Source organism: Chlamydotis macqueenii, chromosome 1 (genome assembly GCF_036417535.1).
Source record: "Chlamydotis macqueenii isolate bChlMac1 chromosome 1, bChlMac1.mat, whole genome shotgun sequence".
NCBI classification, from domain to species: domain Eukaryota; kingdom Metazoa; phylum Chordata; class Aves; order Otidiformes; family Otididae; genus Chlamydotis; species Chlamydotis macqueenii.
In genome coordinates this window covers 122,179,028-122,250,057 of record NC_141556.1, presented here as the reverse complement: position 1 = coordinate 122,250,057, position 71,030 = coordinate 122,179,028, and the positions used below count along the sequence as shown (strand labels likewise).

At 44.0% G+C, this 71,030-nt stretch overlaps 2 protein-coding genes across 18 annotated transcripts in view; one reads left to right on the top strand and one right to left on the bottom strand.

Moving 5' to 3' along the window:
• Positions 1 to 11,395, top strand: part of KDM6A (lysine demethylase 6A) — a 161,907-nt gene extending 150,512 nt beyond the window's left edge. For 7 of the 16 annotated variants that reach the window (XM_086766217.1, XM_086766183.1, XM_086766275.1 and 4 more), the window contains 5 exons: positions 230 to 371; positions 5,693 to 5,819; positions 6,767 to 6,937; positions 7,200 to 7,278; positions 9,155 to 11,395. In XM_086766217.1, the coding sequence (XP_086622343.1) occupies positions 230 to 371; positions 5,693 to 5,819; positions 6,767 to 6,937; positions 7,200 to 7,256 (497 nt within the window). In that variant the 3' untranslated portion in view covers positions 7,257 to 7,278; positions 9,155 to 11,395. The other 9 variants (XM_086766279.1, XM_086766253.1, XM_086766200.1 and 6 more) reach the window with 3 other exon arrangements.
• Positions 11,396 to 27,938: 16,543 nt separating this feature from the next.
• On the bottom strand, positions 27,939 to 43,781 carry DIPK2B (divergent protein kinase domain 2B). Of its 2 annotated transcripts, XM_086766155.1 has the most exons (6): positions 43,429 to 43,557; positions 39,955 to 40,134; positions 38,418 to 38,682; positions 32,004 to 32,177; positions 29,983 to 30,271; positions 27,939 to 28,824 (listed from the first exon to the last, which is right to left on the bottom strand). In XM_086766155.1, exons 2-6 carry the CDS (start codon positions 39,981 to 39,983, stop codon positions 28,484 to 28,486), a joined length of 1,098 nt encoding a protein of 365 aa, XP_086622281.1. In that variant the 5' UTR covers positions 39,984 to 40,134; positions 43,429 to 43,557; the 3' UTR covers positions 27,939 to 28,483. The 2 variants fall into 2 exon arrangements, with proteins under 2 accessions (XP_086622281.1, XP_010124384.2); XM_010126082.2 differs by lacking the exon at positions 39,955 to 40,134 and having other exon boundaries at positions 43,429 to 43,781.
• Positions 43,782 to 71,030: the final 27,249 nt, after the last annotated feature.

The following is a 71,030-nucleotide window of genomic DNA, read 5'->3' as shown; positions in this document are numbered from 1 at the left end:
CATGTATCAGTAACTTATTTTCACAGATAGTTGTTGCTAGTGTGGTATTGTGTGTTCTTTTAACATCATAAAAACACTTATTAAAAGAAATTTTATAGAAATCAAGTGTAGTTGGAATGAATGGGTCATTGTGAATGAAGTTTAGCCCTAAAACGTATACATGTTGATTATAATAAAATTATTGTGACTCCAGTTGATTCTTAACTTCTGTAATTTTGTTTTTGTATAGCCTGTCAATATAAATTGGCAGTGGAACGGTACGAGTGGAATAAACTGCAGAGCGTAAAGTCCATAGTACCCATGGTTCATCTTTCATGGAATATGGCTCGAAATATCAAGGTCTCAGATCCAAAGCTTTTTGAAATGATAAAGTAAGTTTTACTTACTTGAATGTTTACTGTACCCATTTCCTCTTCAAGCATAAAACAGTAGTTGATTTGTAAGTAGTCCTTTGTGAGACTTCTCCATTCCTGAGTATCAAGCCAAAATTATTTTATATTCTGGGGTTGTTGTTTTTTTTTTTTTTCCAAATAAACCTTTTATAGATATCATTAATTTTATTATGTTGCATTTGATGTTATTGTGGCATCTAATTTAACTTTTTTGTTAAATATGCCATACACTTAATACAGTAGTTTACAGGAGCAGGTTACTTAGGTGACAGAAGCTGTTCAGAGTACATACCATAAGAAATAACAAAATTAGATCATCAACCCAAATTTTGGAATAAGACTGTTTAGTCACTTCTACCACAAAGTTAATTTTACATGTCTAGAACCTCTAGTTAGTGCTCACATGGCTGGCATTTGAAGATCCAGTATAAAAGTTTTAAATAAAGGCAAGTAGGAATTTGAAACCCTCGTTCCCTTTGCTCTTTCTTCTGAACAGTGAATTAATTGATGTGTAAAATGATAACCGAGTTTAGTGACATTTCTCATACGCATATTCCAAAATGCAGGAATATTCCAGGCTCGAAGCATCTTTAGTAATTTTCTTTAAAGAGTGCGTCGTCGAGCAAATGTGAATCATATTGCAGCACTATTGGAGGAATGGATATTTCAGCAAATGTTATAGGTTTGTCCTAAAGAAAGTGGAAGAATGAATTCCAGAGCAAATGACTCATCATGAGAATACTTTGATAGTAGCACTCTGTTTTCCTGAAGCCTACCATAGGAGCTTTTAGCTTGAGCACTTCTTAGTCTTGTCAACATACTGGATCCACAAGCATGGAATCCTTTTATAATTTGCCTTGAAATGGACCTGGAAAAAATGGGTGTGTTAACTTGCCAAAAAAAAAAAAAAAAGAAAAGGCAAAGAAAAATAATTTCCTTCCCCCCAGTAGGATTTATTGATGACGTCAATAAATGACATGAATGACACACCTATTTACAGTAGGAATTTAATTTAGACTTGAACATCTGTTGCAGAATGGTAGAATTGGTGAAATGGTAACTTTTTAAGAACCAAGAATGTTGGAAGTTGAAACAGGGAGGTTTGTAGTCACTTCAAAGATAGATTTTGGAATAGCATTTATGTGTGAATACTTTCTTAAAATCTAGTAACTAATATTTAGGGTAAAGACAGTCTTTGCTGAAGGCTTGACAGTCCTGCCACTTCAATTAAGCTATTAGTGCTCATAGTAGGGATACCAGCTGTCATAAAAGGGAGAGGAGAAACTGAATATTTAGAAATTAGAAATACAGACGAGAAGCAGAATGTGGGACAGAGGAAGCCAAAAAGTCCATTTAAAAAAAAAAAAAAAAAAAAAACAAAAAAAAAACCCCAACCAAACAGAAACCACGAACTTACTTTGCAATTATCTATATATCTTCCCAAGCCCAGCAGGCATCTATTGTAAAGCTCAAAACAGTTCTGGAATGTTTTTGGCAAAATACAATTTTGATATTTTGGCACCTCTGTTTTGCTTTTGCACAAGTTTGGGGGTTTTTGGCATGATTTGAGCTTGAAAGGAGAAAAACATGACTGAACATAGCATCCTTCTCCAAGAGAATCTCTTAAAATGTGAAGAAACACAGAGGACAAAATGATTATTTCCTGTTGCCTTGCTGGCTGATGGCAACTGAGCTTTTTCTAGTGAGAAACCTAAATTTTAGGTGTACATTTCAAATAAACCAAGATGCTGAGGAGCAGATACAAACTTTGGTCTTGCATGCATTTGATTTTTCCAGTCTACTGAAACCATTTCCACGTTGCTTGGATTAAGCCCCTCCGTCCAAGTTAGTTGTCAGCCAAATCCCAAGTTCCATGCTCTGTGTGCCGAGGGGAAGAAGATCCAATGATGAGCTCTGGTTTATAACATCCAGTAGCAGTAACCTGAGATAGCTCTTCATTGTGATCACTTCTGTGGTTAAGGTATAGCTGTTACTAGAAATGAATGTTACCAGAATAAACAATCCGTGGCTTTGTCAGCATACAGGAAATGCAGAAACCTTCATCAATGTCCTTAAGATAGAAAAGCAATTGCATAATTTTCCTGTGGGCTGCTTGTCTGCAGGTAAATATCACCAGTTAGCAAGCAGCTATTGTCCACTACTCCTGGATTTTATTACATACAAAATGGAGACACGTTTGTGTGTTTATATTATGCATGTGTATGCATGTGTATAAAAACACTTGAGAAATAGTGATTTCGGATTCGGCTGGTTGAATTTGATCTTGAATAGCTGATTTTTCATTCATCATCAGCGGGAAAAAAAAGTATCGGTGCCATAGCTGTCATCTTGCCAAAACGCAGGTCTGTATCTAAAATTCCATGTCAAAGGTATCTGAACTGTTTAGGTAGTTTGACTTCTGTCTCGGGGGCTCGTTAGATACCAGAATAGTACAAAAGAATAGCTCTTGCAAAACTATAAAAAGTAGTTCGTAATTTGAAAGATAAATACAAATATGTTTCACTGGGTTGTGTGAGAGTGACCACTACAGAGGCAATAAACTAAAGTTTAAGCATACATATAAATATTTGGAGCTAGATTAATGGTTAAAAGAAACAGAATAGCTGTAGGGAAAAAAATAATAGAAGGAAACTTTGCTTTTGGAAGAAATATGAAGCCTCCTTTTATTGTTAGTTAATGTGCAACTCGGTGCGGTCTTGCTAGATGAGACAAAGAGCAAAAACTAAAACTTCCTCATGAGGTGTTTTTTAAAGATTAGTTATTAACAGTAAAATCATGAACAATAACACAAAATTATTGAAAACTTGACTGAGGGAGCGCAACCCTCAAGAAAAGGAAAATTAACCACAGACCTCCTAGATGGAAGCCATGACTTTTACAAATGCATTTGAGGAAGAGAAGAGTTTTAGAGGTACTGGGAACATAGTCATAAAGGCTTAAAAATTAATTCCAAAGTAACTGAAATACTAAGTTCTTTTACAAAAATAGTTTTAGAAACGTAAAAGAACATGACATGGGAGAAATGATTTTGCACAAATTTATGAAGCTAGATAAAATATATTTCAGTATCAGTAGGGAAGATATATTACTGAAAGGCAGAAAGAGGTCAGTTTTGCATTACCATTGGGTTGGTCTCCACAGTTCAAAAAGTTTTACAGGATATCTAAATATTTAAACAGGTTTCTCAGTGCCCTTCTAGAATAAATCAGGATGATGTCCATTTTAAAATCTTCTTTTAAATATTTGAATTTGACTGGACATGATTTACTCATACTCTTTATGCCATACCTGTAAAGAATTTGAGAGAGCGATATGGGCCAGAGCTCTTTTAACTGAATTCTTACTGTACAAGAATAAAAGCAGACCTGTGATGCTAAAAGCTGACACTAACTTATACATTGTGACTCTGCTAGACATCTTTTTGGCTTTCTTTGGGCTTCCCGTACTTTAGGAAATTGTGCATTGTTGAAGTGATAGTTCATACGCTTTCTCCCATTCTTTGACAGCATGAAATAGTCAACGTTTGTGTTTTCAAGTGCTATTACTAGGATCTGAATTTTATGCAAAGAGGGGGAACTCGCCTTCTAGCTATTGCTCTCGACTTTGGCTGCAAATTTGCCAGACATTACAGTGGTGGGTTATTAATAGGTGGGTTACATTTTGGGCAATTATTTCTTCACAACTATAACACTAGCAAACTCTTGGAAGATAACACTTTGAAAACTCTTTGGAAGTCAGGAGTGGAGAACAATGGTGGCACGTGTGCAGGGGTGCTTACAGTTGTTCTTTGGCATACCCCAAGACTCTTCCAGATAACAGCAGAATAGAAGAACGGTAGCTTTTAAAATTTATTTGAAATCAGGCTATACTGTAGAAAAGAGTGCTATACCAAAGTTACTGAACTTGTCAGAAGCATGCTAGCCTGTCACTCGAGTGAATTATTACATGATCTGTCACGTATAGTTGACCTTAGCATTGTAAGTGCCATTAACATCAAACTTTGAAAGTGTTAAATGAGTTACAGCTAAATGAGCTGTTTAATTTTCTTGAAATTCAGTATATGAATATATATTTAACACAGGAACGCACTGTCAGTTTTGCATTATTCTTACAGTGAGAGCATTAATGAAGGCAGACTTGTGTTTAGTGAAAATGAACAGTCTGAGTGTAAAACATCAAGAAGAGAGTATCTCAAAATAAGCCTAAGATTCTATTAACTACTTGGAAACACATGAAGGAATTTTTTTTTTTAATACAGAATGTATATATTACATGTTTAAGGCTTTAAAATGGGGGAAGGATCAAGTTGAAAACATTTTGATAGAACTCTTGAGCACTTTGTTTTCTGTCCAATGTTTATTCTTTGCCTTACATTTTTTCAATCTTCCTTCTCCATCTAATGCACATGTAATGTAACCACCCTGTCAAGGAGAAAATTAAAGGCTGCAGCTCAAATAAATAGGATAGCTGAGAGCTAAAAATTATATCATTGTAATTAAGAAATCTGGCCACCAATTTTGCCAGCTTTTTTTTTTAGAGAACATATGTAGATCATGCAATGCTGGAAAACAAGTTAGATTTTCTAGTACAGAAGAGAACTGTATAAAATTGTGAAGATAAAACTATTTTTCTTTTCTCTTTTACAGAAGTATGACAGGGAATTGTTGGTTTTAATTTGTCATTTCACTAATTCTTTTCTTCATTCATAAATAAATTTAACTTTTTTAAGCTTTTTTTTTTTTTTTCCAATGTGAATTTTTTTTTTTCCTGTAGAAGAACTTACTTTTCTAATACCAACCTGTCTCTTCTTTTTCCTTTTACATGGAGGAAGATACTTGTAACAGGATTTTTAGGAGAAAACAGTTCTTTGGACAGTCATTTACACAAAATTTAAACAGTTATTTTGAACTTGTCAGTTCAAACTAATTTTTTTTGCTGATAAATTCATAGTTCAAATAAAAGACATGAATTGCTTTTGAAAGTGCATTGCTTTATTGTGCTTAAAAGAGCATTGGTGCATTCCAGTCAGAAATGAATGAAAGCGCCTGTTTGCAGGGTAACGGGCAGTATTGAAATGGAGCAAACATACACAAAGGTCCATAAGTGTGTGGTCTGACTTCTACTTCATGGGTCTAGTGGTTCTTACTAGCCACTGTTTCTGAAATCCTGGAGGAAGAAGAAACTCCAGGTTACGGGGTCTTGGAAGAAATTTAAGCCTACTTGAGTCTTTGTGATAAAGTTGAATATTGAACTGAATATACCATTGATTTTGGTTGCAGGTACTGCCTGTTAAGAACTCTCAAACAGTGTCAGACACTGAGGGAAGCTCTAATTGCTGCAGGAAAAGAGATTGTCTGGCATGGGCGAGCAAAGGACGAGCCAGCTCATTACTGTAGCATTTGTGAGGTCAGTAAAAATATGTGTTGGGCTTGTGTAGTACTGCAGTATTTATTTAAATTTTATCCTGTCTTTTGTTGTTGCTGTTTTAATTTTGCTTTTAAGTTGCAGCATCTACTAGATGCCTCAAGTACATACATGTGATTCAGTACTGTTTTCAGAGAGCTTATGAAGATGTTTTTCTAGACACAAGCTGTATTTTGCTGCAATCTCTTCCACAGTACTTCACAGCATTGTTATTCACTAGGTCAATTTTCAATTCTCAGTTATTATAAAAAGTTGTTATCCCTTCCTGCATATAATTTGATCTGCTGAGCTTTATTTTAAAGGTGTATCTGTCTTCATTTCAGAAGTTAACAACAGCCCCAAAAGAGAGAGAATTTAAGTACATTTTCTTGACAGGACATACCTTTTTGCTGAAGTTTTTGATTCTACATTCTGTTAATAGTTTCTTTATAGTATTGGATAATAGTTTTCAAGAAGTTTAAAAGACAATAAAATTTTCCTACACCCTGATAATCAGTTTCTAGTTATCCTCTGACTGAGCGTCTTGGGCAGGATGAGCATGTGACTGAGTAGTAAAATAAATAAATCTCAAACTTGTCTCGCAGACAAATTTTAAAAAGGAAAATTAGATATAACTGTTACAATTTTATCCCCACCTTACTGAGTAACCCCTATTCAGAGTATGAATCCTGCTTTGTCAATATTGATTAGAAGCTTTCCCATAGCGCTGTTCATGCAGACATTCTAAGTGCATCCTAAGACATCCTATTTAGTGGTTTTACAATATTTCACTTTTCTGCCTAAGTCTTAGGAGGGTAGATTTTCCCTGAACAAATTTAATTTTTCTCTTTGCATGCACAGGATAAGGTTGTAAATCTTAAAGAAAATAAAGTTTTCATGGTTTAACTTTAAAAAATGAAATTGTAACACTTGACTCTGTTTCCTAATAGGTGGAAGTCTTTGATCTGCTTTTTGTCACTAGTGAGAGCAATTCTCGAAAGACTTACGTTGTACATTGCCAAGACTGTGCACGAAAGATAAGCACGAACCTGGAAAATTTTGTGGTGCTAGAACAGTACAAAATGGAGGACTTGATGCAAGTCTATGATCAATTTACATTAGTAAGTCAAATTAATAAGTGGGTGCATAAATACATTATTTGTAAAGCAGTTGTAGACTGTCTTGGTACTCCATTGTATGAGTACCATGGACTTTCTGATTCAAATGGAGGTATGGGTTGTGTGTGATATTTACAGAACAAAATGATGAAGAGTCAGAATTTTGTGAAATAGTACAGTTATTTACTGCAGAACATAACCGATGAGTTTTCAGGAAAAGTATGATGTTACAATTCATAAAGTTGTGGCTTTAAAAATCCAATAGAGATCACCTGAAGACCATAACTGGATCAGATGGAGATGGGAAGAATCAGGACAGTGAAGCTTGGAGAAACTAGCACCAGGTTCAAGAGCATCTCTAATACATTGGTTGTGGTATGAAGTCAGTATAGCAGCAGAGCATCCTATGCACTCAGATCCCTTCCTTCCCCTTCCCCACCCATCCCCTCCCAAATCAGCACTGTCCTTCTGCTTAGCAAGTGGATGCTCTCAAAGAGTTCTGTCTTTTGGCTTGGGGCCTCCTTTGCATTTCAATTTAAAGCAAAAAGCCTCTTTGCCATTATAGCTTTGTGCTATACATGGCAGCCTCCTGCTTTGAACTGTGTCAGCACAACTGTCCTAACATTTCACCCAGGTTTCACTGTTTCAGGCAAAGATGGCTTGTTTGTTAATCACAATGAAAGCGATGCTGGATTTATTTGTAAGCCTTGTGTTTCTGTCAAAGGAGACAAAGATTGGACTAAGCGTTATGGGAATTCCATGTTGGATTAAATACAACAGCCCAGAAATGGCTGTGTCTTTTGATTCATTTCCAGGTGTTGCAGAAAATGTATGTTTAGACAATTATTTCATGTGATGCTAGCATGAGTTTTAAACTTTTGAACTAAGGCCTCAAGGTTCAGCAGTAGAGGCTGGCGAAAGTGTAGGACCATGTCCTCTGAATTTAATTCTCTTCATTGGTCCTCCAGAGCCTGAGGTGGTTGAACTTCAATTCATACTTCTAGGAGCCCATTGTCATTATAGTTTGTGAAATATTGCAATTTCAAAGTGATGATCTGCTTAGAAAAGCATACAAATAAACACCTGTTCTCAGATACATCATCCAGTTGAGTGGAAATGGGCAAAAGCGTTTCTGTATGGAAGAGCGGGGAGGGAGGGGTATCTTGTTGTCTGTGTTCATAACGTTGTATAGGTAACAGTGATGAGACTGTCCCTAGAACAAGGGTTCTCAACCTGTGAGCATCTTGCTCCCCCACCAAAGCCTGTACCTGCAGCCCTAAAGGGCATTAATAATTGTTCTTGTGGAAAATTGGTGTGCACATCATTATCTCAGATGGCAAAGGTGCAGTAGGCCTAACAGAGACGCTCTGTGTTTGGGGTAACATATTGGGAGCAAACATGGAGATCAGCTAGTGTTACTGTTTCATAGATGAGTACTACGGTATGATGTAAAGTGTCTTTAAAGACTGTGAGCAGCTTCTTGAAGGGATTCTACATCATGACAAGACTGATGGGCAGGAAAAGAGGAGAAGGAAATGCCATCAAATATTCAGTAGTTTGATGTTAATGCCACAAAGTGCAATATTGGGAAATGGATATCTTCTAGAGCTTGTCTCCTGAAAGCAGGCAGGAACAAGACACCTAGCTTACTTCACTCTTGAGCCACTCTGGTGGTGTCTTCCAGGATTAAAAAACAAAACAAAACAACTTTATTCCCGTGCCAGAGAATCTGAGACCCTTTCCATAGATAGCCTAACTTCAGGGTTATATGTTACTGTTTAGATAGTGGGGGAAAAGTGAAGCCCACAAGGCATTTGGAGAGCCACAAACGGACAGTGTGTGTGTCCCATTGGTAACCAGGTTGAGAATCCCTGTTTTAGAGTTTGTAAAGATCTGTCTATACTGAGCCCACGTGGAGCTCTTTGCTGCCACAATGGTACTTGTTTTGGCAGGTGGCACTGTGTTAACACAGACATCCCCACAGTATACTTCAGTCTGCAGTGTAGGCAAAATCCTGATGCAGAGTAGTCAAAAAATACACCTTGTAATTGAGTAAGCTGGAAAAAAATATCAGTATCCACTTGAAAAAGTGATACTGAAGTGTAAAAACAGTAGTGCGTTTGACTTTAAAGATTCATGGTTGCCATTTGTGCAGGACTTGGTTAAACAACTGAGCTTTACACCCTTGTAGAAAAGGTAATTTAATGTTTTCTTTTTCAGGCTCCTCCATTGCCATCCTCCTCATCTTGACATTTTTTCATGGACATTAAATGAAAACTTTTCTGATATTCAGGAAGTGACCCAGTTCTGCACCACTGATTTTTGTAGCTATCCCGTAAGGCTGCTGGCTGAAAGCTGTGTCTATGCAACCTTCCAAGTGCGGAGTGTCAACCAACTGGACAGGAGAGAGCACTGCCTCCTACTCCAGAACTCAAAACAAATAAAGCTCATCCAGCTGTACTTCAAAAAAAATAATTCCATGTTTTGTATATATCTGACAAAACTGGCAACATTATACAGACTACTGACTTGAAGACCACCTCTTTTGTATTTCTCTGTTTCTGGGCTGATGAGTTGGTTTCATCCATTCTTCCCCTTCAGAATTTCCCTTGGAAAAAGTACTAGCTTAGCTGGTCATTTCTTTGTAAGGTAGTTAGAAATTTTAAGTCTTTCTTTGGGCAACTTTTTTTTTTTTTTTTTTTTTAATGTGAAGAGTTAGGTGATATAAATTTTTTACTGCTTTTATGTTTTTCTGTCTTGTTTTGAAACCATGACGGTTACACTTTTGGTTCCTAAATAAAATTTAAAACAATTAACAGCCAAGTCACAAAGATAAATGGGTTGCACATAGACTAAGGAATAAACTTCAGATTTGTGATTTTTGTTTCTAATCTTGATGTAAATTTACACTATTTATAAATACATATTTATTGCTTGAAAATATTTGTGAATGGAATGCTGTTATTTTTTCCAGATTACCTGCCATTGAAATTTTAAGGAGTTCTGTAATTTCAAACACTACTCCTATTACATTTTCTATATGTAAATAAAACTGCTTAGCATTGTACAGAAACTTTTATTAAAATTGTTTAATGTTTAAAGTTTTTCTATTGTTTGAGTTTTAAAAAGATTTTATGTACAGTGCCCAGTTTTTGTTCTTTTTTTTGAATCTGGTTATATATATTTTATATATACTCTTGTGCTTGTGTATATATATAATATATATAGAAACTCGAATATAAATATGTGTATAAAGATTTAGAGACTAAATTTTTCTCGTTTTAAGTTTTACATCTATGGTAGATTTGAGGTGTCTACTGTAAAGTATTGCTTACAAAAGTATGATTATTTTTAAAGAAATATATGGTATGTATCCTCAAGACATAAAATGACCTTCAGACTGGTTTATTGTTAAATTGCACTTTTTGCAATAACAGACCAATAAATAGTTGCTGCCAAAACATAGTAGTAGAAAATAAGTAATGGCTAAACTTTAAAGCTCTTCAAGAAAATACGGGCTTTGACAGGAAGTTTGGCACTAGTTTTAGAGGAGGAGTGAAAAAAGTGAATTTGAGTTTGGATGGGGATGTTCTCGAGAATTCAACCAAATTGCAACTTATATATTACAGTATGTTTTATTAACAGTTTAAAAAGTTAAGACTGAATCATCTTGGCGTCATTGTTGACCCCAAAAAAGGATGTTGTTTTGTGGTATTCTATTGTATTTTCACATATTTTGTAATACGAATTCACTGGTAAATTTTTGAAGCACTAGGTTTATTTAGGACAAGTTTATAATATATCATTGTAACAGTTTGCAGTTTTAATGATGGTATTTATTTTAAGTTGCTCCTTTCTCGTTAGCTTCTTGAAAATGCATTAAATCTAAATTTCAAAATTGATAGCTTTCTTATCGATCAGAGTTGACTGATGCAGAAGGTTTTGCATCAAACAATTTCTCTTAATTTCTCATTAGTGGGGTATGTTAGTGATTGCATTGTTAAACTTTTTGTAATGAATGTGAAATGTTAAAGGCAGAGAGCATGCTAATAGTTTCTTTTGAACAAAAAGAATTGCCTCTTACATTTGTAGCTTCAAACAAAGGACGTTTTAATGAAGAATCGGTACAGCTTGTCTGATGCTGTTACAACAGTTTAGTTACAAATGACTTTCTTGCTAGTTCTTACAACAGTCGGACAGAAGGGTATCGAAATTAAAGGAAAGTATAACAACTGCTCTTGCCAGCAAAATTATCAGCTAGCAGTTAGGAAGCCAGTATTTGCAGTTCTGTAAAGATATAAGTCTCAGCTCTTAATAACAAACTCTACAGATCATAATTTTTTTTACTTATGTATTTTATGCAGTCATAAATGTTGTAACCTTGACAAACCATGCTGCAATTGAAAAGCTACTCCTTTACAGTAGTCTTAAACCCAAATAAAAGCAAGATAACTTACCTCATCTAATGGTAAACAAAAAGTCCTCGTTTCTCAGTGCTGTAAAAGAATATTGCTAACTAGGGAAAGAGCTACTGTGCGCTAATCAAAAGGGCTTTGTACTTTTCCTCCCCTTTGCAAAAAAGGGTATGCCATTACCAAGGAAGAAAATGAGTATTTCCCCAGTGAAATAGGTGAAAGTAGGCCACATCAGTAGAGCATCAGGTGGTATCGCTCACTCTGCTTTAAGGTTTTGTCGTGGATTTGGATTGCTGCAGGGCTTTAATATTTGGCAGTTTTCATACTTCTTAATTACACTGTGCTCCTAACCGATGGACAGTTTTGATCTATAGGCTGCTATGATTTAGAATGCTTTTGTTTCATTTTATTAAAAAAGCCAAGTTAATATTTTATCAGTTGTAGTTATTACGAAGCACTTGTGCTTCTTAAACTACGAAGCGCATGATGCAAGTGAAACATTTGTAATCTCTGGGTATTTCCAAGTGTTAGCAATTGGGCAGGGCGAGGCACGAGTCCTTGGCTGAAGGGTGGGGACTAACTCGCTTTCCAAGGAACCTCAGTCCTGGAGCCGCTGAGCTCCACTGCTGAACCGTGCTGCAAGTGATGCTGATTTGCTTGTGGCTGCAAATCATTGTAGCAGGCAAATGGAAGATCGACATGTTGATGAAAATGGCCAAAGGTGTGGCATTTATAGCAAGAATTTTTGAAAGGTACAGACTACTAGAAAAAAAGGCACTATTAGAGAATGGGTAAAACCAGAGATACAAATGGGTGTTTAAAGAAATAGTAAAAAGTTGAATTCAAGATAAGAGGGAATTAGAAGTAAATAGCAACATTTCGTACTGAGCTGTGGATCTGAGAACTGTCCTGGAGGAGCTTGACAACAAAGGGATCTCGTAAATGGGGAGAAGGAATAGTCACATGTTTCCGAGCTTAATTTAAGTTCTTCTGTGATTATAATATATTCAATAGAGCATTTGATATTTAAACTTTCCTTCAGGTATAAAACTTGGAAGCAATATCTCTGCTTTTTTTGGAGAAGTGGTTACACTTTAAATGTAATCTACATCACCTACCAGTGATTACATTTTAGATGGTGGTAGCTGTGTAAGTAAGAAGTGTTTAGAGAAAGGTTACTAGAAAGTGAGAAGTATCTAGTGACAGAAAATTCACAAAATTTCTGAATTTTTATGGCAGATGACTTGTTGATCCTAAAGACAAAACATCCTGAATCTGCGCCTTTCTAGTTGAAAGGACTTCAAAGTAATATTAAATTGATGTTGCTTCGCTTAAATGAGTATAGCTTGGCTCAGTTCAGCATAGCGTAGCAGGTTCTTGGCACAAAGGTGGGCAGAGGATTGGGGCCTCCACAGTTGGTGATATCCTGGTCACAAATACATTTATTGATTCGGAGATGGAAGATGCAAGGATTCAACTGAGGTGATAGGAAAGAGGGGTGCTTATCCTTAGTTGCTGCCCTGATTCTGTGAAGGGGCTCAAGCAAAAATTTTGTTTGGCATGGAGGGTGAGGAAGAGGGCCTTTAAACCTGAATTTCGCTAGGTTTGGTCTGGATCCGTAGCAGAGAGTTGTGGCCCAATGATTCAGTGGCTGACATGGAGCCAACAGATAAGGGTGGTAGGGAAGCTTCATCTTCCATGGCAGCTTCGGCCACTGTGGGAACCAGAGAGAGGAAGTGGGAGATTAGCAAGCGCTGCAGCATGGGGAAAAGGCTTGATGAGGGCGATGATTTACCCCTGGGGCAGGTCAAAGCCAACCAGTGTTGACTGCTTCTGTTATGTTGATGCTGACAGCAGCGAGAGGAGGGATTCAGGTTTGAGCTGAAGCTCATGTTCAAGCAAGCTGAGTGCAGGGCTGTGACCTGCAGCGGCCCGTGGAGGGAGGCACAGGATGCCAGGGAGGAGGCTGCTAGCAAGGCAGCAGTGCAGATGTGGGGCCCAGCAGGCCCCACAGCAGCCTCATTCCAGAAAAATAACACCATTCCTCCAAAAAGAGCAGAGAGCAGGACACAGTGGGTAAATGGGGAAAAAGTTTGGGGGTGAGGGGGGAAGAGGGGAGGACAGGTTTCCGTATTAGTACCAGGAGCTACAAGGAAAGCTAAAGAAAATGGCAGGTGGAGAGGGACAGCAGCCTCCACACCACACCTGGGTCAGATCCTGTGCTGTGGGAGGTTTCGTGGGGTGGGGTGCAGCGTAGCCCTGTGCCTAGGAAAGCGAGGATGACCCCTGAGCCCCACAGGAGCTGTCACCCTGGGTCTGGGCGGGGAGCCCATGGGCTCGAAGGGCATGAGTGGGTGTCAGCTGCCCTGTGCTAGAGGAGCGATGCTCGGCCCGGTCCCAGCAGGCTGGGCTCTCACACCGCTTACGGCAGCATGGCTGGTGATACGAGGTGGGGTGGGATCAGTACGAGGTGCCTGCTCATTAAAAGATTGGAAAAATGAGGTATTGGATTGAGGTGCATATACCCTTATTTACTTTGGAAAGCCCTAAAAACATCACAGAAGGATGGAAGAAGGGAAAAGACACCTCATAGTGACAACAGGAGGGAGGGCTCAGCTTCTAGCTTCACCACTTGGGCAGTAGTGTCAGCATTTCACAGGTCACTGCCAGCCCCCCGTTGCCGTGGGCCTTGCTAAAGCAGTAAAATGCAATTGCTGCTGCCCCTGCCTGGGGAACGGCAGGGCGTTGGGTGTACACGGCAGTTGGGACGCATGCATGGAGAGCAGAGGGGAGATGGAAATGGATTTATCGTTAGAGCCCACTGCTTCCCTCCTGTCCTGCCCCTGAGCTCCTGAAGGGCAACAGCCACCCTCTTGCAGAAGGCGGCGTGTGCCAGTTTCTAGCGGGATGGAGCACCACTCCCAGGTGGCACATCCCATGGTCTTTCTCTGAGAAGAGATATTTTCAGGCCTGGTTTAAATGTGCGCTGTTGCCCAGGATACAGGGCGTGACATGTGGCTTGGGACCAAACTGGTGAAAAGGGAGAGCAAGCTAAGAAAAGGCATAGGAGAAAGCAATTTAAAAGTAGCAAAGCCCAAGCAATGGTTAATTGATGGACTAATGGTTAAGCCAATGGGCTGAAGCACTAACTCCTTTAATTGACGGAGCTGGGATACTCTTGAAGGAATCCCACCCGAAGCCAAGGCGTACCACCCAGCCATTGCCAGAGTCCATGGGAACACTCAAATGTGGTCTGAAAGAGCTGGCTGTAAATTACGTGCAAAAACTTAAAACCACTGAAAGGGGCAGAAGGGATACCACAAGAGAAAACAGAGAAGAAACAGCGTAAGATGTGTCCAGTGACATGTGGCTGGGCTATCATTTATATTAGCCTTCCAGCCACAAAGATGAACAGGAATAAAGGATATTTTCAGCCCTTTTCTCCTCTGTAATTTTCAGCATCAAACTGGTTGGAAACTGAATAGTTCTTCAAGAAAACTTGACTTTTCTTGTGGTGGTGGTCAGGCATCTTTAGCTTTCAGTGCCGTATGCAAAGTGCAACGTGCAGTTCATGTCCTGGCTGCTGCTGGAGTTCTAAACTGTTCAGTTTTAAGATATGGAAAGTTTAGGTTTTTGAGGTTTTTTTTTGTTCCGAAACATCATTGCCAGTGGGCTGTCCCCCAGGCTGGCTGACCACGGCAGCAGTTACTCGAAGGACTGTTCCAGAGCCTGGAGAAGGTTGAGGGGTGGGTGATGGGTGCAAACAGAGTCTGGTCACCTCCTGTCTGCTGGCAAGTTTCAGGTATGTGCAAAAATGACCTATTTAGCTGAAGATCTGGAAACATATTCCAGGAGCTCGGGAGCTGCTGGCAGGCTTGGGGCTCTGTATTTACGTGCAGGACTTTTGTCTGGCTCATGAAATTCCAGTGTTGTCTCTGCTGTCCTGGATTAAATGCTAATGGTTTGGGGATGTATTCATTGCAAACAGGGCAGCTCTGGCAGCTGTGTGGGGCGTCAGGAGCAAGGGGGAGCTGGCTCCGCTGGGCAGTGGAAAGCAAATCTCGCTGGCCCTGCTTGTAGACCCTGTGGTGTAGGAGCCTTTTAGTAGCACAACAGCAGTTTGCCCTGAGCCTTGCTTGCGGAGGGCCCAGGACAGAGCTGGCCCACATCTTCTGGGGATGGATCAGTGTGGGAAGGCCAATCGGCCGGAATCATAAAAACATAGAATGGTTTGGCTTGGAAGGGACCTTTAAAGGTCATCTAGTCCAACCCCCCTGCAAGAAGCAGGGACATCTCCAACCAGATCAGGTTGCTCAGAGCCCCGTCCAACCTGACCTTGAACATTTCCAGGGATGGGGCACCTACCACTTCTCTGGGCAACCTGTCCCAGTGTTCCAGCACTCTCAGGGTAAAACATTTTTTCCTAACATCTAGTCTGAGTCTACTTCTCTCTATTTTAAAACCATGACCCTTCGTCCTATCACAACAGGCCCTACTGAAGAGTTACATCTGAGATACAGCAGAAAACATTTCCTCAGAAAAAGAAAAACTAAAAGAACAGGGAAAAAACCCACTGGTTTTATGAGAAGTGTCTTAGAGGTGAAAATATACAATTTCTAAAGGTACGAAACCAAGAAGAAAAGGAACAAAGTCTAGCAGGGCAGAAGCCTGAGCAGGCAAAAAATTTATTTGAAAGCTCCCTCAGTTCTGGTTAATAGAGAAACAGTATGTGTGTCAGTGGTTGATGATACCTTTGAAAAAACCACTTCTTCAGCAGCTACAAAATAAAAAGCCAAGGTGGGATGAGTTTTCCAGCACTGAACAAAATGAGTTGGCAATTACGGTAAGTGCAACTTCAGTTCTTAATTTTCAAAATCAGTGCAAAATGCTGTTTACAGAGCTTGATGAAGCCCTTAGCAATTACTACTGTGTTATGAAGAATACTGCAGATAATGCTGTCTGTGGCTTACTTACACAGTTACAAGACGGGAGAACATAAGACAGCCTATGAATGAAGTGCTGCTGTCTTTTAATAGGTATGTGATTGCCCCACACGTGCCAGGAGCTGGCTATTTCAGTGCTGTCTGGTGTTCCTCCAGCCCACCCAGCCCTGGCCCACTGGCTCCTGGTGGGTAAGAGCCCGAGGGCCTGCCAGCGCAACCCGAGGCTTCATTCCCCCTGGGCTGTAGCCACAAGATGTTTTGGGCGTGATGCTGGACAATACTAAGCTGTGCATTAATATGGAGACCACACTAGAAAAATCAATTCGGCTTTCAGGATGGAAATGTTCCCTGCCCCTGAGCTCCAGCAAAGGCCAGTCCCCTGCCCACCACCTCCTCTTTCTCAGCAGTTCACGCTGCGGGTAGTGGGGGCAGCTCCCCTCGCTGTTCACCACTGGCTGGGTCGATGGGTGCTGCCAGACAAACCAGGAAGGGAAAACACCAAGTTCTGCTGAGGAAGGGTCTTGTTGAAGGGATAAGGAGATTCGTGCTGGCAGATTTTGGCCCCTGGAGGGAGGATAGAGGGGTGGAGCATCTTGCTTCACTATTTCCTTTCCTCCTTGCCAGTGATTACCCCCACTTAGCACCGCTGCCTTCAGAGAAAATCCCCAGGGTGCTCATGCTCGCACTGCAAGGGCAGTGGATGCAGGGCAGCGGTGGATATATGAGTTAAGAAAGTGGGATTTTCTATGGCTGGGGAGGAGGGAGGTGCATTTCTTCTCATTTTCCAGAAGCTGGGTGGTGGGTCTGCTTTCAAAGACTTGAAAACACAGAAAAATTCCTACACAGAGAGGGAGAGCTTCTCACTCCTCTGTGTCTTTTTTTGCACCTCTTTTCTCCTCCAATTGCTTTGGCAAGCTATCAATATGCTATAGAAGAAACCCCCTTTCTCTCTGTTCTGGCAAATTTATTTGCTTCTCAAGTGTCTTGTATGCTTTATGTGCTCATTGTGATGCTTCTTAGTGGTTGTGCTTGTCTCTCCTTCTCAAAATACATATCACCTTCTCTTCACACTTATCTCCATGCTGTCACTGCTAAGCATCCTTAGTGTAGCCTTTCTGTGCATTGACACACTCCTTGTGTCTCAGCCATGCTCATCACCTTCTCTCAGTGTATTTAATGCTCCAAGTGAAGAAAGAATTTGGGTTTAAGAAGCAGGTTGGCATTAGGAGAAACTTCCAGGCCAGAGGATACCATAAAGCAATTAGCTCAATACTGTATGTAGATCTGCTCCTGTCACTGACAGTGGCAAATCCACTGGGATACAAGAAAAATAGTTCTCCTTAAAACAGACATTTATCTTTTTGCAAGGTGACTCATTTGCTTGGGCTGTCTGAGAAAGCATTAGGTGTCTTAAAGTTTTAAAAACTGTGAAGGCTTGATGTCCCTCCAACGCTCCTCCACCTTAGCCCCCATTACTGAAATGCTATTTTAAATGTTGGTGTAACTTGATTTACTCTGTGATTCTTTATTTGTTTTTCTCATGTTTGCCTCTTGCCATGCTAAAACGCTCTGACTAGAGTCATTGCTTCCCTGCCGCACATCTTTCCCTCCCCTGCCTCTATCCTTTACCCTCCAAGTTTTGGCCTGAAAAACTACAGCCTGCACATTTTCCCCCCCGTGGGAGGCTGCTGCCTGCTCGTGCCAGGCTGGGCTTCACGCCCCCTTGCACCACGCTCCCCTGCCCGGGACTTCCTCCCCACATCAGAGAGCATCTCGCTCCTCTTGCTGATCATCTCTGGGTGCTCCTGACCTGCTGCTCTGTGTCTCAGCTTGGTTTTAGGTGACTTCACATGGAAAATTTTTCAATTTAATGATGTGCAGTTGATGTGATGCGATGGACTCTGAGCTCAGCAGGCAGGGTCATCTTCTGCTTCCAGGGAGCTTGGGAAAGGGCCGTGGGACAGGAGCTTTGCTGGAGGGGACTTTGTTTTATTATGGCCTTTTTCCCTGAGATCTGCAGTGGTTATCAGGTCAGCAGGGGAAGGAAATTGTGATCCAATTAATAGGAAATGGACTAGAAAAAGTTGCATTTGTTTTTTTTTTCATTGAAAACACCTTCAAAGTTTCTGCCTCCTGTAACGTATTTGCTCTATCTATTTGGATGACAAGTTCCCCCAAGCAGAGTTTATCTCATCTGACGTGGGGCGGCACTGGCAGAATCACAGCACCTCGTGCCACAGGGTTCATTGCCCTGCCATGCTCCTTTAATTAAGTTGGAATTGGAGGACGCAGTGGTTTAGGTAATAGTGACCTTTCCCTAATTCTTCTCTTCGTAACCTGCTTTCATCTCCTCTGGTGTGCACCCAGAGGAAGTTTTTCCCCTGGCACCTCTCCAACTGTGGCAACTTCTAGGAAACAGCTTCTCTTCCCTCTTCCAAGCTGCCAAAGCACTCTGGGTCTGGGTGATGCCTGGGCAAATCTTCTCTGCAGCTAGGCCCCTCAGGGAGAGCGGCAGGGACATCCCGTGGGAGCAAGCAGGGTGATATCTATACTTCATCTGGGGATGTGCAAAGGTATCCTTCTTCCCGGCTGCTTGCACCCAGGCAGAGTTGGCGGTGCACCATTGGGTGCTCACCAAAGTCCTCTTTCATTTCAGTTCAGAAAACATAAAGGTCTCAGTTTCTGGAATGAGTAATTGTCCCTTAGCAAGGAGACTGGGGTCTCTGCAGTCCTTCTGGAGAAATGACTCGACCTCAGCAAACTTAAGGGAGCGAGGACGGTTAAAAGAAAAAGCAGCCTTACAGCTACATGAAGCTGTTTTGGGGTGACGCATCGAGACAGCACAATCATGGTAGTCAATCTCTCAAAAAAAAAAAACCAAGGAGGACACCAGGAGACTGGAGGAGGGACAGGTTCCTGAGCTACCAGGCTTCACCTGAGAGGAAAGCAAGTTCTCCAAGCCCAAGGTTTCCGAACTCTAAAAACCAAACAAATATCAGATCAACCCTCCTGGACCACTTTGAATCCGTCAGAGGAGAGAAACTTGTATTAATCCATCTACAGCCACAGAAAGCTGTTTCAGACACTGAAATAAAAAGGCTCTTAAGGGTTCCTGCCCTGTAAAATTAAACTGGATTCATTTTTGCCTGATGACTTGCTTTTGATAACGACAAAGGTTTGTTCTGAATGAACATTTCCAGGCATGCAAAGTGGCTAGGCTGGCAAACGACCGTTTTAATAGATCTGGGACCTCAAAGCTCCCATGTGCCATTACATAGCGCTCTCTCCCTCCCACTCACAACCCTGATGTTAAGATGATTTCTCTGGATCAGGATAAGCTTCTTTCCTTCAAGTTGTTTTATTTTTTTTCTCCAGAAGAAAGTATCAGTGGAAATTTAGGGTGTTTCCTTGTGAAGAGAGTGAGTCATTAGTAGCTATGTTGCAATAGGTTTATTCATAAATATCATTAAATTCTTCACTTCTTTAATTTTATGGACATCGCAAAGCTAAAGACTCCTTTTCCACTGAGGAAGATGTTTCCTTGGTCATCGGAAGTGGGTGCCCGGCCATGAGCCTCAGCCCTCATTCCTGGCTGTTCCTGCAACATTTGAAATTCAGTGGGGCTGACGCATCAGGCCAAATTTCTGGTGCTGTGTTTGGGGAGGAATGTAAGACACAAGAAAAGGAAGGATCCTTCTCCTGTTACTCCTCCCATTGCCCTACAATCCCTGACGCGGGGATTTCCTGTGCAGTCACCTCTCTTCAGGCTCACGCTGCCTTGCAAAGCTGACCTCCACCCCCCAGGAAAATCCTCCCACGCTTGTGCCTGTCTGGTTATCCTGTTCTCCTCCGTGCTGTGCTGAAAACCCAGCTCTTTCCAGGCTCCCTTGGCAGGCTGAGCTCCCCGGAGCCCCTGCCCAAACTGCTGCTCTGTGATGAGCATCTACCTGAACAGGAGTCATACCCATCCTGTATGACCCCTGCCTTGGTAGTGAATAACCAAGCAGGGTTTCTCACTCGCACCCGCTGGGTAATATTTCCATCAGACCCGTTATTTGCCAACTTTCCTACAGAGCAGCACCAGTGTCTTAGCTGAGGCGAGATGCAACAACCCCCTACCCTCCCCCACGTGTAGGCTCCTTACCCTGACAAATGGGGAGAGCGGGGTGGGTTTTCCCTGATTTTGCTCTTAACAGATTCACTTAAGCTATTATTTCTATTTCTTCTTCAAGGCACGGCCTGTGAATATCATTGCAAAGCACTGATTTCTTCGTTCCTTGGGTCTCCTTGCGCTGAGATTGCATGCTAGCCACACAATCTTCTGGCAGGCTTTCTGCTTCTGATGTGTTTGAGAAAGGGTTTATTGTCAGCCCCCACGCTGTTAGCGGGTAGCTTCTTGGATTTCTTTTCTGGGGCTGCCTTATTGTAGTTTTGTATCTAGTTTGCCTAAATTCTGCATTTGATTTCTGCTTTTTGAAGGGTCTCTCTTTGCTCTGAATCACTCTGTTGTGCTGATGTTTAGCCACCTGGGGTATGTGTGTATTTTTGGGTTTTTTTTATTGTCAGTACACATTTACTCTGAGCTTCTAATGTGGTGTCTTTAAACAGATCCCACTGTTGCAGGGCTCTTCAAGAAGAAATTTGGGCAGACATCACAGCAGATCAGGCTTTCCTGTGGGGCTCCATATATGACTTTAAAAGTTAACTCATGAAGCAGCTCACAGCTGCCTTTGTAACTTGCAAACCCAGCCTCCACAAGCCTCCCTCTGATGAATTCACTTGCCTGCCATGTAGCATCCCTCCATCCTTGTCAGGCAGCCTTTGCCTCTGCCTGCTCCAGAAGAAGCTGGCCAGTGTCTCAGAGCAGGAATGGGTGTGCTCACTGAGTCGAGTCTGCAGCAGGGAAAAGAGGGACTTCGTAGTCACAGATTTTTCCAGTAATTCTTAATTTTTTCCTCTGTAGTACTGAGAGTTGTCTGTCCTTTAGTACATTTCTGTCAAATTTATGAACAGTTCTTCTCATAAAATCCCATGAACACAGATGTCCCTAGGGATAACGGTCTTTCAAAGACCGGTCCAGCTGGAAAAGTCATGGTTGTTTCCATGACATTTGGCCTTCTATGCTTTCTCCTTGACTTGCCAGTGCCGAGAGGTTAGACTTTTTTTAGGTAAAAATACATATTTGTTGGTGGAACCTCAAGGTTTGTACTCATATCCTCCATTCAGAAGCTACTCTTTTCTGCCTTCCTTCCCTGGTAACTTTATATTGCTGTATTTACAATCCTTCAGTCACGCAAAAGCTGTATTTTTAGAAAGCTCTGCTTGGCTCCTACCTAGGGGTGTGCAACAATAAATTTCAGCACTGCTGGGCTGGCCCTTCCCTGCTCTCCCTGCAGCAAGACCTTCACTCTCATTAGGCAAAATACTTGGTCAGTTGGTAACCCCAATACTACTGTTGGAAAAAAAGTCGAACAGCTTAACTTTGGAGAGCCTTTCTCAAAGCAAGTTGACAAAGAAAGTAATAACCATTTGTTAGATTTTCTGGCCATTTTGCACACAGAATTCAACAGAAGTTGAAGCTTCCTACACAGCTTGCTTCTTTCACACCCTTGTAGGATTTTCATTTACAAACACCAGCGGCGATGCAGTGACTCCCTTCAGGGATGTCTGAAATGGTGACGAGTGCCCTGACTGGGAAAAGAGATCTTTAATCTCACCACTTCACCCCAGCAGCATCATTCTTCCAGTGCCTTTCTCCTCCTGTCCTCCAGCAGTACCTGAGCTGTACACACATCTCTGCTTTGTTTTGCTAGTAGAAATAGTGCAAATACATAAAGGCACTTCTTTTCTCCATCTCCACCTTGAGGTGGTGGGGAAAAAAAAAATGAGTAAATGTTTACAGCTGCTCCAGCCAGAGCACAGTGAAAACCCAAAGGCAAACTTCTCTTTTGCTCTTCATGTACCAAGAATACAAAGGGAGGTTTTCATCCCTGTGAAAAGTCTCCAATTATTCCTAGCAACTTGATTATTTTTTCAGAGCAAGAAAAAAACACACTATTTTAAGACATAGCTAGAGGGATGAATTTGACAAGCCTTTATCCAATTGAATGTTTAAATTTTGAAATTAAAAGAAAAAAAAATCCAGCATGACTGACAAGGTCTTTTTAAAACACATAATATGCTGAACCTTACCTGGCACTTCTGTGGGTGTTAGTCTAAAAAGCCATCTTTACGCGCAATGTACAAATGAAGTGCGTAAGGCAAGGGTAGTTCCCGTATGCATCCTTGCTGAGTAGTACTATAGGATTGTAAAACCTGACAAACTTGTTCTCTTAAAGCTCTATGTCCCCAGGGAAGTGGCTGATGTATTCTTGTTCTTTCCAACACCTGAAAACTTTGCTTTAGATGAACTACTGCCATTTCTATTCTATATTGGCAGGAACAGAGCTTTGCCTTAAAAAAAAACCTGCTAATCCCAAACAGTTGATCCTTAAAGAGGTGAGGGGGGCAGGGGCTACTTTACATTACAGGCAGCATCCTTCAGCTCCAACTGGAGACCTGTGGAGAGAGGGAAACTTCCTCTCATTGCTCCAGATGAGCAAAGATGTAAAATCCAGCAAGTAAAATTATGCCAGAAACAGAGGGGTGTTTTTCAATTAGAAAATTGGCTTATTGCTGCTGTCCCTTCCCTTCTGGTGGTCTATACACAGATGAATAACCGCATTATTTTCTTCTCTGGATTCAGCCACCTCTAGCATCCTAGCATCTCTTTCAGGAGATCTTGTGTCCATGTGAGATGTGTGGACTGCAGCTTTAAGGGCTGACAGCCCATCGCATGTGATAGAAATAACTGAGGTGAGGAGGGCCTTGCCACCTCAATGGCCACACTTTGCATGACGAAGGATCTCCAGTGGTCTCAGGGCCAGCCTCCTGTCCAGTGCCATGTGCAGCCACGTTGCTCTTGCTTCAAGTGTCCCAATGGTGGAGACCCTGCAGCTCCTATATCCATTTCTGTGTTATTCTCACTGTGCACTGTGGCCTGTCTACCTCACTGCCTCGTAAGCTCACATTCCTGTCTACCCCTGAAAAGCAGAAGACCTTATTCCCATTGTTTTATTGTTTTACTTTGTTTGAAGAATTTTACCAGGTTCCCCCCTCCCCCGCCCTCCCGCCCCCCCCTCCCCAGCTTTCCATCTCTTTTCCGCTCTTTTCTTTTTACTGGACCTCTGGGTCATCCTCGCCCTTTCTTGGGAGTGCCTTGTCAGTTGTTCAAGTCTTCCTTGAGGACCAGTGCTAAAAACCCACCAAAACCCTCAGGCTGAGAGCAGATGAGCCTGGCCATTTTTTCTAATCCATAAGGAAGAAATTGTGCACTCCTCCCCCAGCCTCCCAATGGACTTGCAATGAGTAGCTGCTTTAATTTAATTTTCTTTTCTCTGAAATTCATGTTCATTTCCTTTTAATTTCAGGATGGCTACCAAGGTCCTTTAACCACTGAATTAGAGAAACATAGAGTAGAGTGGCAGCTAGATTCATTTATTAATCAAATTAATGTGTCTTGGTGAACTGATTCAGAATACCGTGATGCTGGCTTTTGCGATTTCGTAACATCTCATGATATTAAATATTTTTGTTAAAGCTCTACTTTCCACATTCATGTGATAATGGGAGAAGCTGAGGTTTCACTTAGGAAGAATTAGGAATAAAGTACCTAGAGCACCTGGCTGGAGACAGTAATTGGCAAACGGGAAGCAAATGCATCTGAAAGTCCCAGAAAACCAGAAGGCAAATAAAAAGCACCTGCAAACAACTGTTGTTGGCTGAACTTGCTGGAAAGACGCTTGCAAGAAATGTGCTCATCTGACTGCTCCTGTGGACAGGAGCTGTTGAATGCCAATCCCAAGTCCTCCAAGATTCTGTGATGTTTTCTGAATAGCCCCTTGTGGGAAGCTGGGAGGAGGGTGGGAGAAGAGATGCAAAGTGAAGCAAGAAATTGTCACTCACAAAAGCTATGGAGTGGGACCCCAGGACCAGTTGCTACAAAAGTGCCCCCTGCTAGAAGGCTTTGCGGTGCTCTGCGTGTTACCCCATACCTTGACTTTAACTACCTGCGTGGATTTTCCCAGCAATACCCAGCGTCCCAGCCAAGGGCGATGATTGGTGGGTGCCAGGAGGTGTCAGAATAGCCCAGACTCAAAGGGCACAGATGTATCTGTGATGTTTGGGAGCATGAGGCCACTTCAGAGGCTGTGTCTTGGTGCCACTTCCCCCATGCATCACTTCTGAGTGAGAGGGTGGCTGAATGAAGATGAGGGTGCAGAGTGAATAGGCACCGGGTGCTTTGCTGATGGAGGGGAACCAGTTTTTACCAATTTTCCACCTTCTGTGATAAGGACCTGTTTCAGCCAACACTGTCAGGGTGCTTTCTCTCTGGTGGGAGAAGTGCATGAAAAATACAATTGAATGCTATGGTTGGCTGCCGCTCCTTCCCAAGGGGCTGCGAGGGGCAGGGGACAGCGGTGCGAGCACCATGGACACATGTGAAGGCGCTGAAGGACTGAAGATGATACACAAAGAGGCAATGAACTACACTGGGTGAAACTGTGACTGTCCCTTGCTATGGGCTGCCCGTACACAGCCCCCATCCGGTGAGAAATGACAGTATTAAAATAGGCTGCTAGACAAAATATGGCAGAAAATACAGTTTTACGAACCTCTTGAGATGAAAACTTTAAAAATAGGCAGGATGTGGGACAGTAAGACAGACATGTGATAAACAACTGGACATAAAGGCAGATGTAAGCTACCCACAAATAAAGGAAGCACTGAGGCTGACTGCGAGACTGGTGAAAGACCTCCTGCCATCCTTGTTCTGCTGCAGAAATGTTCTAAGTTGTTACCAGGAACAGTTTGCAAAGGGTCACACAAAGCCACCATTAGAAATAACTGGAATGCAGAGAGGAAAAAATTGCTCGAGAGTTCTTTTGGGAATGATTAGGTTTGAAATAATTGCCATTTATAAATTAATTTCACATCCTTTTGGAGCTTGGCCTACTAACATTTCAAGGCTTGACTGGAGCTGACAGACAGGGTGGGCACTGATTCCAGGGCCTGACTGCCAAGAAAAAGGAAAATATTAAGAGAAAAAAAATGGCAGTGAAAAAAAAAGGCCAGTGAAATATAGGGAAATGAAATTTAGTTTAGGAAAATTATTGTTCTCTGAGCCATGGACTGATTTTATGGCTGGCATATTAATCACAATCTTACATGAGCCTGGCCTTTGTAATCAATGTCTGAAGAGAAACCACTGGTGAACACAGCTCCCAGCGCTTTAATAATTTTTAAATCCATTATTCTGTTATTTTTAATTAAAAAAAAAATCATATCAACGTCTATTCAAAGCAGTGGGGAGACTCCTCTCAGCTTCAACAACTTGGAATCGAGCAGTGTAAAAATAGATGCCACGTGCCTCAAGACTTCCCCTGCAGTCTTGCCAGCTGAGTCCAGCAGCAGAGAAGGACCACGACTCTTCCCTTTCTTACACGCGGCGTTTTGGGATCATTAAATTATTAGGGCCCAGCTGAAGCCTGTGTGACACCTCTCAGTCCTTTTGCCCGATGCTGGATTAGACCTGAAGACTCTGGACATGCTCCTGCCATTCTCCAAAGTGCATCCCCTCTGCATTTCTCTGGACTGGTTTGATAGCAGAGAGGTACTCTGCTGCCCAGGAGCCATACAGTAGATGAACAACTGATTTCCAAAAGGAAAATGTGTGTGGTGAAAATAAAAATGCCCAGGACACAGGGCATGAACCCAATGTGAAGCCCTGCTGCAAGGGCTGCTTCTCCTTTCAATGCAAGTCAAGCCATTGCTAAACCAAAGAGCACTGAATTGGAGGCCAGCCTGAGCCACGGAGTGGCTGTGAAGACCCCTCTGCAGACCACGGCTTGTAGATGATCTCTGCTGGGGCATGGGTGGGCCAGGCCGGTTCCTCATCTTAGCCCTTTCCAGGCATTTTGCGTTGTGCGTTTTCAGAGAGGACTGCATGAAAGCGGCTGCCCTCCAACACTGAGAGGATGCTGGCAGCTCGCAGCCCAGGGTGGGCAGCACCTCAGCTCTGACCCTAGCCAGAGCGGTGGTACAGTGGCAGCTCCTCCTGCCCAGCGCAAGGAGGCCAGCCTCCATTACAGAGGGGGAGGACTCACTGGAGGGGAAGGGGCCCAGGGGCTAATGCCCAGCTATCAGGTAAAATGACAGACCGAGAGATCAGAGATGCAGAGAGATTCATGAAAAACTATGGAAAACAGATTGTTAGTCAGCCTTATGGATCTCGGCGAAGGACGTGTTTTTCTTATTGGAAGAGAGCCACGATGTAGAAATAAACTGAAATCAAGAAAGAGGGCTGCAGCCGTAGCTTAGGCTGTATATTTAAACATTTTTGCTGTTGGACCATCTGGCCTGGAGCTAAATTTACCTACAAATTATTTCCAATGTTTCTACTTCTTGAGAGGTGAAAGGCGCACTTGATACTTTATGCCAGGAGGAAAGGCGAAATAAATGTCCCAGGTCAGATTTTCCCAGTGTCAGACCTGTGTGTGGTTTTGGATGCTCAATCTGTCTGCAACACCTGCCTTGAACCCCAGGCTGGGTGCTTTGCACACACAGAGCTCCTCTACAGCCAACACAAAATCTTGACTGACATTCCTGCTCCCGGTAACTCCGCACAACAATTAGCAATGCAAATGCACTCACATCTTTTTCTGCTTTTATGCTGTTACTGATTTCTTTTTTGAACCATGGCTAAAGGAAGACTGTTTCACAATGAAAATACTTACAGGGCATGCAGAAAGTCTAGTTTCTGACTCAGGTCAGTCAAATTTTGCTTGGTGACTCCTGCACACCTGGATCTCAGGAAAAAGCCTCAAACCCCGGTGAGATCTGGCAGTTCTCTAAACATCAAGGAGGGTTTGGTGTGGGCCTCTGATGCCCCATGAGAAGCACACAGGACAGGGTCTGACAGATGTTGGATGACAAATTTGTGTTTTGCAACTCTGCAACTTTTGCAACCTTCCCCCACAAAATGAGGCACCTGCATCTAGCCCTGGATTGGCCACTGCTGTGAAAAAAGAGCCCACTATCCCAAATTTTAGGTGCCCGAGTCACTCCTTTGGGGACTGGCTTACTGATGCCTCCTTTGAAAAGCAAATGGATGAGGATGGCTGTACCTCTTGCTGGTCAGGACACAGGCCTCCCCAGCTCTTTGGGGATGCCCCAGCACCTATATTGGAGTATTGAATCTTCAGCAATTTTAATTGGGCTCAGGGTAAATTAATCTCTCATCCTTTGCCTGTGTTGTTTCTCCTTTAAAGGTAGTTTTCCCGTAAAAGGTCTTGTGCAAATTGTTCATTCAGTTTTCCTTAGAGATAAAAGTATGAAAGTACATACGGGACAATCACATCCTAGAGTTGTTTTTCCTTCTGATCTTAAAACAAGAACATTTATTACTCTCCAATTATTGCCCATCAACTTGGGAAAGATTAAAAAGTCATTATATCTGGGGATTAGAGAAATTAAGTCTTAAAGGACACAGAACCTTTCAGCTTTTTGGTGCTGTTGATTGTGTCTTTCTGTTCTGTACGCCATAAAAGTAAAAAAATTTAAATATTTTATAAAAGTGATATATGATGGATGATGGTACAGAACTGATCCGGTGGCTCAGTTTATCTATGATTTAAAAATCCCCACAAGGAAAGTCTTAAATCCTTCCATCTATCCCACATTATGTAAATATCACCTTGATCAGAAAGACTTCATTGGTAATAAAGCTCCTCTATTTAGCTAGTTGTGACTGTGCTGCCGTCAGACAGCTCCTTTTAATGGATAGCATGGAAAACTCTTCCAAGGCCAAAATACACGAATAAGATTTATTAATCCTGTAGCCCCTGTCATTCAAGATAATGCTAATAATCCATAAGCCTTACATCATGTCTAACATCCCATGTAACAAATGCATCTCTGGGAGATGAACAATAAATCCCATGTGCACTCTGCTCCCTTGTCCTCTGCGTTGATGAGGAAGCCCCAGATTTGGTGCAGCTCCTTCCAGCTACCCTGGTTTCTTCTTGCTTCCCATGCTGACAGGGGGCTGACACTGCCCCAGTCCTTCCCAGGGGACTCCTCCTCCCAAGCCGTCAGTATTTGTCACTGTATTTGCAGTCAGGGTAGCGATACGCAAAACGGGAATCGCAAGACCGCAGAGGTTTCAGGAGCTCTGCCAGCTTTGCAACCGCCTTGTTGACGCCCTGGTCACTGGCGAGGCCGTCGGCGCAGTGCTGCAGGAAGCTGTCTATTTTCTCCTGCACAGGTTGCAGGAATTTCCCCTTCAGCAGCTTAGGCAAAAGCTCTTGACACACCATGATGAGGCTGTGCTTCTCGCTGATGGAGTTACAGGACACGAACGCGGACTGGCAGTCCACAGTCAAACAGCTAAATATATCTTTATACTCCTGCTGGCCATGCATCAGCTGGCTCCCTGTTAGAGACAATTAAACCACTTGTTAGAAGCACGGTAGCAAAACCTTGGATAATAGCATATGTCTGTACGTCTGTATTAGCATGGGGTTTGTCACTACCTACAGGATACAGCTATCTTTCGCCACAAAGTACTCCCTGCTGTAGCTGTATATGGGCCAGTTTTCTCACTCCTGAAACATATATGCTTTTCTGAATGACAGAGCTCTGCAGAACCGCCTGACAGAGGAAGTGGAGAGGAGTCTGTTGAGTCAAACTGATGCAGAAAAAGGGAGAAGAACTGGAGTACTAACTTAAAATGTGGAGTTCCTACAAAAACTACCACAAATAGCCAAACCCATAATTTTTCTGTGTTACCCAGAATCATTAAATTGCAACAACAGCTCATCTAACTGGAGTCAAGTCAACAGTAACAGCAGTTGGGACAAGAAAAAGAAAGCCAGTGGAAAATTCTCTGATAGCTGCTTCTGAATAATTGAGATCTACTCAGCTGGAAGTGTGAGCTGAACAAAGGCCTTTTGAAAATTTGAACATTCAAAATGAAATTGTTAAATTATTGGAAGAATAGTCTTTGACTAGCTCTACTTCCAGGAGTAGACCAATGTAACCTATGAAAAGTAAACAGTAACTCTTGATTTAATTTTAAAAGGACAAAACCAGGATTTTGTTTTTACAATAATGATTATTAGTTAATGTGATAAACGCACCTAAAAAGAGTCTGATTTGATCCAATACTTAAAATAAATGAAGTTATGAAATTTTTAGTTGCAAATATTGATGTTTGTGTGGCAAAAGTTTTAAAAGAGGTGGCTTAGGAAGACTTCAAATGAGAATGTTTAGCACTGTGCACATTGAGTGCTGCTGCCAGCCACAGAGGGGGCTGGGCAGGACCTAAGTGCCTATGGTCCATCACCAAAGCAGTGACTGCACAAAACACCCGTTGCCTTCCCGACTCAGAGCCGGGATGGTAGGAGCTGCTGATGCTTTTGCTGTCGGTAAACCTCTTTGTGAAGTTTTCATTATTTAATTTAGGAAGTGATGGGCTGGTTGATTAAAAAAAGTCAGCAGCAGAGCTGAGCATAGCAGGTGAAAGATTTGTTTCCCCTGCCTTTCTGAGCCCTCCTGTGACAGATGAGCAGCCACGGAGCCTGCTGAGTACCTTCCTCCTTGTCGATGATCCCCAGTGTGCTGGCATCCCGGATGAACAGATGCCCATTGCTAAACACGCCAAAGGTGCCAGCGTCCACGTGGGTGAAGTAGAAGAAGTAGTTGAGGTCGTTGTTGCCCAGGTAGCGGAGGACAGCGAGGAGCTGGAGGGCCAGGTCGGCGGCCACCTCGGGGGTCGCATCATAGAAGTCGCGCAGGGGCCGGGTGCTGGCGCTGACCACCAGCCGCCCACAGGAGCCCAGGTACCGTGGGAAGGGCCATCCCTCCACGTCAGGGAAGATCTGCCGAGGAGAGTGGGAACAGGGGGATTGCACCTGCTCTCTGGCTGCTGTGCTCTGCCCATGGACCCACCTCCCTCCCAGAGAACTTTCAAGTGCCCTGGCTGGCTTCAAGCAGCAGTACTGGTGTCGTATTTTGCTTTAAAAAGCAGCCCGTCACCCTTCCTCACCCCAGCAGCTGGGGAACACACTGCTCTGTCCTGGAGTAGCTATGCTGCTTTTTTTTTCCTTTCTTTTTTTTCTTTTTTTTTTCTTTGGTTAATTAAGGAAGAAGAATCTGGTATTTCACGACTTATTCCAGAAAGTTCAAGATAACAATAGATTTCAAATTCATGAAAATTTTAGGCACAGAAGAGCTAATTTTAGGTGTCTTTATGGAGCCTTTGATGGGCCCCTCATGAGCACTGCATAGCTGAAGTCACGGCTTGGAGGTGAGGTGGGGCTAAAGCAGTTTTCGCTAATTTGTAAGAACTGTCAAACTGTTTTGTAAGAGACTTTGCAGTCTCAGGGACAGAAGTGCTGGGTGTGTGCTACAGTAGGGACACCTGGGCTGGGCTCCCTGCCTCCCTGCAGCTCGTGTTATCAGCACAGTTATCCCAGGTGGAAACCAAACTGCATGACTGCTGAGCCATGCCAACACTTAGAACTTGTCTGTCTCCCCAACACCCCTAAGCCCCTCTGAGAGGAGGGCTGTGAACTCATCCAGTTTCATGGTTAAGGTTTTTTCTGCTGTGAAGGCATTTCGGGCACCCGTGTAAAATCAAGCCATTTCTCTTCAGCATGTTTTTCTCACCTCTGCAAGCTGCACTCCCATACCTTTAAACTGCTGACTGCTGCAGCCTCATGCCCCAGTGAACTGTGGTCACGGTGGTTGATGGACCCCTGGGAGACTCCCAGAGCAAGAGCACCATTCCCTCTCCCCAGGACCAGGCAGAGCTGAGAGCAGCAGTGGCCTGGGGCAGGAAAGTGATGCTGTCACTGTCTCTCTTCTTCATGGCATCTCAAATGGTTGCAGGAAACAACAATGAGGATTCAAGGAAGGATGGTGGTGGAGAAAGGTGAGGATACTCCCTCCGAGACATGTGTAAGGAAAGACAGGAGCCACATGCCAGGCATGCCAGCAGGGGACCAGGAGAGGGGCGTGAGGCCTCCCAGCTCTCTGCCTCCAAACTCAGTTGTATTTGGATTCCACCAAATACCTCTGCAAAGCTGCACTTTGCCACAAGCTAGTTACCAGCAGCGTGCAAATGAAGAAAAAAACAGTGCTGGCACATGTAGCCTGGGAAATGATTGCTCCTCAAGTCCATGTTCAACCTCAATGCTGCATCTTGGTCCTCCCATGCTAAAGCGTGCTCTTTCTTTTTTATAAACAGGCTGTGATTTTGAGTAATATGCTAGCAATGCAAACATAACACTGTGAAGTACCCGGGATGTGTAAAACCCTGGCTTTCACAGTGTGCTAATGCAGTAACCTGTCTGTGTTCTGATTTATTTAAGGGTCTGGGCATCCGTATCTCTCCACAACTTCACAGGCTGATGCAAGGAGCACCACAGGCGTCTGCCTGGCTTCAGCCATCCAATCCATAGAGGAAACACACTTTATGAAGGCTAGGGAGCTTGCCAACGGGTAGGGCTGGGACTCCTCTGGAGCTAGGGCCTGGTGTGTGTGTCATGCGACGGTTCACTTGCAAGGGCTGCGGGGTGGTGTTTCAAGCTGGGGCAAAGTGACACGTACCTGTAACAAGATGGGGTGTGAATTCACTGACAGCGTGTACAGCAGGCGCAGTTTGTCCCGGTCGGTGAGGTGGTCCATGTAGATGCTGCCAGCGTCTGGTACCTCAGCGTAGCGTCGCACTATCCTGTCCAGGAGACGCTGGGATGGGCAGCGCAGCATTGGGCTAGACAGGCCCTGGTGAGAGGGGAAAACATGACAAAGAGGTTTATTTTCCAGCCTGAGATGTCACAATGTGCTTGGCCTATGCTGGAGGTACAGGCACCTCTGTGATTTGTCCACTGTGCTTCGGCCCCCTGCAGCACCGCTGCTGATGTGTACAGAGGGGATCCCAACAGCAAACCCCTCTGAGGAAAAAAACTTGCACCATCCAAAAATGCCTCAGGTTCCCAAAATGGCACCCAGTCTTCGTGGCACAGTCATGGACACTGAAAACCTCACTTCCCCCTGACTGCGCGGCACCACGTTGCTCCGTGCCAGTGGGTCTCCTCTCTCTGCCCAAGTTTCCAGCCCTGGCATCCCCACTCACTGGTTGAGGCCTCCCGCAACGTTAAGCCAGTGAGTCACTTCCCTCGTTAAATAATGTCTTCCGATTGCTTTGCTATTTGCTTAACCTGTGAGCAGCTTGCTTGGAAATACTATTTGCTAAGGGCAGTAAACATGCTTTGAAAGTGTAAATAAACACTGTATGTGGGTACAAGCACAGGATATATTATCTCTCTGATAAACTTGCGCATTAACTATCAAAACTAAATTTGAATAGCCTGTGCACAGTTTTTGTAAATACCAGCAACAAATAACTCTTGGGCTAATGGGGTCAACTATCTCTGTATTTCACCTTTCAGATTTGGAGGTTTGGCTTGTACAATTGCACAATCAATCTATGGCTGGGTTAAGTGGCATAGAAATTTGTACCTTTGTAGTCAAAAGAGACTTTTGTTTTGAAGTTAGTCTTCCTTACTCACTAAGGAGAGTGGACGTGTGGAGAGTTGCCCATAGTGGCACAGAAACTCTGCCCTGCCATGCCTCTGCTGGGGAAGGGAATCAGGTTTTTGCTAAGCCTTTCTCTTCCAAATGATCCCAGTAGACAAATTTACTCTTTCAGATTTTCTGTGTAATGTGAAGACTGGGAGATGTGCTTTGGAGGCAAGGGCACTGAAGCTCACATTGGTCCCTGCCATTCTTCACACTGAGAGCAGAGATTTGACTCAGGATCTCCCCACGTCATTTGGTAACTCTGAGGTAGGTCTCTCTCAGCCCTTCCTGCACGAGCTGTTCATTTGGCAAACACTTAACTACCCAGCCACGACAAAGAAACAAATAAGGAAAGGACGAGCGTGTCGCTTTCCTGGTTTGAGATGGAAAGGGAGGACTAGACCTCCCATGTCCTCTCCTCTGCCTCTCTGCTGGCCTCAGTGAGATCCAAACCACTCCCTCCTTGGCCATCGGCTGCACGCAACAAGCCCTGAATGCCAATAGCTGGTCAAAGCTTCCTGAGAAACTCAACCTCAACAGGAATGCCGTTTTGCAACAACCAAAGAACCATTTTTTTTTCCCCCAAGAGAATAAAATATTTGTCAAAAATAATTCTCCCTAGTTCTAGTTACACGTCTTCATACACTCCACTCCTCTGGTGTAGCCTCATAAAGGAAGTATTTTTTCAACTAATTATCTAAAATGATGGAAGGAGGAGGGGAAAGGAAAGTTATGGATTTCTGTCTCACAGCACTTGCAGGCACGTTGTGGCTGACTCTATCACTTTCCCTTTGGAGAAGTGAGAAAAAATGAGCAGAGCAGAGCTTTGTTAAAGAAGAGACAAACGGCAGAGAAAGTCTCTTGCAGCTCAGCATGTATGCAAATATTTGCAGCCAAAGTTACAAAGCCTTGCTGCCTCCAGGAGTTTGCAACACAAAAACTGAGACCCTTAAGAGTACAGCGGGAACAGAAATCATGGTGGCAGAGAACGCATGAAAGTTGTAATTAGGATTTTTTTCCAAGGTCAGAGCTTGTCCTGTTAACGCAGACATGGACATGCACTGCACGTGGTGGTCACGGCTGCTCGTTTCCCAAGGAACCATTTCAGGAATACCAGCATCGGTACGGGAGCAGAGGGGCAGGGCTGGGTGCTGCCATGTTTATATCAACCATCAGTGCAGCTTCCTACGATTTAATGAAGCCCTGATCCCCCAAAGCTGGGTAGTGGAGCCTTTTGATTTTGGCAGAGCTATTCAAATGCATGAAGTTCAGCACCTACCCGAGTGTTTCCACCGAGCGGGGCCTCCCCTTCCAGTAGACTGGTGGAAACATCCCTACAGCAGAAAAGGAGCTGGAGTTGTAAAGTTGTCGGACAGAAACTGTGGCTGGAAGAAAAACCTGAAGAACACATACTGGAAACACCGGAGATACTGATTTATCTGAGAATATCTTAAGTCCTTTGCAGCATCTTATCACCCCAGAGAATAAGACCCGACAGACAGCATGACGTATTTTTTTGTGACGGATATGGAAAGCTTCTTATTTACTTTGATTAAATACCCACATTTTTATATCTGATAATAAGCAGTTCCTGCAAAGCCTAACTGCACTCAACAGTGGGTTTTTTTCCCTACTGCACAGTGTGCGATGGGTTTTAAACTCCTGTGTATGCATATGTATGCGTATCTAGAGTGGATGCACACAGAATTCACTCTGATGTAAAGATGATTTCTGGAAGACAACTTTTCCTCACTCTGCTTTATCTGCAGCCAGCCCGAGGAGGGATGGCACAGCTCGGGACCACTGCCATCTCCTGCCCCACGCCCTGCCACCTGGGTGCAGCTTCACTGGATGACCAGGTTTGGAGTGGGATCCAGGAGGAAACATTTGGATGTAGATGTCAAAGCATCTGCAGCTCCTGGCTGTTTGAATCCAAGGGTTTTGTTCACCCCCAAAAGGGAGAAACTGAGGATGTCTGTGAAGCTATGGCTGTAGCTGCAGGCTGTGCTTTGTAGGCAGGGCTGGAAATTCACCCTGCGGATGATCTGTGCTGAAACTAACCCCCTTTTTTTTTTTGTTTTTCTTCCCCTCAAACAGGAAAAGCAGGCAGCACAGTTTGAGGTGATGAGCTCCTGGGTGAAGCAGTGGGCAGCCGGGGCTACCCTGCAAGCTGAGCCCCTGCTAAATCCTGCTCATCTCCGAGGCAGGCTGGATTTTAACACTGAAGACTTTGCTGTGTCCAATAAAGATTTTCATCGTGGCAGGTGAAATAATCACTGTGGCAGGCAGCTCGGCTGATGGCTGGGTCAGGCAGTGCAGGCAGCGTAAAGTGAAAAAACATTACTTCATGGTCTGTCATTTTGATTCAAGCACGTTACAGTTTGTTGTAATTCTCTGCTCTATGGGACAAAATTACGTGAGCCCATTAGCTTTCCTCAGTGCTGCTACATGGGAAAAACTGCGAGGAGGGGAGTACAGACACCGCTGGGTGTGAAACAAGAGGGGCATCGTGTTAGGCATCAACAATGGTATGCTGTGAACACCCCTGAAATGAGAGGGGGCAAAAAAAGCCAGAAGAGCAGTGCTGCAGGTAAGCATTTCCAGTGATGTATGGTACCCCGAAGAAACCCCACTCCGACAGCTCGTGCTGAGTTACCTACATGTGTTTGCCCAGCCAACACCGCAGAGGGGCAGGGCTGTTGGGCTGGGGTGCAGGCAGAGGCGCTCCTGTGGCTTTTGGCTCTGACGAGGGCGGGTGGGTTGGACAGAGAGGAAGGGGATCCCCAGTTCTGTGGGGCCAGGTGGCTTGGGGGTGGTCACCCCGTAACCTGTGGTGGCCCACACAATGGGGCCGGTGGCTGAGGGTCTCATGTACAAACTGACACACACTGTATGACTGAAATGGAGTTGCTGCAGGCAGTTTTTCAATTCAGACCACTGTGAGACCAGCAGCCATTTTGCAGAGCACATGCCCAATCTTAAGTAGGGATTGCTGCTGAAATTTGGAGAGATGGGTGAGGGGGTAGGCCCTGGGGCCTCTGGATTGCTGTGCTCCTCCGTGTAGTCAAGCCTATATGCTTTTAGAAGAGATTTATATCCCGGTTTAGGTTTCCCTAACCAGAGAACCATGAAAACATGAGCAGTGCAATCCCAAGGCTGGTGTGCCAAGGTCTGGGCCTCCCTGCAGCATCTTGTGCCCTCTCTTCATCTAAAAAAACTGCAGGAGGCTGTCCTCGGGCACGTCCCCCCGGGCTGGCCCCTAGAGCTTGCTTCAGAGGTGCCCCGGAGCCAGGGTCAGCTCAGCTTCCCACTGCTGCAACGGGGAAATTCAAGCGCCTGGCAGACACTGGATGGGTGCAAGGCCAGGGCACCCAGCTGGAGTTTCCACATGGTGCTGCGTGTGTGCACACGTGCGTGTGCATGTGTGTGTGCATGCATATGTGCATGCATGCCAGCTCAGCCAGGGATACAGTTTGAGAGAGGAACAACGCGTGCAAAGCTGTATAGCAGCACATCAGGAGCCTTTTAAGGACAAGGATTTGGGCTCAGCTAATGCCTAAACTTTGCAGCAGATCTGAGATACCACAGAGCTACGTTTCCCCAGTTACTTTTTCACTTAGCTCAGCAAATGGAAGTTTTAAGCTGTTGACTTCTTCTGTTTCACATAGCATTGCTGTGGGGGCAGCATTGCACAAATTCCTTGGACACTCCAGCAATTCTGGAGGGCCTGGCACCCCGCCTTGCCCTTCCGCAGCACCCTGAAATGCTGCCATGGGGGACAACTATGGCCGACAGGTGCCTGGGAAGCTAGTGCCTGCCACCCTGGGAGGAGGCGTCCCTGTCTGCAGCTGACAAGCTCAGGTGAGGGATGCTCTGAGTGGAAGTGATGCATATTTATCCCCTTTCCCTAGCCCCTCTCCCAAGGTTAGTAGACAAAGTGCAGTGTAGCTTTGCTCCAAACAATTTTTCCCTGTCCAGCACATGTCATCCTGCACCTCAGCCCCCAGGAGGGTGCTGGCTTCAGGGTGACCTGACACATGGGGCTGTCAGTGACTTGAGCGAGTCCTTCTCGGAGCAGCTCAGGCACTACTCCAGCACTGCTCCTGCTGCTGCAGCATGGGGTCTCCCACTTTCCCTCCTCAGGCGTGCAGCTCCATGGGTAACAGAAGTGGAAAAACTAAAGCAGCATTATCTTTAGCACGTAGCAGAGCTGAGCGGATGTGGCAGCGTGCAGGCAGGAGGAAGCTGTTGCCTTTATAGAATAAAAAAAATAAGTCCATTTTTCAGAGCCATTTCTCTCTTGGAAGAGGGGAGAAGGACTGGAAAAATCCTTTGCCTCTCAGGGTCTTGTTTAGAGCATGTCCACTCTCCATCCTGGCCCCTGGATGCTTTGCTGCTGTTTGGATGGGGTGGGGGGATGTGCGTGCATTTGAGGAGGGGACTTTTGCTCTTAGATGCAAGCCAGCTGCTGCAAAACACACTGGTGTGCCTGGTGGCCATTGCTGCCTGCCCGTGGCATCCCTTGGTGTCGGCAGCGCTCAATTACTGGCTCTCCTCTGGACCCTGCCTGCTCTGCCTCTCCAGCCCTGCCTGCATGTCTGTCTCCTCATGCCATGGCGTCTGTCTGCCTGGTGGCAGCGACCCCCCCTGCCCCTCCGTGTGCCTGTCCTGGCTTCGCCTGTGACATCCCAGGACTGCGACAGAAAGGGCAGTGTGCTGCTTCGTGCCTGAGATCATCTGCTATAGACGGTGGGTGGGTGAGGAAGCAAGGCACTGGCTCCGACCGCCTGTGCTGCTCGTCCTGCCGGCCACAAGCAGAGGGGTCCAAGATGCCTCAGTGCCTGGCTTGGAGCAAAATCACTTTCAAGGCACAGGTTGCCCTTTTGGGTATGACTTTCTGACCAAAAAAAAAAAAAAAAAGGTGCTGAGGCGTGATGGAAAACTGGAAAAAAAAGCCACAGAAATATCCCCACTCAAGCTGTTGCCGTGCTTGTGTGCATGGGTCCATGGCCCCGTGTTTTCCCTGTGCCTGAAACCAGCAGTGCTATGGCTTTCCATGGGTCTTCAGCCTCAGCCTGCACCAGGAGCTGGGAGCTGGTGCCCACCTTGCTGGGGCAAAGCCCCAGTCCTGGCTAGGCTGCCCCGCAGCGTTACTTATGGCTGCAGGAGGGCTGACCCCACTCTTCCCTTTGGGGCCTCGTTTTGCTCCCTCGTGGCCGGTGGGCTTGGACAGAGGGAGGACAGGGCTGCCCCTCTCCACCAGTCGGGGCAGGAGAGACAGGGCCAGCCATTGCCCAAACTCCACCGCCTCCATCCAACAAGTGTTGTTGTCTCCTTCAGATCCTTTTTCCCCACCCCAAATCCACAAGTTACCCCCTCGGAGCTCCCTTTCCCTGCACGCCCCCCCCCCCGCTCCTTCTGGTGTGGGGTGCAGGCACGGACCTGGACCAGGTCGGGGGTGAGGCGCTTGGCCCGCAGCCATTTCTGGAAGCGGTGGGTGCGGCGCAGGGCGCGCTCCAGGCTGCAGGTCTTCGTCTTCATCAGGGAGGTGCAGATGCGCTTGTCGGCCCGGTCGTGCTGGTACTTGGAGGTCAGCCGGGTGATGTCGACCAGCCGCCAGCTCTTGGCATCGTCGGTGTAGTTGCCTGAGTAGCTGAGCAGGTAGCTGGGGGGCAGCTTTAAATGAGAAGAAAGCCAGGTGTCAAACCTGCCAAACCAAAACGAGAGCCCCACGGAGAGCGGGTTAACAAGCCACATGGACACCCACACCGCGCCAGCGCCATCAAGGTCCCTTCACCGCACGCCAGCCCTGGGGGCTTTCTGACGGACGAAGCCGTTGACCAAGGAAACGCGTTTTGGAAAAAATGCCCGTCTTTGCTTCCTGCTTAAACTACCCATTGTCACAAACAGTGCCACGAGGAGGGGGGCAAAACATCCAGATGGGGTCTTTTGGGTTATGTAGAGAAAGAGAGGGAAGGGTTTTGGTTCGCAGGGAATCTCTGGCATTTTAAAATTTCCTTAATACTGGAGAAAGCGGCCCAAAAAAGGAGTACTCAACACTTCAAGGGACCCTGCAGAACAAAACCTCCTGACAATAAATGTATTCTGGAATATCAAAATGACCTTTTGTTCTGAGCGGGTGGCTTTACTCAGTAGTGGGGATGAGTGATGTTTCCGGCTGTATTTTAGCAGCCCGGGATGAGTGACCTCCCCAGGCACTGGCAGAGTTTGGGGTGCGATGGCGGGGGACGGGGAGCACGCGTGCCCTGGACGTGTGGCATCCCTGTAGCCATGGAGATCTTGCACTGATTTGCTTCCCCTACACAGGCACAGGAGGGGAGCATATGGGCCGGGTAATTAGGCTGTGACAATTTTTTTTTGTTTCAGCAGCCCCCTCAGCCCTGCCCACACACACGACGCACATGCAGGAGCTGAGGAGCATGGTGACTGTTTTGTGAGTGTGTCTGTAACCTGCTCTTGGAAAGCGGCTCAACTCTGACCTTTGGTTTTGGCCAACGTCATACATTCTCTGCTTCTAAAGCCTCCTGCCCTAACCTCCTTGCCCGAGTGCGTAAGAAAGCACATCTTAATTTAATCTCACCATAAATTAAAGCTGATAGCTCAGAAGTGAAACAGGAGAGGCAAGAGGTTCCCTGCAGGATCAGCTAGCTGGAGTTAGATGAAAAGACATCAACAAATCTGAAAGCTGAAGCTGATCTTTCCTTTTGACATCCAGATGGGAAATTGGAACAGAGAACTTTTAAGGGCATTAATTTCCTCTGATTTCAGGCAAATAATGCACTTGGTGATGCTAGCCATCCTCCAGGACCAGAGAGTGACCGGCCTCCTCCCCATGATCCCTCTTGAAGGCAGCACCTCGCTCCTTTTCCCCACCACAGGCCCTGTGCAGCTCAGCTCCGGGGCAAGCACAGGTAACCAGGGGAAGGAAAGCCTGTTTCCACGAAAGGTTGATGCTTACCCTGCTTTGGCTTTTGGCTCTAGCCACATGCCTCCTTCCAAAGATTTGCTGTGGAGATGCAGGCTGACCAGAAGTGGAGGAGCCCAGCCCCTTGCGCGAGCATGTTGAGGGGTTCAGGCATTTCGGTCATTTGGGCGTTTTGCCCAATATGAAGTTGAAGCTTTCCTACAATTAGGGCATCTGACATGAAAATAAATGCCTTCAGTTTTTTGGGACTTTTTTTTTTTGGTCTGATTTTGAGGGAGGACTAAAGAGCAGAGAGTAATTGCTGTGCCTCACTGTGATAGGTTGTGCATCATGCCTCCTCCCAGTGCCTAATCTGCAAAGTAGGCGCAGTGTGCCAGGCACGTACAGGGAAGAGATGGCGATGGGCTGGGTTTTCTTTTTTTCTTTTTCTTTTTAAAGTTAAACACAAACATGCCTTGTGATTTGGCTCAAGTGTGTGTGTTCAGGGGAGCTTGCGTCAGGCAGAAACCAGGAAAGTGCCACCTCCCGCATGCGAGCAGCGCAGGGATGTGTGAAATCCAGGGCTGAGCGTTAATTTCAGTGTGGATGGAGTGATTTCCTCTGCAGAGCTCCCGAGGGAAAGCCACGTGGGCCTGGGAACCCGGCACAGGCCACAGCAGTTCTGTATTTGGCATTTCTGGGCAGTGGAGCGCTGGCCTGGAACACTTGCTAGATACTTGCAAGATTCATCATCAAACTGTGCTGTAACAATAATTTCCTCTCGTATGAAGTCTTTTAGCTAAGGGCCTGAGTGTGCTTTAATTAAGACTTTCAGTAAGATCTGTGTGAATAACTGAGTCACAGATTACAGATTTTAGATCAACCTAGAACTAAATGTTGAAGAAAATCAAACATATTTTTCTTTTTTTCCTGGATTAAATGAAGTATTTTATTTCAGCCAAAATAATTTTGCTTGCATTTGGAGTTTTACATTTTTTTTTAAAAGATGAAAATTAAGTTAGTTAATTCTTAAAACAAAAAATAAAAAATGCCATATAAAACACCATCAAATTGAAGCATTCCAGATTTTTCAGACTCCTTCCCATTACTTTTGGCCAAAGCTCATAACCAGCGTTGGCCCAAGTCTGCAAATATTTCAGCTCAGTTTTGCAGTGTTTTGAAAATCTAATATTTTACGAAAACTTTTGCTGCACTCTGCTCGCAGGACAGTTGGTAGACAGGCTTTGGTATTCTCATTTACAGATGCATAAAGTTGGGCAAAGATTAGAGAAGTATAGAACATTAGAGCACACAAGATGAGTCACCAGCCGTTCTGGGAGCAAAACTCACATCTTCTTACCCATTAGTCGAGTGTGAATGCATGTCGCAGCTCCAGGAAATGATGGAGAATTAATGAAGCATGCTCTAATGAAGATTAACACAGAGAAGCACCAAGTGCCATCCACCTTTGTGATGGCATGAAAAGGTACACGGAGGTGGACTGAAGAGTGTAAGTGCCACTGAAATTTCCCCCATTTAACCTTCCACTTGCCAAAAAAGCCGGTCTGTTCAAGAAATCAAGTGGGAGAACAAGTTTAACCCCTGCAAAGAAAAGCCTGAAGCTGCTTGGCTGCTCAGAAGAACATTTTTAAGTTACCCTTTCCAAAGTGGTCAGAGCAGAACTGTATGTTATCACCCATCTGTGTGCTGCACTGCTTGTGGGAAGTACCTGCAGGCCTGCCAGAGAGAAGAAAAGTCTCTGGTTTAGGAAGCACCTCAACCTTTCCTGAGGCAGAAGCATTGTGCTCCCGGATCCTGCTCAGACCCTCTGCATATCTGCACCCCTTTCCCACCATCCCCCAGGGGAAAGCCAGCTTGAGGGCCTCCTGCTTTTGCTCACATAGCCCCTCTTTCCTGCACCCCAGCACAACACACAGCTGGCCACTGAGCAGCCAGAGGCAGTTACTCACCCTAGAAGGCTACTGCTATTTTTGGGAGGGCTGAAGGAAGCTGCATGACCCTGACCTCCCCAGTGGCTAACTGGGAGCAACTGAAAAGTTGCGCCTGTGATGAGCTCCATGCATGGAAGCTGCTTTGTACTGGCGACAGGTGCCTAAAAAACCTGCGCAGGTGAGTGGCAAAGGGGTCGCAGCAGGGGGCCAGAGCCAGCTCCCGTGCTGCTCTGCTGCAGAGAATAAAACGTAGGGCAGCCCATACCCCGAGCGCACCTCCAGCCCCTGCAGACCCACACTAGCCCATGTCAGTTACCTGAACATGCCAATTGCATATCCATCCTGCTTTTTGGGACAGGAGCCCAGGCACCCTTCTTGGTGCTACTGCACCTTACTTTCTGCATGCCCTGGCGTTGCCCTCGGCATGAGCCGGGTATTTAGAAAGTAAAGAGGGCGAAGCACAGAGGGCTGGGACCCCCGGTGCCTCATGGCAAGGAGTGCCCCAGGGTAGCACAGCCACAAGCCACCTTTTTCCAGCAGCAGCAGCAAGGGAAGACTGAATGTTGGGTATTACAAGTCCACCCCAGACAAACCATTATGGTTTTACTATGCTACATTTTATAGGATAGTTTAAGATAAAAATTGTGATTTGTCCAATATTATACTACTTACATTACAGCATTAAAAATACAATTTTACCATAATCATTTCTTCTCCCCTAGGCTTTTCTATCTATAAAAGAAAGTGCATATGGCTCTATAAATCATATCAGACCAAATAAACCCTTCCTCTGCCAAGCACAGCCTTTAACTTTCTCCTCAAATACACTGGTAACATTTTCCCTGCTGTCGTCAGATACACTCTGCTTTTGACCCTAAAACTGATTGGATCAGTCCGACAGCCGCTTGGGCAGCATATGTCTCACTGACTTCGAGGCAGATGCAATTTCTGCCTCTGCCTTCGAACTCTCACAGAAACCTCCCAAAAGCATACTAATAATGTAGCCCCATCTACTTCCAAGCACGTAGGTAACCTGATGCCCCAGGCAGGTTTAGATCACTTTTGATCTTAGTTAATACGCATGTGAAATTCTGCACATTTGTGTTGTTGCACCTGGTACAAAATTATATAGCATGTTTGTATGTTTGTAGTTAATGTAGTCCGTTGGGAGCATACAAAGCTAAACCCCCTTTGCCTTTACTCAGTTGCTCATAATAAAATATTTCCAGTTCATCTAAATAAGCTGAATTCTTCCTTCCCTTTTCCCTTGCCCCATCATTCTTTTGAATCGTTTCAGAGCCACTCTCTATGCCGAAAGTTGTGCCTTTTACTCCTGCTTTCAAATTATCATTCAGGGCTGAAATCTGATCATGTTTATGTGGCTTTAAAAGTAAAGCGACAAAGCAGCAGCTTATAGACATTAATTACATAAATTACTAGGTGCTGTAATGGCAACAGTAATGGCTGTAATGCAACTCTTTGCATTTTCTCTTATTAAAGAACTTGGAAACACTAACAGGCAACTTTCAAGTTACTATGCAGAATGCTTTAAAAATTACTGTGCTGAGTTTCTGACCTTATTTCTTCTTTAAAGAATTTCTTGCAAATGGATGTCCCAATGCAGGCGTTGCATTTATCAAGTCCCAGGAAAGTCCGGCCAAAACTGTAGCTGGGTTTGACGTGGGGCGCAGACGGAGAAGCTGTCGCTGCTGTGGAAGGATTACAGCTCAGAGCCAAAACCAGGAGCAGCATCAACGAATCTGTAACTCTGGAGCAAAAGCGACATATCCAGCGCCCCATCTACAGTAGTGGAGAGCTCTGCCTTTTGCAAGTTACCCCTCTCTGCGCTTTCAGTCTTTCTTTGATGACCTCAGCCTGCAGTGGTGAGCCCCAAAACACGGCAAGACACGCTGGGTGCAAGAGACCCTGCTGCAGTCCCCATCCTGCCAGCTGGTCACTGGCTCTATTGGCTTGAACTTTGGGTGGGAAAGATATGATGTAGGGTGGGGAGAAGGAAATACATGGAGGATGCAGATAACTTGGGTTGCCATGGTTACCTTTCCTTTACTTGGTGCAGCTGCTTCGGCCCCTGCTGACCCTCCCATCAGCCGACTTGGAAAACAACATGAAGAAGTGCTCATCTGCACTTTGTGCAGACAAATGAAGGATATCCTGTTGCTGGAGCAAAGGGCATGTGTGGGACACTTAGTAAAAACTGATTTGGAAGGAATAACAGTGTGGCAGAAACGCACATTTCACAAGAGGCCAGACCCTTCGGGTTGCTTTATTCCTGGAGATTTGTGACAGTGCATCGCTTGACTTCTCGGGTGCTTTCTTGGCTCAGGTTCCCCTTCTCACAGAAGTGCTGAAAGGACTGTCAGGTGGAATCATCGCCGTTTTGTTTCTTGAAAATAGTGTTGTTTAAAAGCAATTGCACCGCAGTGTTTCATGCTGTGGAAAGCAGGATAGCCTGAAGCTTCCCAAAACATCCAGCTGATGCAACAGCTCAGACTCTAAGCCACTCTTGAAAAATGGGGCTTTTCAGCAAGACTTGCATGCTTTTCAATACCTTTTCCTGATGGTCCTGGCACTGGAAAGAAGCTAGAGAAAGGGACAGGGGCTAATGCAGGAGCTTGCCAGAAGTTTCAAATGCACTTAGAAACTACTGTGATCACACCCAAAAGCTGCTCGCATTAGGCCAAAGACTTGAAGGTTACGGAAAATGCTGGCTACCCATCCTGGCCTGGATGCTGAGTGTGGGACTACGCCCCTCCTCGGCCCAGAGTGCCTGGCATGCAGGCATGGGCCATGGCAGGTTGCTCAGGGCCGAGAAAGCAGACCCTTGGAGAGGTCCCTTGTTATACCTGGGCCCCAGACCACAGCAGTATAGCACGTAGCATGCTGCTGCGGTAGCACCAGGCTTTGCTTCCCTCCCGTCCTCAGCTGTCATGTTTTGACTGATGCAGGAGGCTCTCCCAGGCCATATTTCACCATGGGAGCAGTGAGGAGCAGACTGAGGCTTTGGACACTTCTCGTCCCCCCCTAGCTGGACCATTCACGCCATATGGAGAAGCCATTTCCTAGCACATTTTTGAAGAAAAACACCCACACACTGTAGCCATCCTTTATGATCCCCTCCAGCATACAACCACAGCCCGATGGGGTTAAGGTATGCACGAGCTGCAAGGGTGTGCTCTGGGGTCTGCGATTGCACCTCGCTTTCTGGAGGGAATGCCGAAGGAGGGCGATCCTAACAGTGGAAGGCAGGGAGAGAGCACAGCTCCTTCAAGCTCAGACACTCATTAGTTGTGGCACTTGGGAGATCTGGGGCCTCTCCTCGACTCTGTACCCTTGTGGGAGGTCGCTTCATCTCCTGGTGTGTCCCTATGCGCAAAATGGAGATATTGACATTTAGGGTTTGTCTACAGGGCACAGCACAGACAGACAAGGATAATGAGTCCTGCTGAGAGGGAAGGGGGATGTAATGAACCCTGCCAGCACTGCAAATGAGAGGGGTTGGGTGGTGCTGGTAGGCCAGTGAGTGCATTCAGCACATAGCTCTGCGTTGCGCCACGTTCACATTTCATCTTATGCTCCAGTATAAAGCTCATAAAAATATGCTGGTGGAAAGAGCCATACCAGAGCTAAACACCAGTATTAACTGCTTCCCATATCCAGAAGTTTATCCCTGGCATTTCCTATTGCCGATATGTTGTTCCCTTCCTCCCCCCGCAGAACTCAGCCCTTCCCCACTGTTACCTCCCAGTAGCTCTGCATCACTGGCGGTGTTCACGTCGCTCCCTGCCCAGGCGTTCCCTGGATGGTACCAAAAATAAAGGCCAGCAATCTTTCTTTATCTTCATTGTGTAACATATAAAATACATATCCTTCAGTTTCTTTAAAATTTCAATTGCCTGCCTTTGGTGTTCAATTTTCCGTTTTAACTTTAAGAGCTGAGACCCAGGCTCCTGGCTGCCTCAGCCTGCACTGCCCCACAGTGACCTATGGAAATGGGAGGGCTTCAGCCTCTGGGACTGGTAACCAGACCTTTCCCACAGCAAACCTCATACTCTAGCCCAAAAAACTGCTACATGAAGAGCAGGATTTCTGTTCTATTAACGATACCTTGATGGCCATGTGGTTCTTGCACCTTTGTGTAGTTTAGGCACGTGTAAAGCAGTGTTTATTTTTCCCTAGGAGCAGCATGTGTAATTGTGTTCTCTTACAGTGTATCACACCTGCATCATGTGTGAAATGTTATAAAAGTAACTTTTTATTCAAAAAGTGGGCCCTGGTCTGGCATACCTCCCTTGAGCTTGCTGCTGGCAGTTGCACTTCCCCCCAGTGTCTGAGCCCCCTCATTCTCTCAAGCATTTTTGCTTATGCTGGGCTGACCCCAAGCACAGATTATGTGCTTAGGAAACACTCATTTGTGCTCATGGCATGGAAAACAAAGCCTAAAAATGAGTACATGTACCTCTGAGCTAGTCCAAAATGGCAACTGGGAAACTGCAGCTTGCTGTGTGTTGTCAGAGGGGCTGCGCTTCTGAAAGCAGCCTCTCTTTTAAGGAGTGATGTCAAATCTATTTTTGTTTTCCTTTCCTTCTAGTAGCACCGCATGAAGGTATTGTGGTCAGGTGGCGAATGACCAGGTCTGCAGTAGTCTTGTAGCTCCTCTGCCCGTGCCAGGTGGGAGTAACAGCTGAGATTTTCAGGGCGCCAAATGCAGTGAGGTCTGCTGGAGCTGCTGATGGGTTGGCTCTAAGGACCCAACGGGTCCCTCGCAAAAAAGACACTTCTATGCAACACTGTTAACCACATGAGAACACACTGCCCATGGCGCTAGTGGAAAAGCCTGGTTAGTTTTCTAGAATTCATAATTTCTAAAAATTTCTAATATGTACAAAAATTAATGGGCTGCCCTACCAAAATCAGATCAAGCACAGAAAAGCCTTTCGAGTGGTTTCTACCAGCAGAGATAAAAGGGTTGATCTGGTCTCTGTGCCCTAATGTCTCTTTTCTCCATATGCCATGAGGGGTGTGGAAACCCAGCTGGCAGCACAGCCCCTCTCCTGGCTGCCACTCAACAAGCAGTGGAGCTTCCAGGTCCCAAAAACACCCTGTCTCTGCAGACCCGAGTGGCTGTGGGTTTGGAGAGGTATGGCTGCGGTCTCCGACTGCCCATCCTGCTGCTGGCTTTGGAGGAGATGAGGGGAGGACAGGCTGATTTTTCCAAATATTCATGGGATGAAACACACCTTTTACTTAGCCCATCTCCCAGTCTCCACTCAATCCACTCGTGCAATCCAGCTGTTCCCCACTGCCTCTTTCCACCCCAGTCCCTTGCCCACGTCCCCCTGAGCAGCTCCGGCTGTCCCCGGGAGTGGGTTTCACGCCAGCGGAGCCATCTCATTGGCGCTGCTGGCTGCCTCACCCCAAGCAAAATGTAGTGCCAGCTCTGCACTCTGGATTTAACTGGGACACTGGAAATGGCTTTGTAGAGCAGGAGATATTTTTAATTAATTAGTTAATTAATTAATTTGGATAATCACCACTAAATGCTTCTGAACAAACTAGATGTGGAAGAGCAGAAGGTGCAGTGTTGCTGCTCTTCAGCTGACGTTCCCTCCAGGGTCCTTGCTGTTACTGACCTGCATCTGCTCCTAGGGACCTTGCTGCTTGGGCAACCTAAGCAGCAGATTTCGGATGTCATGTCACCTCATTTTCCTCTTCAGCTCAGGTTTACTGCTGCAAAAGAGCCCTCTCAGCAAGTACAGGGTTGCTGAGCAACAGAGTATTGCCTGGTGAGTTGCAGGAGGGCCGCATCTCAATACCACGCACAGAAAAGAAACAAAACACAGGAAAAATCAGACTTTTGCTGGAAGAGGAGAGGCTTCTGCTCTTCCTGAGGTCCTCAGTGGGCCCCACCTGGGTCTTGCTGCTTGCAGGGCCGGGATAAGACCTTGGCTGCCAGACAGAGCGGCTTCGCAGGACAGGGTGGAAGTCAGCTCAGGGTGTGGTGCAACATGATTATTCTTAATAGTATTTTTCATTAATCACATCCAAGATAATCACTAAACTATTGCCAAGTAGCCAGTACAGACTTGATATCAAGCTGCTTATCACTTCAATCCCAGTTCAGGCTGGATGTGTGGATTAATAGCTGGAGCGGCTTGACACATTTTCAATTCTTCCAAAAAGAAAAATGTGTCTTTTTGAACGCTACAAAACTTGTAACATTTGGGAGGATGCGAACACTTCCTTTTTCTGCATTTTCCTCCTGATTGCATAATTATGAAAGAAACATCTGTTTGGAAGTGATCTGCAGCAGAAAATTTTTGTTCCAGTTGGATTTGTAATGGACAACTTCTGTTATAGACTCTTCTTCTCCCCACTCTGTTTCTTTCCCTTTTTCTTCTGCTGAAAGATGAAAGAGATAAGGAGAGAAGGAGAAACAAGCAAGCAAGCACACCAAGTCCACTGCCCAGACTACAAATACAGAGTGAAAAAGGGGCCACCGAGGTGTGAGTGGTGTCAAACACCACACCTGAGCTGGCAGAGCATGTTTGCACTTCTATTCACTATGAGAAGGTTTGACAGGGGGGTGTGTGTATGGATTTTTCTACATTTTGAATCAATGAAAAGACTAAAACATAAACAAAAAAAATGGTCTTTTTTTTTTTTCTTTCTGCCTCACCAGGATATAATTCCTATTGTTTCACAAGCCTGGATATAATTAATCAGAAGCATCAATAATCTGCTTTGTTAATAGTACAAGAAAATAGCTACTGTTCTCCACCTGTGGCATTTTTTCAGTTCTCCCTGACTCCATTCTTCTGCTGCAGAAGAGGAAACCTGCTGTTCACAAATCTCTGCCTCTGAATATTGGTAGGCAGCTGGAAGAAAAGCCAGCTAGAAGAAAAGCCTCAGGACCTGTGGCCAACAGATAAGGCCAGTTCCAGTTTGCGAGAGGCTGAAATGTCAGTACAAAAGGCCACCAAGTCCCATCAGCTACTGTGTTGTTTGCGGAATTTATGGGAGAATGTGCCAAGCCGCAACAAAAAGTGTGGAAGGGGATCCTGGATTTTGGTGCATCGGGGTCCACAGACAAAAAATGAGATGCAGGGATCTTGAGCCTAAGGGAAAATGATAGTGAAAAGAAAACTGGCTGCACACCAGATAGGGGTGTGTTGGGCACTCCCTGCACGAACCAAGCATGGAAGAGGCGAGGAGGAACTGTCTGGAAAGGGAACAAAGCTCCTTGCCAAAGAGCCCTTGTGCTTCATTGGCGGTGGCCTTGCAAACACAAGCGGCAGCAGCACATGTGCCCCTGGACCACTTGTTCAGCAAAGCAGCTCCTTGCGTGGAGTTTGAGTTCACGTGACTGTGATTGAAACACTGGTGCCTGTGTCATGACTTTCCTTGACAACACTGCAGCAAAAAAACAAAGCATGCCTCCCGAAGATAAATAAATAAATAAATAAGATCCTTTTTCTATGGAGAACAAGAAATATCTTCATGCCACACAATTTTCCAGAAGGGAAAGACCTACCCACAATATTTTTCTTGGATATGTGCTATTGATTCTGTGTCCCAGCAGTTAAAAGGATTAAAAATAATGCAGACTTTTTGATGTTCTAACTTCAAATTTTCTATCAAATTCCTCTGTGAGACAGAAGCAGGGCAAAATGGGGTCATCTACAATAAAAATGGCATGGCAGGGAGACACTCTTGGAATGGGATGGCTAATGAACTGGAGCTGTTAAAATAGCAGCCTGGTTTCCAAAATCAAAGTGAAACACATATAAAATATGGGTGTGAAAAGATTTCTTCTGAGCTAGTTACCTAGTAAAGGAAAAATCTTTAAAAAAGTATGCCCTGAAAGAATAAAACATGACAGGTGTTTGATTCAGTGGCAGACTACTAACTTTGTCAAACCACATATTTCTTTCTCGATACCAATGATTTGGTCCCATTTGGTTTCTGTCCATCAGGTTGGAATCTCTGGTTAATAATTTTTGAATGGGAGTACAGTAATCTATATTTTTCATCAACTGTGTCATTCCAGCTGTCTGGATGCAAGGAGAGGTCAGGCAGTTTGTGAGAAAGATGTGAAGACTGCTTTGACTAACCTTGGGAGCGTTCTTGACCAATACCTAGTGCTAGGACCAGGGAATTCAAGTGTGAATTTTAACACTACAGGTGCACCCTAGGTAATGACCTCTGGTTTTTTTTCCACATACCAAAGGATACAACCCTATAGTCTGGAATGTTCTTGCTATCATGCAACTGACATTTGCAGGTGACAATAGTGGGGACACTTTCTCCACTTGCATTAACAATTTTTTATATTCAGGCATCAATTCCTGTTCAGGTGGAATCAAAGCTGAGACAGACTGGGGGCTGTTGTGTCTAGTGCAAACATGAGCAAGTTTTGAAAATCTGGCCTAATCTAGAAGTGTCTTCTCTGTAGAAGGATAAACTCGTCAAAACAGGTAATGTATTGATTTTCTTTCTATTTTTTTTTTTCTCTCTCTTAAAACCCTGGCTTCTATTCTCTTCTCTCTACAAATCTCGTAATTTAGTGTTTTGGTAACTAGATGTGTGATGTAGACCACCCTCCTTCTCTTTAGCCTTTTTCTCCCACCAGCTGCCTCCTTGCATTTTATAAGAGCAACTGAATAAAGGAGACTCCTCCAAAGCCCTCCAGGTCTAAGCAAACTATTAGGATCTGGAAAGCTTTTTCTACATGTAAGTGTTAATGTCTAGGGTCCAATAGTTTGGAGCGGTTGAGCATATACATGAATTACATTTGTTTGGGCTTGTGAAGGACTCAAGTAGATGATTCAATGCTTTATTACATTGGGGTTTACATGTCTGGATCCAGATTTTCTAGGATAGGCACCAAAATCCCCGTTAATGAAGCACAGTAAGGGAATAAATTCCCTAAACATTACCTAATCTCAGATCAGGTTCACTCATTAACTCAAAAAAGCCCTGAGTAGCTCATGCTCCATGAGCAGTGGTCAATCTCAGCCTGTACAAACTCTGTAACACAGTCTGAAATGCTTTGGCTGCACATTAAATTGCATATGTTACCAGGTACATCTGAAGGCTTGACATGTGCCCCAGCACATTGCCAAAAAAAAAAAAAAAAGGTATGTTAAAATCTGAGTTCTGAGTTTCAATTATTTTAGAGCCAAAATGGGGACCATACACGACTTCAGAGGAGAAATACTCTAGAAAACTCCTAGAAAGCTGCTAGCAAGGAGGTGCCATTTCTTCTCATCAAGTTGCTTTGTTCCATGGCCGGTTTATTACTTTCACCTTTAACCTCCAAGGAGGACAACCCTGCATGTCAGTCTCCCTTGTATCCTATACTTCTTCCTTCCACTACTGCTTTTGGTACCAACACCTCAGTTTTCCCAGGTGCCATTTTCCCTGTGAAACACCCACAATACGCAGCAGCCTTTAAGACGCTGGGATGCCCTGGGAACCAGCACCAATTGCAGAGCAGAGCCTCACGGAGCCTCTTCCAGGTGGGATACCTTTGTGAGAGGCATGAGCAGGCAGCTCCAGGACTCAGTGCACTCCTCTATCCCAGATACCTGTATGCGAGAGACTACAAACCTGTAGGAGAAAGGTGTCCTGTCAATGCAGGGGTAAAGCTGGCTGCCCTTTCCCACTCTTCCTTAACTCTCTCTTGCTTTAGTTATTTTCTTGTAATTTTTAGCATCCTTAAAGTAAATTGGTAACTACTTTGAAGATCCATGTTAGAAAATGTAGTGCACACACATGCACATGCACAGATTCATGAAGGTTATGTGGGCTACTCTTCCTTGCATTTCCAGTGACTTCATATCTGCAGTTCTGGGACCAAACAAATTAGGGAGTGAAAAATTAAGAAAGGGTTAATTTAACAAAAAAAAAAAAAAAAGGAAAAAAGCAAACTTTGCCTTGTTTGCACTGATCTTACATCAGTTTCCATGGAAATGGAAGTAGAACAAGCCAAGAACAGTGGTGTAGCCAACTTCAGCTGCTGGCTTCCAGTTCTTGCTTCTGTTTCCATGGAAATAGATGCCAAATCAGCAAAAAAATAAAGTAACTTGTTTTAAAATACTAGAATTTTAAAGGCTTGTCCTTATTTAACCTCAGTCAGGAAGATAGCTGGTAAGGGGAGGCAGCAAGAAACTGAGTGAAAACTTTCAGAGACTCTTTCAACTGCTGACTGCTTGTTGAACTCTGTAGAGAGTGAATTCACAAGGCAGCTACCGATCTTTAGAAACATTTTGGAACTTTCCTCCATGTTGTAAGTAAAATACATTTTTCTCTTGGCTTGGAAAGTCATAGTAGTCTGTGGGAGGCCAAATTAACAGCTCTTTGCAATGCAGCCAAGCAACTGCCTCCTTAAACTGTCTTTGCCTCCAAGAGTTCAGAAAGAACCGTGCTTCTCTTAGAATTACAATACTCAAACTACTCCCATTCCAAAAGCAATACTTTGTGTCTCAAAGTTTTGAGAGAGAAGCAAATTAGGATTAGCTGGGGAAATTCCTGACAGTGTTTTACAACAAACATCACACTTTATTTTTTTTTTTTTTTGTAATTTGGGAAGGCAAAATTTCACCGAGATAAAAGAAGTTGATCATAATTTATTGCTTATAGCAAAATGTGGATGGGGAAGCAGGGAAATATGAAGAGAATCCGACAACAACAAAAAATGTGCTGTAATTTCAAGAACTGAAATTCTGTCCAACAGTCATTTTATTAAAACTAACTTTAATAGAAAGTTATTTCAAGGGTGGAGGTTGGCTTTTGATCCTTTGCTGTTGCTGTGGTGGAACTATCTGTAGGGAAGAGTATTTCTCGCTGGGAAGTTGTGTGAGGACAGAGATGAGAGTCTCGTCCTTGGCCCTGTTGTTCTTTAAGTTGCTCCTAAATTGGGATTGTTCCTAAATATCTTCCATCTCTCTCTTCCCCTACAACTGCTTTGCTTACATGCTCCTTAGGCATCTCTAATAGGCTGCAAAGATAACCTAAGACAATGGATCATATCAAAGGCCACTTGCAGGCCCTTTTTTTGGTAGCAGCATATATCTGGAAGCCAAAATGTAAGTATATGTTTAAAAAAAAAAATCTTTGTTGGCATTTGTGAGGAAGTAAATGCAATTCTAATGAGACAGTTCTTCATTTGCAGTATTACATTTTTCCTTTTAATGACATAAAATCTGCTCTTGTAAGGGCATGTGCTTCACTTCAGACATTAAGTATGTTCCCTTGGGCTGCTGAGGGAATAAATAAATGAAGAGTGCAGGCCAACCTAATTTTAAAGAAGTGGATCAGGCCTGGACGGGGGCTTCAGAGTTGTTAATTTTAGGTATTATAAGGAATGCAATCATTTTCTGACTAGTTTCTGTTGATCTTCTTTGAAGAAATCCCAAGAAACATCAAGACCTTCAAGAAATTGCCAAAAAAAGAAGTAGAATTTTTGCATAAGGAACCTTTTAAAACATATAAGATCTTATTTAAAATTTTATTTTATTTTTCTACTGCACACAATGTCTTAAAGTTCAAGGAACTTGCTCTGGTTACTTTATCAGACATTTATTGCTGCTGTTGCTGCTGTGATGTGATTGCTTCAAAGCTGATTTTGAGCTATTGGAGTCCTGCTTGGAGGGAGAACCCCAGTGCCATGTTACCTATAATCCTCCATGGCATTTCACTAATATTTCCTCTGGAGAAGCTTTAGTTTCTGTTGAAATGGAAAAAAATATCAGGAAAGCAAAGGAAAGCCAATTCACACATTTTAAGAGGGGCTGAGAGAGCCACTGCTCCCCAGGTGTTTGTATTTAAATTTTCAATGTAACTTGTTGGCTCTCCTTTACACAACAGTTCATCATCCTTCAGGCTTGCACCAGTGCTTCCAGGCCTCCAGGTCACTAACCCACACAAATGTCACGCTCCTTGACTTGCAGTGGTTAAATCACACAGGGAGTGAGATCAGACCTGTTTGCCAACTCTTCTGCAAACAGCTCATAGCACCGTAGCATGACTCAAGGGATCATGAGAACAGGCTACAAGAACAGCAAGTTACAGAGCCAAAACCAAGGGGGAAAAAAAAAAAAAGAAAAAAAAAGAGCAAGGTCTGATGTGAGGTCCTTGCGGCAAAAATTGCACGCCTGCACTTTTCTGTGAGTTTCATAACGTTGGCACATCAACCTTGCGGCACCAGGCACTCCAAGAGCGTACCGACAGCCCTGTCCCGGGCGTCCTGCTCTGCCAGCCCTCCTGGCCTGGTGCCATCCCCAGGATGCTGCAGCAGGTGGGCACAGAGCACGGTGTGGCAGGAGGGATGGAAATATCCAATGTGAATACAAGCTATCTTTTGCTTTTCCTGTAAAGCGACCATTCCTGGAGCAGAGACCACTCCCATCAGGAGGGAAGTATCTCATCCATAAAGTGCAGCAGCAGCCAGGCACTTGCCCTGGACACATGCTGGGAATTGCCTTCCCCAGGGCTCTGGCCAAAAGTTGCTGTAAGTGAAAACCTCTTCCCAGAGGCACCTGACAGTGTTGGATGAAGATTGAATTATGTGCAAAAACATGATCACACGCATCCCTGCCAGTACCCCATGTTAGGGAGGGAGAACCAGACAGGCAGGACTGTGGGGCTGCTGTGGGGATGGGGTGAGCACGAGGGTTGAGCTGCGTTTGCCCTCTGTTACCTCCTGGGGCTGGCACCCAAGGGTGCTCCAGGACTGGTACCTGTCGTTGGGTAACCAGTCTTCCTTCCAGGCTCTGGTCCCAGGTTTTCACCCATCTCTGGTCAAGCTCATCCCCCTCCAGGACCCTCCTTGCTCTCCTACTTCTTGATGCAAGTGGTTTTTGGGTAAATCAGAGCAGACGACAGAGGTGCACGACACCTTGCCCCACAAGAGCCCACTCCAGCTAAGGCACATATTAGCAAATGTGACTGGAGAAGTAGTGTGATTGCTTTGCCCCAAAGCTCAGCCTTGACTGGGATGTGATTTTCATCCAAACATCTCATGGATGAACTCATAGTGCTTGTGAATTTTCTCAGTGTCTACAAAATTTTTAGGTTAATTTAAAGTCTAGTTTGTTCATGAGATGAGATCAGAGGGACAGTCACAGAACAAAAGGCATGTTGCTTTTTTTCCCCCTCTTTCATCCATGTCTAGATAAAGCTGCCTTGTGTACAGCTTGCATCATGTACCTGCACAGATTTTTAATGTTTTTATTGTTTGTAATAATAGTTTTAATTCTGGAGGTTTTCCCATTGGAAAAGGAAGCCCTGTAGCTTTCACAGCACAGATGGGAGATCAAAGTACCATAATCACAGAGCAGGGTCAATGAGACTTTTTCCAGGAAGGTGCTGAAAGCATTATTTGGCACTAACAAAAAAAAAAGGGATAATTAGAAAATATGCAAAGAAGGCTTTATTCCTGTAATTATTTTCAAAGTTGGAAGTTTGCTGGTACTTTTCTATTCAAAAGTGACAGCATATGAGCCATCACAGAGGAGATGTATCTTAATAATAAATCAGAAACAGGAAAAATTGAAACTTGTGTTTCCACTGACTTTAAAAAGAAAAAGCTGTAGTCAGGAGTTTATGTGTATTCTGACTCTATGTGAAGAAAATACAATTATAAATAAGTATTGACACATTACATGAAAGGCAAGGGAAAGATGTAGCCAAACTTGGTTTCCTGGGAGACTGGGCGTTCGTCTCCAGAGAAGAACAATGCTCAGAAGTCACTTTTGTAGCTTGAGGCTATGCCTATGTTAGCAGCTGCTTTTTGGCACTAATTTTCTACAATTACAATCAGCCCCACTGATGGTAGCAGTGACGGAAAAAGAGTTCAGCAAACTTCCTCTACTTCCCATTGTTTTAACGCTGTCAAAACTGTTTCCGAACAAGTCTAAATGGCTCTGCTTTATGAATACCAGCAGCCACAGACGTTTTGGTTACAGCCTTGCTTCCATCTGAATCGGCAACTTTTTAACAAGTAACCTTAACATCTTGCCATGCGGTAAGAAAAACAATAGGCAAAGGAAAATGGCATGGGCAGCTCTCTGTATAGTTTTGTCTCTTCTGCCCCCTAGTCCATGGCCATTATCCCCATCACCATGTTTGCAGTTTTGCACAATACGATTTGGTGCAAAGCACCCTGCTTGTGAAGGCATCGGCTTTGCTGCAGGAGATGTGGTTGGAAAGCTTTAGCACTGTTGTGTTTACTTAGAAACCCTGGATCCTCTCAAGGCAGTTGATGTTGCACACAGAACCACACATTTAATATTAAATTATTTTGGGTTTTTTTTTTTTTTGGTTGTTTATATTGGCAGCTTTACAATTAAGCTTTTTAGTTTAATCTGGGTTGAATTGACGTTGTTGGCTTTGTGTCATGAGTAATGCTGGCTTGGCTGATGACTGGTGTAGGTGAACATAACTCTCATCTTGCCTCCTCACACCATGCGGAATTCACGTCCTGCACGCACTTACAAGTTCCCATTTGTGTACATACTTTTATGATTTGACTCTAGAACAATCATCCCTTCAGCTGTAATGTAGCACATATGTATTTACATGTTCCAGCATTCACATGGCAAAATTTTGCATGTGCAAACACACTCGCGTGCTCTCTTTGTAATGATTTCCGCACTCATTTGCCCATGAGGCTGGTTAGATCTCCTTTCTTACATTCAACTCCAGCTGAACTTGGCATTAAAAAAATGCACAAAGCTAAGAAGATTACATACAGATTCTATATGGTTTTATTTTTTTCACAGTTCATTCAAGGACAATCCTTCTTTTAGGTCCTATTCCTGTTGTAGGTCCTACTTTAAAGTTTCTTTGCTTAATGCAAAGAAATATGTGCATAAGCTTACAACAGAGTTATAACAGCAATTCAGAACATGCAGTTAGCATTCGCTGGTGGCAGCACTGCTGGTGCACTGTGTATCTCCCAATGCATGGACAGAGTGTTTTTAAACAGCTGTTCCCTTTTCTATTACTTGTTACTTTCTAAATTCTCTTCTCATCGCATGAGCTTCAACACTTTGCTCTCAAGCAAGTGATGCTATTTAAATTCTCCTGGAAATTTTCCTTACACATGCAGGAGTTAAAAAATTATTTGCATGTCCCTTGCAGAAATATCTTACGAAAATGCTAAAGGTTTTCTTACCTCACAACTGTATCCAGGGAACCTTCCTGTATTTACTATTCCAAATCACTACAGTGATGGCTTAACTCAAGACAGATGAACCGCTCGCCTCCTTCCAATAAAATGATTTTCTCCTGACGTATGTGGCTCAGTCTCATTCTTGAATGTCAGCTGGGAAAGCCACCCTGCTCGCTGTCAGAAGTGTCTTTGGCCAGCGGTTGGTCCCTGCGTCCATTGCTTTGGGTGCACAGCAGATGCCACAAAGCAACCCAAGTGCTGAGATGCTGCCTCTGTCACACAGCTGAGGAGTGTGCTCGGCCCAGCTGGGGAGAATGGAGCTGGAGAAGAGGAGGAAGGGGACACCTCACAAGGCCCACAGACAGGCAAGGAGGATGCAAGGGCACGTCAGCAAGAGAAGGACTCTTCTCTTAGGGCTCACGGAGCTGCTTTCCTCTAGAGCGGCGTCAAACCTCTACATTTTTCAAGTTCTGATCAGCAGCTCTGCCATCTAGTTTTGGATTTCTCTCCGGTACGTAACTGTTGAAGCTCCCATCTGAACTCCTCCCAGCACCTTTTTTTTTTTTCTTGGCTTTTTGTCCTTGCCAGTTGTTTTGTATTTTCTGAAGGATGTTATTCCTCAGTTTTTGTTATTTTGAATACAGTTGTAATGCAAATATTTTTTTCTCTTTTATTCATTTATCTCTTCACAAAATAAAATTTATTAAATTTGGCAGAAGCAAAGTTTTAAATTTTAAATGCATGATTTATTTTATAAGGTAACACCAATTGTTTTTGAGTTATAATAATAAATCAAGTTTGCAGAAAGGCATAAATATGAATGTTAAGTACCTCGGGCATCTTATAAAAATACAGAATAAGACAAAGGAACAAAAGGCCTGGTAGGAGAAATATCAATAGCAATTTTAAAGCTCAAAAAATTACCATTTTCTGGAATATTTAGATTTTATACTAACACAGGCAAAAATCTTTGTTTAAAATACAACATAAAGCCATGACAGGACACAATGTCATTGTTTTACAGCCCATGTAAGACATGTTATGCTACACCTCAGTAACTCTAAAAGAAAAAACTTCAAAGACAACTTAGTAATACGATTGATGTAAATTTTATGAAACATTCTGAAGGATATTAACAGATTAAGTCAAAGGATACAATGTAATTTTTTTCAAAGATGTACACAAATTTAATGCCTCTTTGACAACTGTAAATATAACATTTGACTAAATAATTTTTGAAACATCCACATTCAAAACTTTTTAGTATTTCACCAGACTGTGGAATTAATTTTTGCACAAATCTTCTGGAACTTCTGATTGGCTTCCCAGTTGTCACTGGGAATTGATCATAAAAATTACAGTAGCAAGCTTAAAATTGTTGGAACATCGCTAGACCTAAGAGGCAACTAAATTTTAATTAATTTATTTTTCATTTTTGCAATGTTCCTGCCCTTTGCCATTCCAGAAGACAAGGCAACACTTTGACCTGTCCTAGAAAGGAGTCCAGCTTGACTGCAAGCAATGCCTGCCTGTGGAGGGACCCAAAATAGATGCCTGGCTCATACCCAAGCAATAGTTTCCAAGTGAACCATCTCCCAGCTCAGTCTCAGCGATCCCTTACTTACATGGAGACAGACTCTACCACCTCGTTCATGCTCAGTAGCACATTACTCCTCAAGAAATAACACAGGCTACTTCCAGAATAAAGAATTCTTACTTCGTGAATAGGCTTAACATGATCTAGATCTTTGAAATGGCCTTTCTTTGTGGAGATAGACCTCATTTTCTCCTATACCCTTGACTGTGGCTCTCCTATTCAGCCTCTGTTGGACCACTGCAAATATTTTTCTTTCAGTCCGAGTGATCTCGACACTGGCGTGGACGGCAGGCAGGAGACAGGGCTGCATGGGAAGCGCAGTCTCAAGGCTGTCATGGGTGGCTCCCACCCGTTTTGGAAGATCTGGCTTACCACTGCAATTTATTGGCAAGGTATTTTGGACTTCAAAGCAAGAAAAATAATTCAAATTCATGGTTTTCTTTGTTGTGAAAGGGAAATTAGTTTCTTGCCCACTCCTCCTTCCAGACTGGGATATGACTCAGTCCCTGATAGTTTAAAGATGATCAGAGCCAATACTGTATTTCTTTTGTGAGATGTGTCGTAGCTGTTCTAATATGCTTAGAGTAAAAATAGCTTCTGCTGCAGTCTGCTGCTGCACTGGAAAACAAACAGGACTTCTTCCTTTAGTTTGACTGTTACATAGCTGGAGGTAGACTGCTTTTCTTCTAGATTTCAATAAAATATATATATTTAGGATTTCCCGTCTAATACAATCTAAAATTCTCATAAAAACAATGAAACATGCTTGTGCAACTTGGGTAGCGGTGATAACTGGGGAATATTCATCATCAGCAATGGTTTCAAAAAGTTTTACTTTTTTACTTGGCTTCAAAATGAAAAATATCGCAAGGAAACACAGGTTATTTGTGGTGCTAACAATGCATATTTTTGAGAGTCTCTGGTTTCCTGTGGCGCCTCATCCTTAATGCACTTTATTGTGAACGTGTTGGCACACATCCTTTTCCCAAGCCAAAAGCCACCTGGCAGTTGCAGCAGGAAGAATGAAAAGTGACAACCCGCTTTCAATGGTAAATTCTCAACCTATGCATGTTTGCTCTCCTGCAGTGATTAATTACTAGTGCCTGGTCAATGCTATAGGAGGAAAAATATTTCATAATAGCTCCTAAACTTATACCCTAAAGCATGAAAGTCTCTCCTTTATTTTATAACACGGGAATATCTAAAGAAATATACTCCCCGTGTAGATTTTAAATATTTTTGAAAGCCAAACTTTTATTTTGCCTCTGACATTACTTTTAACTTAAATTAAGAATACAAGCAAACTTGTATCTTATAGAAAAAAAAAAATTGGGGTGTCTGGCTTAAAATACTTTGGAAGTTCATTGATTTTCAGATGTCTGGAACTGAGCACAGTCTGAACACCAGGTATCTCCTAAGGCATTTCGAGTAGAATATCCCAAAGTAGAGCACTCACTATTATTATTTGCTTTTGGCAATCTTGACTGTGAGTGACATTTCTATTAGCTAGATCCCTTAACTCCAGGTGATACACAGCAGAGATGAACCACCCTTCTGTATATATGTTCGTGCCTTTTTAAAACAATACTTGAAATTCTAGGTCTTGGAGCTCACTGATAATTCCCTGAATACTAGTAGTTCAATCAACACGCTAGTTCTTAAATATAGTGAACCTCAAGATGGCACTCTTGAACTACAGAGTTTTTCAGGGAAGCCGATAATGAATTTCTTGCAAGAAATTTGGAAAAAAAGAAAAAAAAGGGAGGAGGCGGGGAATTTAATGGTGAGTGTGAGCGTGAATTTGTGCAGGAATAACCAAAGCAAATATCAAGTAGAACAGCAATATCCAACTAGGACATCAGAGCCTACTGGAGTTCATATGGCAAAATTTGCTTGAAAGTATTGATTGAAATAAAAATGATTGTTGATAAAACCCCAAATTTTGTGAACAAATCTATGTTTTCTTGAAGCTTCATCCAGTTTTTTTTCCTTGCTCGCTGTCTCTGATTCACTACTTCCCTTTCTGACACAGAGGATGTTTTCATGTTTCCTCATGAGTGTCTTGAGGTTTGCTTAAATATCACTTGCGTTTGGTTCAGACGTGAGGTAGAACGCATCTATAGGTAGTTCAATATTTCTGCCAACAGCAATGGTCTATAAAGGCTGTGCCTCTCAGTGCCTCCTTCCACAGGTGACTTAGCATCTCCCTGTGTTCAATGGAGGGTGCTGTGCCAGTACCTGTAACAGAAGTCCCTGATGGCTTTGCCTTGGCTTTTCCTGCTTTCTCCTCATGCAACATGGGGCAGAGGGAGGAAGCCCTGACTTCCCTGAGTACAAAGAGGGAGGAAGGACACCTATGCACCCCTGATATGGGTGCTGTAGAGCTAACCTGCTCCTCACCAGCCCCACTTGAGCTCCTAGCTTTTTTGTTTTTACTCTTCACATGTTGTAGCACCATTCCATGCATCTCCACCAAGCTCCTGGGTGGAAATCCTGGATGTTACTGGAGAGAGGCTGTCTCAGCACCACCAAGGGGCTGGCCGTGCCGGCAGCGCTGTTGCTCCCCTGCAGCTATGCAGCAGCTGGCTCCAACCCCAGCACTGCAGTGGGTGGCAAAGTGCTGGCACCAGCAGACAGTCACTCTTGTTTTGTGGGGCAAGAGGGGGCCCTCCTCAACCCAGACTTATGCGAAAGTGGACCTGAGATGGGAGGACAGCAGCTCTTAGGCTTCCCAGAGCCGTCCTACCTCTCTTCCTTTTCCGCTTCCTCCTCCTCCTCCTCTTCAAAAGGAGGTTTTGTGGAAGTCAGAGAGACAGAAGAGGGAGCAGCCATGGCAGGAAGCAGGGAGAACATCTGGGACCTACCCTGGCTTGCAAAGTCTTTTGGGGTCTTTCTCCTGTGGCCTTTGCTCCTTTCACAAGAGCCTTCCCTCCCGCAGCAGTTTCCCTCAGCTGTTGCTTCTCTCCATGTTGACTTTGGAGACTGGCCATCTTGGCTGTGTCTTATGTGAGGTTAGGGTCATGGCTGGCACCCACCCAGCCCATCAGCCAGCCTCCCTTGCTTGCCTCCCTCGTAGTCACCACATCGGAGCCGGCTTCTGAGCACCCTTACAAAATCATCTGCTGACTCACCCTTCCCTTGCTTGCCTAAGTGAAAAAAAATCACGTTACAGCATTACATGATATTTATTCACTTATTTCACTGTTATGAAGTGCTTCAGGTAAGCAGCTGTGAGGTTTCTGGAAAAGATTATGATTTTTTTTTTTGCTCTGGGGCCATTGAAATAGGCAGGGCAGTTGTTTCTACTCTGCTTGCTGGTATAAATCTGAATCTGTTGAAGTACTAAAGTAATTCCTGGAAGTGCTGGGAACTGCCTTCAAAGCTCATACAGGTGGGTCCCAAGGTGGGCAGCTCTAATGGAGTGTGTGTCTCATGTTGTTTCTCTTCAGTGTGAGCAGAGTGATGTGGCTGCTTAGGGCAGCAGATTGACGCCTCTGAGGATGTTGTGTCACATCAGCATCCTTTCCTACCATCACCTCCAATTGCAACATGGACTTACACAGACAAGTCTCTCTGGGCCAGCTTTGGTTTTGGTACTAGTACTGTGAGGTTTTCCAGTTGCTCTGCCTAGCTCGGTGATCTTATTTGTTTGCACCCTATTTTGCAAAACCACTGTGTCATTTATTGAATCTTTGTCCAAGCTGGCCTCTGGCACAATAGGGAGATTAGCTACCCAAGGCCAGAGCTTGGTGAGTGATGGATTTTGGAGATGGATAGACAGGCCAAAAAAAAAAAAAAAAAGGGTGGGATTTGGCTTAGATTGAACCAAACCACAAAACTTTTTTTTTTATTTTTGACTACTGAATAAGCCATTACATGACATTTTGATCAATCCCAGTATTGGTTTTGATTCTGATTAATCTGATACTTTTAAAACTTTTTTTTTTTTTTTGCTTTAAACAATAGTAGGTTAATTTTAATTGGGAAAAAACTAAAAGTTGAAAGTTTGATATTTCCAAAATATAAGAAAACAAGATTACTTTTTTTGGGTGGAACATTTCACTCTGACTTTTAAAAAAATGCCACCTTATTTTTTTCCTCCAGGAAAAACTATTTGCCAATTATGGCATATTCACGAGCAGATTAATCTTTCCAAAACTCAATTTTTAAATGAAATTAACTATTTTATTTCATTTCTAGGGTTATCCAGCTCCATTTACTCTGATGGGATGAAAGCAAACGAGTTTTTATTTTCTGCATAAATGCTGTTGATGATGATGTCAGTATGTAAGAGGCAAGGTCTGTAGAGCATAGATTGCGCTTCATTGATCAATTGATACATTATTGCTAGAAAATATGTTCCCTGATCCTGGATTTTGCTTGATACATCAACATGTTCACTGTCCCCCTCAACACTTTTTTTTCTTCAGCTATTTGCACTCTGATGCAGAGTCACCTTGGGATCTGGAACAGCAAGTTTTAGCATGACCTAGAGATGCACAGCTTGAATGGGGAAGCAGCAGAGACTAACTGATGGTGATTTGGCCCAAGTTTGTTGGATACAACCCCTTAAAACCTCTAGAATGACTTACTTTTTCACTGTTTTCCTACTCCTGTACTGCATCCATGTCCACACTTGCATTGCTCCACACAGGCACTATGGCCGTTCATTAAAGCCTACACATGGAAGATTACATTTCATTCACATTCGCTTCCATCAGTGCTGAGGTTGTGAAAGAGATAACAGATTGTAAAAGACCGAAATGGTAAGTGATATACTACACCTTTTTTTTTCCATGCTACAGAGCTGAGCAGAACAGAGACATGGATCTTTTTGGATCTTCACAGACTGGTTGTCTCAAGGGGGCTGAGAAAACCTTTTAAGCATGACAGTCAAGCAGATACTTTCAGTCCCAGAAGCCTATGTTCTACCATTAGAGGACTTACTAGATAAGTAGGGCAATTTTATGGTGAGACTGACAATTTATCAGCTAGCTGCTTCCAGAAAGACCTGTGCTGCCAGCCTCTGCCTTCCCCAGGTTAGCTCTATAGTCCCACCATCATTCCGCTGTGCCATCCCCAACACTTGTCCAAGCCTGCAATGAGAAAGAGGTCTGGAGAAAGAAACTAAAAGAGAAAAAAATTAGTTCTACCAGAAATAAAGAATAGCATTCTGCCAGTTTATCCCCCAAAGTCTGCTTTTCATGGGACCCCAGTCAGGTACCAAAGCCACTAAGGGAAAAGACCATGAGCAGGACCACCCTGAGCAGCACGGTTCTCTGAGGCTGGCTCAGCTGCAGCAGAATCCTGCACTACAAGAGGCAGCCGTCCGAGAGGACGGTTTCACACTTGGTGCTGCATCTCTCCTTTTCCTTTTGCAGTGCTGCATCTTCCATTTTCCTGTTGCTTTCTTCCACAATCTGAATTGTTTTGTATGCTTGGGCCTGTGACATATGTGTATCTCTCATATACATGCTCAGCAGTATTAAAAAGCTGTGTAGTACCCATGCAAAGGTGCAAGTCATCAGTTCAGGCTGTTGACCTTTAGAGGAGGCTGAAAATGTCTTCTTTACCTTTAGAAAGCTAGGAATAAAGGCATTTATCAGTGTTCCAAATGAAAAGCATCACTTTCCTTTCACTCCTGTTATGCTGGTCCAGATCTCATGTCTTCACATATCCCCACAATTCTATCCAAAGGGAATAAATTCAGGGAGTTTTTTCCCATATATAACACACCCCAAAACTACAAACACTCCTTGAGGTTTGATGCTAGAAATTTTTACTTATCTAGCTGCAAGACAAAAACTAATGCTTCCCTCTGCCTTAGCTTGGAATACTGATTTGCAGAATTTCTCACTGGAGGACATGGTAGGAATTTTTAAATCATGCTTCCTCTTTAATGTGGAAAGCCATCTCTGGGAAAAGTTTGCAAGATCAGGCCCACGGTCATCGTTTAGTCAAACTGCATAATTCTTAGGTCTTTTAATCTTTTCTCATAAATCAATCCTCCAATCCGCTTAATCGTATTTGTTGCTCGTCTCTGAATTCCTTCCAATTTTGCAATTTACATTATAATTAGGGCTTAGTGAAACTGATGAGAAAGAGTTTTTTGGGGCCAATTTTTATGCTGCTTGTAAATATTCAAAATCTTGCTTTCCATAAGATCATGAGGGCTCCCCTCCCAGCTGCGTGACAATGGCAGGGACCTGAGGAACTCCCACTCCTGGGGCAAGGACAGATGTTTTCCCAGATTCTCCCACTGTGACTTGCCACTAATTAGTATTCATTATCCTATTGATTTCCCTGGGACTATAACTGCCTAGGGCAGGATTCACAGTGAATAAGGACAGGAGGATCTGCCCCAACCTGCACCCAGTATCTCTAAATCACTGCCTGATTTTACTCAAGGTGAGTGGTGCCAGGCCGCAGGCAGGGCAATGGGTTGTAAAGGGCCTGTTTAGGGGAACATAAAGGAGCAGGCAGAGACCTTTGCTGAACAAATGGCTGTGCTGGTGGAAGACATTGCTGGGCAAAACTTCTTCCCCAGGTATTTTCAGCTGCAGTTGGATGCTGAGACAAATGGTGAAGTTAGAGCCTGCACCTTGCCATTGATGCCCAATGCCCCTCCTTGCTCTCAGATCTACTGGGGTGCTGCTCACCCTCGCTCCCCGTAACCACCATCTGGAAGAGCGTTTACACAGATTCAGTGGGATGCAAGGTGGTTTGCAGATGGGAGGCCTGAAGAAGATGTAGAGCTGGCAGAGGAGCAGCCGCTGCCACCACAAATGCCTCCACTGCTGCTGCTGGCTTGCCGCAGGGACATCTGCCCACGGACAAAGCTTGCCCCCGCACTGCACGTGGAGCGAATGAGGGAGCATGCGTGATCCTTCATGCTGTGGAGAGAAGGTGGCCATCATAAAGACCTGATGGATTGAGGCTTTCTCAGCCAGCACAGCTGACTGGGGTGTATGCTTGTCCATAGGTGAAGGGGGTGGCTCAGGGTAAGACCATCTGTGAGCCTTTGTAGAAGCAGCCTGTGCAGAGACTCCTTGCTGTATCTCTCAGATCAGCTGCCATCTACGCCTCTCAAGAACCCAGAATTGGTTTCTGATTCTGGTTTTCTACCTTAAGGTTTTCTTTTCTTATGTGATGGCTGCAAAGAGTTGGAAATCTGCCCCACTGGCAGCAGACTGAAGACTCCTGTGAGAGTCTTAGTTCAAATGCAAGCTACAGAACAACCATTAGAAAATAAATAGCTGAATCCCTGCCTGCCTATTTTACCCTCATAGTCATACCAGCCGTATTGTCATTTTGGTTCTGCTTCCTCTGAGCGCACATATGAGAAGCTACCAGTGTATGTTTCTAGTCTCAGTCACATAGGTCAGTGAAAATGAAGATTTTCATGTGCTGTCTGCTCACTTTTCTTCAAATATTTTGAAGATTCTTATGGGTAAATATTTCATATTGCTCTTACAGTATAGCTTTATAATAATAATTATTCTAGTACATGAAAATATCCTTTTTCCTTACAGTATGTATGCTAGAACCGAAAGTAGAATAAATGTTTCCATGTAAACAGAAAGTAGGAGACAGTGCACTCTCAAGAAAAAGGCAACACTGGAAAGGGAGAGCAGCATCACTATCTCCATTCTGCAAACAGGAACATAGAGAGGTGTGACTCCTTGAGCTGATGTTGCACCGCAACTGGGCATGGGAAGGTTCTGGAACTGAGTCAGTCCCAGCTCCTTGAGTACAACCCGAGGAAGTCACTTTACAGATATTTTCTGATGCATCGTATGCAACCCAGCCCTCTCAACCTTCCCAAGCAAGAGTCACCAAATTCGCTGAATGATGCCCCAAATAAGGGCTGTGTGGTTCTCTCTGTGCTATGTCACTGGGAAGAGAGACTAACAAGTATATTTTCTGTCCAAGTGTATCACCATGGCAACTAAAAATTATAGTCAGGAATACTGTAGTTCCTTGTTTTCATCATGGCCTTCAGGTTCTACTTAGTGATAAACACAGTCAATTATTTTAGTATTCAAGTATGGATAATAGACTAATGGTAAGAGCACTCTGAATATGTGAAGCCAAAGAGCTTTTCTTGTTTATCTTTCATAAGTCGACCCTAGAAGATAAAAAATAAGAAGAAAAAACACCACTCAAAACAGTGGAAACCAAATATTCTGCAACTCTAGAAGAAAGAGGACTTTGTCCAAAATTTTAAAATGCAACTATTAATTTTATGTGACTCAGTTTTCTTATGTCCAAATTGAGACCTCTCAGCCATTTGTTTTCTGAAAACCGGATTTCTTCCACCTGCCTCATGTTGGACTCCCAGAAATCTAATGTTGGAAATCATTAATAGTTCTGAAAACTGAGGACACTTTGTCACTGTGCTGTGACTACAGCACTTGAATGGGATTTAGAAAATTTGGATTTAGTTCTAGCTCTGCCACAGACCTATGGTGTGGTCTTAAAAAAGTCAGGCAATCTGCCTGAGATTCAGTTTGCAGTCTCAGAAAAAAACAAAGGTAAAATTTCAGTTTTCCTGTTCATCATTAATACTCACACTGTAAGTGCTCAGTGTTGATGACTGTCTCTTTCAACAATGCCTGTCACATTAACCTCTTTGTTCTTCAAGATCAATCACAATTAGTAAACAACAATGCAGCTCTGCACCTAATTAAAACAATTACAGAGTCACATGGGTAGGTTTGGCAGACCTCACCAAGCTTTGCCCTGTGATGGATGCAGCATTCTCTGTATGAAAGTTATCTGGATAGTGCTGGTTAAAGTACACAAACTGGTGCAGTCTCATTTTAACACTGTGATACGCGTATCAGTAGGTACCTGAGGAGTACAGATTTTCTCTCCATCAGGCAGATTAGCTGGGAGATCACTGGGAGAGACACAGAAAAAGAAGAGGAGGCAAGGGACACACAGTGCCTCAGCATCAAACTCACATTTATCTGAACCTACAGAAGGTTGTTTGTACAGATCCACGTAGTCTAGTAACCCCATCACTGATGGGGTTGGGGAGTATGTGCACGTGGTGCTGTGTCCCAAGAAAAGCCTTTGACAATTTGAGGCCCATTTCCTTCCTGGGATGGATGGGGAGGGAGAAACATCTCTGTATGTCCTAGCTCCTGGCAATTTGTTTTTCATTATTGTGTCCTTTCACTTTTTGAACCCATTTTGCTGTTTCAGCTCTTTCAGCCCCATCTAGAGAGGGTATGGAGATAAGTGGGGGAAAGACCAGCTGCGGAAAAGGCCAGGTACTCAATACCTTCTTTGTATCAGTCCTTGCTAGTAAGACTTGCTTTCAGCAATCCCAGGTCTCTGAGACCAGTGGGAAAATCTGGAGCAATGAAGATTTACCCTTGATGGGGGAGGATCAAGCTAGGGACATTTAGGCAGGCTAGACATATGTAAGTCCATGGGACTTGATGGAATTCTTCCGTAAGTGCTAAGGGAGCTGGCCTATGTCCTTGCGATGCCGCTCTCAATTATCCTTGAAAGGTAATGGTGATGGGGGATGCCTAAAGAAAATGTCACTCCTATCTTCAAGAAGAACAAGGAGGATCCAGAGCAAATAATCTTGGAAAACATTTCCAGACATGTAAAGAATAAGAAGGTGAGTAGAAGTAGCCAGTGTGGATTTATGAAGAAGTCACATTTGACAAACCTGATAATCATCTGTGATGAGATGAATGGCTTGGTGGATGAGATGAGAGCTGTGGATATTTCTTGTCTTGGCTTTAGTAAAGTTTTCCACACCATCTCCCACAATATTTTCATTGACAAACTGATGAAGTACAGGCTAGATAAATGGTCAGTGCAGTAGACTGAAAACTGGTTGAACTGCTCTGCTGAAAGAGTTGTGATCAGCATCAAAAAGTTCAGCTGGATGCCAGTCACTAGTGGTGTACCCCAGACTCTTCTCAGTGGTGCCCAGTGATGAAAGGCAGTGGGCACAAGCTGAAATACAGCAGATTTCATTTCAACATAAGAGAAAAACGTTCTTACTGGGAGTGTGATTGAACACTGGAACAGCTTATCCAGGCAAGCTGTGGAATCTCTATCCTTGGAGATATTCAAAACATGACTGGAACAACCCTGAGGGACCTGCTGTAGTTGATCCTGCTCTGAGCAGAGGGTTGATCTCCAAAGATTCCTTCTGCCTCAGCAGTCCTGTGATTCTGTGACAAGAGAGGAGACTGGTCTTACGAAATTTGCAGTGCTCCTTCAACGTAATTTCCTGTATCCAACATGTATACTGTTTTCACTGTGATATGTGTTTTGCTTTGTTAATTGATTACTATTATTAAATTAAATTATTATCACTATTTATTGGCGATAACAGAAGTAGGCCTGGAAGACAACAGTTGGAAAGTTGTGATGGACTACTTTTTCAATCTTGTTCATCACTGTTTTGATACATCTTGAAGCTGATGTCTTCCCTGTATGGTGATAGAGTCAAACCTGCTACAGGGTGAGCAAACAACTCTGTTTGCACCCAGAAGTGACTCATCACGGGTCTCCGCCAGCTGCTTTTTACTATCCCCTCTGCCAGGAGAGCTGTTTCTCTCACTTGTTTCAGGCAAAACAAGCTGGAGTTGCAAAACCCAATGGCTTAAGCACTGCCAGTTTGTTACGACTGACGAGGGTCAGAGAGGGCTCAGATGACCAGCTCTGCTGGCAGGTCAAAGGGGTTGGAGCCTTTGACTGGAAGCGGTGATAAGCAGCTAGGAAGCGAGTGAGGAAGAGTCTCTTCTAGCACCCCTAAATGGAGGATATTCAGATGAGATTCCTCATATATATATATATATATATATTTGTAACCTCTTCCACCAAAGTAGAGTTTAATCTCTTCTTCTCTATACAAGATGCAGAAGCTTACAAAGACTCTCCCTCAGCAAGGTAGGCATATGGAAATTGGTAGTCAAAATAATTACTCCAAAGTTAAAATTTCAATATTTTAAGTCCTATATAAATTTATTCTGACCTTCGGTAGAAAGACTTGAATGCATAAAGCTGCTTACCAGTGCTCTAATGAATTTAAACAGGTGATTTAGGATGAAGAAAATATGACCTATCAAATAACTTATCTCTTCTGTTATTTTTTCCCAAGGACTTTCCCAAGTTGCTGTAGCTGTGCCTTTCTCCTAAGCTGCTATCTTAATCTCTGGAAATTCTGTTTTTGTTTAATAATACAGACAGGGTTCCAGGTGCTGTGACTGGGAAGGAAAACCTCAAAAACCAGCAATGAAGGTAAGCAAGGCATATATGAGTCTACAAACAGCCTGGGACCATAGCTCCAAGACATGTGAAGTGACCCATTCACCTCACTGAGGTACTCATTTAGCAAGTTCCTGGGGCTGATACCAAAAACTCAGTGTTAAACATTGTTATATTCCTGTAAGAGAGGAAGATGATAATGCCAGATATCTCCTTTTCAATACCAGGCACACCTTTTTTTTGGTGTCACGAGTCAGTAACATTTAGGAAGAGCCGTGATGAGTTACCCTGCTCTGCCTCTTTCAGGATAAGGAAGAGACTGAGCCCAAGAAGCCTGAGATGTGCTTTGGCATTCACAAAGAGCAGATCTATTGGTCAGACTTGAGTCTTTCATAGGATGTTGTGGCTGAATATGGCTGAGCCTTACAACCCCTCTGTCTCCACCTCTCCAGGCAGCTAGTGCCCCTCTCAGATCTGCTAGTTGATAGATCAGCTTAGCTGTAATATCAAATCACAAAAGGGAGATCTGAGCAGCTCAAACTATGACATGGCAATTTTTTTATCAGGTGAACTGTCTACTGCAAACAATGTGTCACATTGGCACTCCCAGCTGGAAGCCAGTGGTAAGAATGATGTGCACTGTTTGAACACACCAAATACTGAAGCCTATGAAATCCTGAGATGGTCTTGAGAAGCCCCTAGCCAGCAGCTCAAACCACAGAGTCACAGAATGGTTGAGGTTGGAAAAGACCTCTGGAGGTCATCTGGTCCAACCCCTCCTACTCAAGCAGGGCCACCTAGAGCCAGCTGCCCATGACCATGACCAGAGAGCTTTTGAATATCTCCAAGGACAGAGAGTCCACAACCTCCCTGGGAAACCTGTGCCAGTGCTCGGTCTCCCCCACAGTGAAATAGTGTTTCCTGATGCTCAGGCAAAACCTCTTGTACTTCATTTTGTGCCCATTGCCTCTGGTCCTGTCACTGGGCATCACGGAGAAGAGCCCCTCTTTGCACCCTCCCTTCGGGTATTTATATACATTGATGAGATAACCCCTGAGCGTTCTCATCTCCAGGCTGAACAGTCATAGCTCTCTCAGCCTTTGCTCACAGAAAAAAATGCTCCAGTTCCTTAAACATCTTTGTT

Excerpts from the sequence above, each read along its gene's own strand:
- DIPK2B (XM_010126082.2), bottom strand. The coding sequence starts at position 43,652 with ATGGGGCGCTGGATATGTCGCTTTTGCTCCAGAGTTACAGATTCGTTG. Across the intron at positions 38,683-43,428 it reads TTCTTTAAAGAAGAAATAAG|GTTTGACACCTGGCTTTCTT; the intron begins GTCAGAAACTCA and ends TTGGTTTGGCAG. Across the intron at positions 28,825-29,982 it reads GATCATCGACAAGGAGGAAG|GGAGCCAGCTGATGCATGGC; the intron begins GTACTCAGCAGG and ends TGTCTCTAACAG.